Below are 72,089 nucleotides of genomic sequence, written 5' to 3'. Positions count from 1 at the left end.
AGCTGGCCACGCCCACCCACAGTGATTTTCCTTTCTCCCAAGTTGTCGTCTTATCTATCCCTGACCATCCATAAAACATCCATTTCTTTTAAAAAGATGTTTCCCTTCAAACCATCTTTCAGCTATATGGTTGCACAAATTACCTGCTTACAGTAGATGTTGAACGTTGCAAATTATATGTTCTTTAAGTTTAGAAAAGTTTTTTCTGTATGGCCATATTCTTAAATAATAAAGAAACCTAAACCATTCCTGACTAAATTAGAAGCTACTTTTGGTATTAGGCACTTCTGTGGCTAACACCTTCTGGGTCCCTGTCCCTCCATTTGTTTAAAATAACAAAAAAGAAAATTATGTGACTCCATATCTGTAGAGATACAATGGCAGGTTTAGTATCTTCTTTCTCTCCAAGAAGAGGAAAAATGGGTGCCTAACCTTTCCTGTTTTTTCCTGGCCATTTTATTTTCCTGGCTTTGTGCTGGAATTCAGAAGAAGAGGCTAAGCTTGAGCTAACCTTGTCTTCCAACTCCAGATGGAAATGAAATCCAGGTTAATGAAATCATCTCAATATCTGGCATTTGATCTATATATCATTGCTTAAAGTCCTTTACATCACTTAGTCCATGAAGCTAGACATAACACTTTGTAATTTTTTGGCTTTTCTCCTCTCAACTTCGTCAATCTGTACATACTAAGAAGGATGTCCTGGTGGTACTACGTACTTTTCAACCAAGTATTGTGATTTAAGAAATGCTAGCACTGTGTGCATATCCAAAGAAGGAACCCATAACCATATTCCAGTTCAGCACCAAATATATTTCTGCCAGCTGGATGACATGGAGACAGCTATATGTGCATGGCGTCCAAACTAAATACTGTATACCCCTTCCTGCTATTCTGGCAGTCAGAAGAGAAAATGTAATTTCTTTTGATGCACAGGCCTATGAAAACCTTGAAAAACATAGCCAGGTTCTCTGCTGCTACCTTCATTCAAACACCAATAGTTTAGGTTCTCCATCCCCGAATACACATTCCCTTCCCCTGAAAAGACTGATCATTTTAGCATCTTTTGATAACTTTGAGGTTTTTTACACTTTATGTATGTGTATGCTCACTTTGGATATTTATTTTATCATATTTGCCTGTGACAGCAAGTAGCTAATTTCTATATATGTTTGAATACAAGTTGAAAATAACAGGTTCCTTCCTAATCTGAATATTTGGATTCATACAGCCAGCTGGGATTGCTGTTCAGCTGATTAAGTATCACCTGTGAGCCCTGTCAAAAGACTTTAATACATACATTGTTTTTCTTTTCTGGCATTTCTTCCCATTCAAATTGCTAAGCTTGTAAGCCGCCCTGAGTCTTCAGAGAAGGGCGGGATATAAATGGAATTTTTAAAAATTGCAGGTTTATATAATGAGAATAACTTCTGTTTCTGCAATTTTCCCTCAGTGCAAATCTACAGCTCCTGAAAAAAATGACCTACCAAACAATCCAGTAACAGACAACAAGTAAAAATGGGAACTGCCAAATAAAATGCAAAGGAGCTATGTTGGCTTGTAATCCAGCCACATCTCCCAGTGGTTTGTGTGGTTCTTTATCTATCTGTCTGTCTGTTTTTTTTTAAATCCATAATAGCCTGTTTTAGGATTGAAATCATTGTAAATAGGCTTAGGAAGCCCTTCATTGCCCTTTCACCATTTTGTCTTCAATTTTTTAAAAAAAAATGAGATGGAGGGAGTCTTAAAGTGCTCTTTTGTGGAACTGGTCTGTGTCCTATGGCCAGAAAGGAGCACTGTCTTTCTAGATTTGCACGACAGAGCGTGATTCAGTAGTATAAACTTCAGTTACTCCAGAATACTTTGCTGGGAGTTCAATAACGATTAAGAAATAAACTGGGTTCCTGGATATGCACGCTAGGCCTTTGAAAGACCCGTTTAAATATAGCATGTTAATAAAGCAGCTGGTGAAAATGTCACCTAGTAGGCTTCATGGATGGGTGGAATTGAGAACTACCCAAGCTAACTGCTGCACTGCATTGATTTGTTATGGTCTTACATTCTTTGTAGACTCCATTGGTTTGCATCGTGTGGAGAACCCAAGCCATACCGAAACAGCCATCAGTCTCCACTTGTACAGTCCACCTTTTGAAATCTGCCAGACCTTTGACCAAAGAACTGGACACAAGCAAAAAGTTAAAATGACATTCTATAGTCAGTTTGGAGAAAGGACTCCATACGTAAGTATCGCTATGTGTCTTGTCATTTGTGGTCATGCTGACAGAAGCAATGAGGAAGCAGCCAGGAAAAAAGCTCAATTCTTACATACTGTAACCATGGTTAGACAAGGATATTAAAAATATCATAATTTTATGCCTGAACAAAGCTTCAGGATTATTGAAGAGAAACAAAAATACATACTGGATTTATTATTAAAGTTTCTATTCTGACTTTTTCATTACTAAAAAATAACTTCCAAATAGAAAATATTGTACACATTGAGGATGGCCGGTCTTCATTTTAACATTTCATGTTGCAACTCTGTATATATTTTTTAAAGGAGACTAAAAAAAGGTAGGGTTCTCTTTGAAAAAAGAACAAAATATTGGAACTTGGGAAATCAGAGTAGACTAGTGTCCTTATTCTGATGTAGTTCCCTCCGGGCAGACATTTGAAGAAAATTGAATTATGCAGTTCTCTGCCTTCAGTGTTAAAAATGCTGGTCTGCATGATAGCCTTTGAGAAGTGTCTCAGCTAAAAAAAAGAATAAAATCAGTAATTGATTATTAAGCATTATTATTGATAGTAGTTTAACACTAGTAAATGATGATAATTACATTTTTAGGTATTTCACAAATCAGTTCCACTCCTTCCCCTTATATGAAAAAGGCAAATTTGTTTTATACCTCAGGAAATTATTGGAAAACGTAATAATACTTGATTCTACATTTTTCAGTCATACAGTTATTTAGAATTTCATGCTTACAGAGACCATCTGCTTTATTTAAAATAACTGAAAACTCTCCATTTATCTCTTTCTTTCTCTAGACTTCAGCAGTTTCTCAAGAGAACAACTGAGAAGCACAAAACGTACCAACATACATTCTTTTATTTTGTTAGAAATTGTTTGAGCAAGAGCAGAAGAATTATGTGGCTAATGCCAGTATCAAGCTGTATCTTTATGCAGGACTACATAGCTGTCCTATATGAAAAGCAGCTTTTTAGCTATGATTTCTTTCTCTCTTTCTCTCTCATACATAAACACTAAAATGCAGAATATAGAAGATTCTTGCAGACAACCAACAAATATAAGAGCATGGTGGGGGGAGCAGAATGCCTCTGATTAATTCTAAGACTGTGCACACAAACATTGTACTTAGCAGGCCTTCCGAAAGAATGTACACTACTAAAGCTAATTTTATAACTTGTCAAACTCCACTCCATGTTCACATTATTTCCCATCTAGTGTATACTTTATGATGCAAAGAGAATTCTTTTTATCATGGATGTAATAATTTGTTGGAATTTTAATTGTGCATTTTAAAATCTAACATGGAAGTACTATCTTTTAGTAGGAGCAATAAAGAGTATCCTCTACAAGTTTTATTCAGAAAAAATGTGTCTGTGATTAAGTTAAGGGTGATGAAAGGGCTCAACTGTTAATGTTTCAGGTGGGTTGTATTATTAAAACCGACCAATTACCCTAATAAAACTGATTTTTAGACACACTTGTACTGTTGATTTTTAAAAAAAACAACAACCCAGAAACTGGTCAATATTTTTGTTAGATCCAACCATTACTAAGGATAAGGGAAGAAAGAATAGTGATTTTTATTTTTATTTTTTTCTGAATCTGGGATGCTTATAAACACCATATCTAGCACTAGAAACTAAAAGGTACCGAGCAACAGAATTCTTTCTTGTGACAAAAAAAAGATTTGGTTGATTTGCTAATTAAAATGGGAACTCTCTTTCACAGAACAAAGACCGTGTACTTGTGCAGAATCTGACAGCAATTACTTGGGAGTTCACTTCAGTGAGCTTATATTACATAAATATACAAAAATAGAGTTGGGGATATTTTCTTCCAAAATTATGTTCACTTCAGTGACATTTGTATAGTTCCAAAAAAATTCAAGGCCAGAATTACTGAATGTTACAATGACTCTTATTGTAGCTGTACTAAATGTCATGGAAGCTACTTTCAAAATTTAATTATTTATATAAATTCTATAACACAGAGCTTTGAAGGCTCCAGCCCAATAATTTAAATAAGACTATGTATGTATACAAGTGTAGATGTGTGTGTGTGTGTAGCAGCTCGAGCACTATAATCGTAAAATAATATTATAAAAGTCAGTCAAGAACGAGTTTGGTATAGCGGTTAAGGCACCAGCTACAAACCAGACTATGATTTCTGCCTTAGGCACATAAAGGCTCTTTCTCTCTCAGATTTAGGAAGAAGGAAAAGATAATCCTCTTCCCAAAATGTTGCCAAGAAAACTGCAGGGAGTAGTCCAGGCAACAGTGACACAAAAATCAACTACAGTACCTACATGAAACAAACCATTTTTGCCTCCTCCCACTTGGGAAATAAAGTCTTCTATAACAAGGAGGCCACTACACAGAAGGATTGTATAGAGAGTCCCCATCCCTTTGATCTTTCCTAGTATGGGGCCCCTAAGCATGGGATTCTACTCACACAAACGGGGTGCAGATTCCATCTACAAGAGACCATATCTAAGTTAATGGATTGGTTCCAGGATGCCTCTAGGTAGAGTCAACCCAAGCTTGTTCTAGCCTGCAAATTCAGGATCAGGATTTCCATGCTATCTCTAATTTGGGCAGGAGGTCATTGTAAAACAGAAAAATTAGCATATTGATGATACCTTACTCCAAACCAATTGATGACCTGTACCAGTGACTTAATATAGATGTTTAACAAAGGGGAATGTGTTGTGTGCTACAAGACTGTATATTAGAGTACTCATAGGTTTTACTTCATTTCCCATTGCTTCAGCCAACTGAAAGAAGTCATTAGAGCAGAACAGATGAAGATAGCAAGAGCAAGAGCACTTATATTTATATACCACTTCATAGTGCTTTGCAGCACTCTCTTAAGCAGTTTAAAATGTCAACATACTGGGTCTTCATTTTACCAACCTTAGAAGGATGGAAAACTGAGTCAACCTTGTGCCGGTGAAAATCGAACTGCTGGCAGTCGGCAGAATTAGTCTACAATACTGCAGTCTATCACCATTGCTCTTATTTAAATTTTTTAAAATACATAGGAAGTAAGGGTGATTATATTTACTTAAAATGTGTAATTAACCATATTTAGTTCAAGTGCATCAGGTGCCAAGAATAAACCATAAGAATAGCTCTATATTTAAAAACATATCAACAGAAGTAAATTATACTTCCTTTTGGTGAATTATGCATATCAGTCTACTAGGATTTTTGCTTCAAGTACATGTCATAGTGGTTTTTCCATACTTTCAAAGTTATTTTAGTAGCATTCAGACACAGGATAGAAAGACTGTTTCTGGAATGTGTGCTTGATATCCTGAATAATAAAACTATTCTTTCACATGAGAATTGATTATGCAGTATGGTTACTGTAGTAAGTTGCTAATTCATCTTTTCAGATAGATAATTCACTGTGGCTACTTATTTACAAAAGATGCTGCTAAATCATGTATCTGTTGTTTAATCATGTATACTTTATTGAATCTACCTATCTGTGGTATAAAATGGTCTCAGCGTTTACTGATGAAAGGAGTAGGATTTGGTCCTTCAGTATTTAGTGAACCTGCAGCTTTAAGTGGAGAAGGTGTTGGGAATAGTTCAGAAACTTTGGAGGGTCACTAATTGGTCACCTTGAATGTCAGCTTCCAGTACACAATCTGTAGCCCCACAAAGTCTTCATCGTGTCCCCCAAAATTCAGCTACCAAATTTTAAAGTTTAATACAAGGGAAAAATTAAAAAATACATGGGAAGTAATGGTAATTATATTTACTTAAAATGCAATTAACCATATTTAGTTCAAATGCATACACTTAATTTAAATGTAATTAAAATTAAGTTAAATTATTGCTTTGTCCAATATTCAAAAATATTGTGTAGCCGTGCTGTAAATTTATCTACTGTGAATTTACAAGTAGATGTAGATCCTAATTCCATCACATACTGCTGGTTGCCTCATATGGAAGTGAAAAGGAGGTGTTCCTGAGAGGGAAGACTGAAGAAAGTCAGGAATCTATGCCAAGAGTGAATAATCCCACCAGGGTCATACAAGGCATGAAGCTCATCCCAACTGCCCAACTAAATCAAACAGGCATCTATACTGAGCAGCAGCTATATGGGAAGATGATCACTGTAGTGCAATGGAATGTGTGCATGGCCTTAGCGAACAAGAGGAAGCGATGCTGCCTACTAAACAATCAGACAAGAGAGTCAGCCACTTAGAAAGGACCCACCCTAATGGCTCAAGCAGTTAAAACTGACGGTGGCAAGTTTATACTTTCAGATTTGCAATAATCTGTTAATATAACCTTACAATAAAGTAGAATTAGTTCATTTAGTTGTGTTTCCTGCCTGGTTTACCTGGGAGGGCTGACAGTAGTGGGACAACAATTTCCTACTACGTAGGACAAGGTAATGGTAAACCACTCATATATTTTACTGAGAAAAACACAGTGATTGATAATATAAAGTGGTTGATATACAATGCTGAATGATGGGTCACTCAAATCAAAAATCAATCAACATGCTGCTGAAGAAGAGTTGCAGAACTTTCAGAATCCTTCTAGTGTTTATGTTCTGGCTAGATTAAAGCCTTCAGGATGTCTATTACAGAGGTTGCCCTGCAAATATAGACAATCCAAAACTGCAAAGACAGAATTTCAAAGGGGATACAAAACATAAGAAGTATGAACACAGGAAAGCTCAACACAGTGCAACTGGTATCTTAAGCATCAGCAAATTGAAATGGACTGGAACTGAACACTTTCAGTTAGAAGAGTGTTTACCCAGGACATGCAATACAAAAAAGGAATGGCATTGTTTTCATAAGCAGGAAAGATATAGTAAGAACACTAATTGGGTACAATGTGGTCAGTAACTGAGCAACATTAATTAAACTGTACAGACAACCTTTTAATGTGACAATTATCCAATTTTATGCTGCAACCACCAATGCAGAAGACCAGGAGACTGACACGTTTTATAGTCATGTTCAAACTGATATTGACAGAACATGTAAGCAAGATGTGTGCTTATGACTGGAGACTGGAACACCAGTACTGGAAATATTGAGGAGGAAAATGTAATTGGGACTATGTGGATTAGCAAACAGAAGTGAAGTAGGAGCATAACTAATCAATTTCTATCAATCTAATGGTTTTTTAAATGCTAACACATTCTTAAAAAACCAAAACAAGACCTGCAGTATATACATGGACATTGCCATACAGAAATCAGATTAACTATATTACAAAATTGAAATGATAGAAGGTGTTGAAGCCACAGGAACCTTGGGAGGAAGTGATCATACAATATTGGAATTCAACATTATGGAAGCACAAGCAATAGAATACAGTCAAACTATAGTCTTGGACTTTAAGAGAACTAATTTCAATAAACTTAGAGAGAGCTTGGGAAGGATTCTATGGATGAGAATCCTCAAGGGGAAAACAACTCAAGAAGCTTGGGAAATTTTGAAAAGTGAGATAATAAAAGCCCAGTTTAGCACAATACCAACAAGGAGGAAAAATAACAACTCTCAAAAGAAACCAGCATGGCTGCATAAAGAACTCTCTGATGAACTGAAAGATAAAAAGGACAAGTATAGAAAGTGGAAAGAGGGGCACATAACTAAGTCAGAATATCAGCAAATAGCCCAAGCCTGCAAACACGAAGTGAGGAAAGCTTAGGCTCAAAATGAACGAAAGCTTGCAACCAAAGTCAAAAATAACAAAAAAAGCTTCTTTCAACATGTAAAAAACAAGAAAAAAGTGAAGGAAATGATTGGTCCATTAGTGGGTGAAAGTGGCAAGAAGGTGACAAGCAACAGGGAGAAAGCAGAACTATTTAACTCGTTTTTTGCATCTGTCTTTACACAAAAGGAAAAAACAGACCAACCTATCAAAAATAGTGCCAAAAAAACCAGAATAGAAACACAAGTTAAGATAGGCAAGAAAATGGTAAGTGAGCACCTGTCCAGCCTAGACGAGTTCAAATCACCAGGACCAGATGGATTACACCCCAAGGTTCTCAAGAACTGGCAGATGTGATCTCAGAACCACTGAACTATATTTTTCAAAGATCCTGGAGCACTGGGGAACTACCAGAGGACTGGAAAAGAGCTGATGTAGTTCCCATTTTCAAAAAAGGAAAAAAATGGATCCAGGAAATTACAGACCTATCAGCCTGACCTCAATTCCTGGGAAGATTCTGGAAAAGATAATCAAACAACGAGTCAGCGAGCACCTAAGGGCAAACAAAGTCATTACTTAAAAGCCAACATAGGTTTGTCAAAAACAGATCATGCTAGACAAATCTTACTGCATTCTTTGACCAAGTGACAAAATTAGTGGATCAGAGGAATGCTGTGGATATAATTTACTTGGACTTCAGTACAGCATTTGATAAAGTAGATCACAAACTACTACTTGATAAGATAGAAAAATGTGGGTTAGACAGCATCACCACCAGATGGATTCGTAGCTGGCTGACTGGCCATACTCAGCATGTGGTCCTCAATGGTACCGCATCTACATGGAGGGAAGTGTGTAGTGGGGTGCCCCAGGGCTCTGTTCTGGGCCCAGTGCTCTTCAACATCTTCATCAACGATTTGGACGAGGGGATATATGGGGAACTCATCAAATTTGTAGACGACACCAAGCTGGCAGGAATAGCCAACACTCCAGAAGACAGGCTTAAGATACAGGAGGATCTGGACAGACTTGGACACTGGGCGCTATCTAACAAAATGAAATTCAATGGTGAAAAAAGTAAGGTTCTACATTTAGGCAAGAAAAACCAAATGTACAGGTATAGTATAGGGGGTACCTTGCTCAACAGTAGTAACTGTGAGAGGGATCTTGGAGTCCTAGTGGACAATCACTTAAATATGAGCCAGCAGTGTGCTGCAGCTGCCAAAAAAGCCAACACAGTGTTAGGCTGCATTAACAGAGGGATAGAATCAAGATCACATGAAGTATTAATACCACTTTACAATGCCTTCTAAGGCCACACTTGGAATACTGCATCCAGTTTTGGTCACCACAATGTAAAAAATATGTTGAGACTCTGGGAAGAGTACAGAGAAGAGCAACAAAGATGATTAGAGGTCTGGAGGCTAAAACATATAAGGAACGGTTGCTGGAATTGTCTAGTTTAATGAAGAGAAGGACTAGGGGTGACATGATAACAGTGTTTCAATATCTCAGGGGCTGCCACAAAGAAGAGGAAGTCAAGCTATTCTCCAAAGCGCCTGAAGGCAGAACAAGAAGCAATGGACAGAAACTAATCAAGGAGAGAAGCAACCTAGAAATAAGGAGAAACTTCCTGACAGTTAGAACAATTAACCAGTGGAACAACTTGCCTCCAGAAGCTGTGAATGCTCCAACACTGGAAGTTTTTAAGAAGAGACTGGACAGCCATTTGTCTGAAATGATATAGGGTTTCCTGCCTGAGCAGGGGGTTGGACTAGATAACCTCCAAGGTCCCTTCCAACTTTATTATTATTATTATAAGAAAGGGGAAAACTTGTAGCTGATTTTTGAGTAATATTTATTAGTTTGAGGCTGTCAGTTTAGCATTTAATATAAATGTTACATCATCATTTAGTTTTAAATGTTCCTCAGGAGAAATTGCTTTATTGTAATGTTTCTGAGGTGTTTTGAATATGATAATTTTTTATTCCAGCTTCTGAAAATATTTCAGTACACGAACTATGAAAAAAACAGCCATTTGTCTGAAATGGTATAGGGTTTCCTGCCTGAGCAGGGGGTTGGACTAGATAACCTCCAAGGTCCCTTCCAACTTTACTATTATGAAATTATGAAAATACAAGGGAGTAGAAGAGCTCAGTGATAATAACAAAGACATAGGCAGGGCTTAACTGCAGAATATATTATGAATTGCTCGTGTGCAATTTTCAAGTTAAGCTAAAGCGGAAGGAAAAAATTAACCACCGTGTACCACTATTTTCAGAGAGAACATCAAGAATCACTCTGAAGTCCTGAAACTCATTGACAGGGAATGAGAGGAATTCTGGCATGAGATCAGAGAAGCTGTTAAGGATGAATGCAAAAAGAGATTGTTAAAAAAACTAAGGTAGAAACAAAAGCAAGCTGGATTGCAGAATAAAAAGTGGAACCTGCAAGACGAGAAGCCAAAGCCAAAAAAGTGCTCAAAAAGGAACATAAAGAATTTCAGAGAACGGTTAGAAGAGTCAAGAAACAATGTTACAATGATATCTATAAAGACACTGAATAAGGAAACACGTCGCAAAAACTCACAGGGCGAAATAAGGAAAGTTTTCCAACAGATCTCCTAAGTGAGAAGCAGGTTCCAACCTTGAATTAGTATGTTAAAGGTTGCCTGTCAACAGACAATCAAAAGGAATTTGGTAGTACCTTTTCTGAATAACAAAGGCTATTAAAAGACAGATTTTTGTGAGCTATAGCCACCATAGACTAATATGGCTCACCTCCTACAATGCCTACAATACAGATATATTTAATCTTCTTTTATTCTAAAATCAAAACAGATGGAATCAGTATATGCCAATTCTGTACAACAGAGATATCAACATGCAAGTTATCTTAGCAGTTATTATTATTTCCTATTTACAAGAACAATTGGTACTAGAACGTGAAGCTAGATCAGTGCTCTGGTCATGACGAAATCAAAAGGAAATTATGGAATACCTGAAAGAATATGACAAGCAACAAAAGAATTTGCAAAGGTTGTAAACAAATTTGGTCAGCAAATCTGGAGAATAATACAATGACCAACAGTTTGGAAAAAGCTGTCCCCCATACCCATAGCAAAGAAAGGAGACTTGATAGGATGTGCAAACTATTGTACAATATCCTTAATTTCACGTGTTAGAATATAAGCAAGAGATCTTCAAATCCACTTATGGGCTTTCCACAGTCATTCAAGAACAGAAAATTGAATGAGACAAATCTTGATCTGAATCTGATGTTGAGGTTTTTCTGAGCTCTGCTAGAAGAGACCAAATATCCATGTCATCTACAGTCTTTTTTATTGAAAAGTTTTACAATACATTTTTAAATACAAAAAACTCCCTCCTCCCCCTCCCCCCTCCCCAACCCTACCCTACCCTACCCTCCCCCCTCCCCGACTTCCCAGAGCTGAATACAGGGTATAGTGATACAAACATAAGCTAGAATATGCTAACAATAAAAATAAGACAATAAATTCTATCGCACTTTAACTCTCCATAGTCATAATTATATTACTAACAGATAACAAATAACTAATAATAATACATCATATAAAACCACTACTTATTCAAATGCTAAATGAAACTTTTTAGTCCCATATTTATTCTGAATATATTCAATCCATCTTCTCCATTCCACAATATACAGTATCTCTGTTGCGATTGTTCTTTCAAATATGCTGAAATCTTTGCCATTTCCGCCAAGTTAGAAACTTTCAGAGTCCACTCTTCTATAGTCGGCAGTTCCTCCTTCTTCCACATGTCATCTACAGCCTTAATTCCTTTAGGGCAGGGGTGTCAAACTCAATTTCATTAAGGGCCACATCAGCATTGTGGTTGCCCTCAGGGGGCCGGGTGGGTATGGCCAGGTGGGCGTGGCCTACTGGGTGGGCGTGGCTAGAGTGCATATGGCCTACTGGGTGGGCGTGGCCTACTTTGCTTTTTAATAATGTCAGGTCTTTAAGGAAACATAATGCAGCATTATTATGGTAAAAATCTTGCTTTTTCTGCCTTTCCCTCATCTTGCTTTCTATATGTAATCTAAAAGAGTACCCTGGAACAGTATCCTTTCAAACTGAAATAGTTTAATTGCATACTAATTTTAATTGTAATATGCAATTTTATTTTCTGTTTATGTATAAAAGAAAACATTTTGTTCCTTGGCAAAGTCTATCAAATCCCCTTTCAAGATGAGGTATGTAGGAAATGTAGAATTATTCCTAGAATGGTCAAGATATATTTCAGGCATGTGCTGGATATTTAGAATGATAGCTAGAATTTTTGAAAAATCATTCTAGTGGTCAACCAACATATAGCAAGAGTTAATCACATAAGGAATGCTGCTTGATAATTCTTCCAGTAACAGTGACATTCCCAGGACTAGGACACCTGATTTATAATCTTTTGACCAATAAATACCCACTAGAACTGTCAAGTTTTGAATGGGAAAAAAATGTAATGTAATTAAAACCAATAGCTTCCAATTAGGCATAGTTGGTATACATCAGAGAAACGATAGTTTCATTAATGTTGGCATCATTTGGCACTTGTTTGCTTTTCTCTACTCTGTTTCCATTTTCTCAATAATAATGTATGTGCAGGGGGAAAATGAATTTCTATGCTTAGTCAGCAGTTACAGAATGATTAATCAAATCAAAGTATTTATTATTGTGGGTTATTTATTTCATTTGATACACTGTTGACTAGTAAAGTCCATCAATGGTTTACAGCAGAAGACCAATTTAAAATCAGAACATTTAAACAGTTAAAATAGCAATTTTAAAAGTCAAGTAAAACAAGTACAGTTACTAATTAAGAATAATGGTTAAACTCAGCCTTAAAAGCTATGCAAGAGAGATGTTTAAGGACCTTTCAAAATTTCTAGCTAACATTCCTAAGGAGCAACTTTCCCAGGAGCTGGGAGAAGGGTCAGTCCAAAATTAACACCAGACCAGCAGGCACCAGCTCTAGGTCTTCAGATAATCTCAGTAAAGGTGGACATTAATAGAGAAGATGGAATTACGTCGTGCAGCCAGGATTCAAACTGTGCAGGAGTTTCATGGTAGTGATCAGCCCTTGCATTTTACCCTGAAAGACACTGACAGTTATGACAGAGTTTTAAACATAGATTTATTATGACCTCTGTGCATTTTTCTCCAAAATCAACCTGATTGCCAAGTTTAGTACTGACAGAAATTCTTGGACATAACACAAAGGACCCACATACTGCATTATTATGCTTAAGCCTGAAGGTTCCTGGATTGTGTAGCAGTGTTAAGGTTATTATTTTAGGAACACAATTGGTGTATCAACTGAAACAGAAAGATGGCGCTCCTAATAAGTTCCTGAGAAACCAAAGAGTGATAGGGATTTAGAAGTATCTCCAAAGTATGTACCTGCTCCTTCTGGGATTATTGTTCTATAATTGTACCATGTTTTGGAACTGTGTCCTCTCAAAATGAGCTCCTCCATCTTGTCTGGATCCAGTTTCAATTAATTATTCCTCATTCAGATTTTTACTGACTACAGGAGCCATACTATTTTTGGGAAATGTTACAAATAAATAGACCTGAAGTCATCGGCATCCTCATAGCACTCCAGGTTATTTATTTATTTATTTAATTAGTTTTATATACTGCCCTATTCCCGAAGGACTCAGGGCGGTTTACAGGGCAAAATTTAAAAGACAATATAAAAGTTGAAATAGAAATAGAATTAAAATGAATTAAATTAATAGCCCAACAAATTAAAACAAAGTTTAAAACTTAAAACCCCTCAGTCCAGGCCACCTGTAATTTCATGTAAGTACTGAAAAGCGTTGGAGCCCTGAGGAACACCATACCATAATTCCCATTTTGAATAGCAACTATCTTCAAGCAACACTATCTTAAATCTATTTCTAAATCTCTCGAGAAGGAAGAAGGATAAAATGGGTGATGATAGCAAAAGCTCCTGAGGGAGTTTTTGAGAAGAAAAATAGAATCATGCTCTTCCTGTCAATCTCCAGGCAGAAATCATCCATCAGACTGATTAAGGCAAGGCTGCTTCTCTTTATTTGAAGCCAAGTTGAAATAGATCGGGATTATCTGATTCCTTTAGAATTGCCAGCAGTTGAGAAGGCATCTCTATTTTATTTAATTTACCCAACATGATAGGTAGCTAAAAACTGCCTTTACTTGACAGATCCTAGGCAGGATTCTTAAAGTCTAATAATTATCTCCTTTAAACAAAGCATCCTGCCATCTCATATTTATAATTTTAATTAAGGCATTACAGATAATGTTATACAGAGAAAGTATAAGTCACACGGTGAAGCTATAGTATGAGTAGTAAATGTTACTGCTCCAAGTAGCCTGTCCAGATCTTTGGCCATCAGAAATTGAAAGTGATCCAGTGTAAAACTATACAAGAGTTTATTGTTTAGGAAAGGTGACATTTGGAGTGGACCAGTTTTTTTAGGAAAAAAGTTGCTCATTTATCCCAACCTCTTATGTCCTTGGCACAGTTGGAGAAACAGCATTAGAGTGCAGTGCTTAAAATCGAGCAATGGGCCTTCTCTCCCTCCCACCACAAATAATTAAAAGCCTAATCCAGGACAGCATAGATAGAGCATGTACACTCTGTTCGTTTGCTTATTCTTTAACACTATATTTGTGCTTTTCACAAGCCTAGGAGAAAATTGTTTGTTCTGACAGGGTGTAACCTTTCCAAGGTTAAAGCATGCAATCTACTTACAATTGTTGGCTGACCATTTAAAGGCTTGTTTTTCCATTGGTTGGCATGCTTCTGTCTTTAATGTTCGAAATTATTCTAAAATATGTTTTTTTGTGAAATAAAAAGTTGGAAACGTAAATGTAATGTACCTCTTTAAAAAACTACTGAACATATTGTAGGATTGCCTTTCATTCAGTGGAGTTTCATTTCTGAATAAGTATCTACAAACTTGCAGCTCCCATGGCAGATGCATCAGAAATGGGCTGGGTTTTTTTATATTTACTGAACAAAAACACCACCAGGGAGTTTCATTTTGTACTACTTGACATATCAACACATTAACCTGGTGTTCAGTTTTATAATAAAATAGCAAACAGAAGTATTTGTTGAATTGTCACAGGAGCTTTTGTGAATACTTGCAGTGATGGGCCTCTTCCAACATCTGCTGCAAGCCTCAGGGGACTGGAAGGAAAAAGGCAGAGAACACACCTTTTTAAAAATAATAATAATTGCTTTCTGTCCAAGATCTATGCCAAACTTCTGTACAGTTCCTTGACATATTGTTCTATCAATTCAGAGTTTGGTATGGCCCTCCCACCTCCCACCCCCAAATGTTTAACATGTACTCTGGTATAGGGAGAGGTTTCAATACGTGTATATTTTCCTATCCGGGACACAAAGAAAACTAGTTGGAATTTCCCCTCCAGAACTATGTGGGCTGTGTTCATTTGAATTTAGTGATCTAAGATCATCTATTTGAAGTCAACATAAAAGGAAATCACAGACAATTAGTTTCAATGCAAAATTATTATGTATTTTTGATTAACAGTCTCATAACTCTGGAGAAGATAGAATGTGATTTGATAGAAGAGATAACTTGTGTTCATTTACCCAGATGCATGCATGATATAGTTACATTTCCCTACAACTGCTATCCTTACTCATATAAGGATAGCAGTTTTTTTGTTTTTTTTTAATCCCATTTATATCCCGCCCTTCTCCGAAGACTCAGGGCGGCTTACAATCTAAGCACAAATCAATGTGCTTAGCAATAGCCTTCATTCTATGTATATGCCTGCTTATTAGGGCTTTCACACACACCCCAAGCGGCATTATTACAAAGTCAGCTTATTGCCCCCAACAATCTGGGTCCTCATTTTACCTACCTCAGAAGGATGAAAGGCTGAGTCAACCTTGAGCCTGGTGGGATGCGAACCTGCACTAATTGCAGGCAGCTGGTGTTACTTAAGGAGGCATTAGCCCACTGCTCCACCAAGGCTCCACCAAGTTGTAGGGAAATGTAACTTCTGTATCCCTCATTCTCTCACCACTATGACTGAGACTGATAGAAGCTGGAATTCAACTAGCAATGAAAGCACCCCTGGAGTATACATGGGTTGCAGAATATTTGAGGATGATGCACCATCTATGCATTTGGGGTCCAAATAGTTTTCTGCCAATATTTCTGCTTACCCTCTATTCTTGCTTTCCTCACAATAAGTAGGATAAGAGTTCCTGGAAAAGCAACACAAAGGGACTGGAAGTGCAGTAGATCCATCTTTGCAATAGCAGATTCTTGTACAACATGGCACAAGCTAAAGCTAGACCATTCATAATGTTGGGAATGGATGTGCTATTGAAATATAATATAATTATATAATTCCCCTGGAATTCTAGAAACTCCTGTCCTATACTTCAAGCTAGTTCATGCATCACATTAAAGTATGGCTTTGTGTTTATTAAATAGGATGCATTTATCTGGGTTTTCATCAGATATGTTTTACAAACCATAATATTCATTTAATACTCTAAATCAGAATTAGACGAGCCAAACATATATGTGTGTGTGTTTGTGTAAATAAAGGGAGTCAATTGAATAAACTGAGAACTGAATGAATTGTTTAAAGGCTTATTTTCTCTCAATTCCTTTTTATTAAAGGCTAGTATACTCAAAGGTGTTGGAGGCTACATAATCTCTTTGCACATCAGAGGCTCTGGGACCACTCACAAAAAGAACAGATAGATAAGGAAAAGGGTCTTCACAAGTTGTTTTTGTGTTGATTTTTCAACTGGCCTTGGTGTCAAGAGACAAAAAGGGAGTTTTCACTTTGTCTTTCTCTTCAAGATGTAGATTAGATAGGCTTTTCCAGCACACATATTATTAAATATATCTACCTGTTACTTAAAATACAATGTATTTATTGCCATAAATTCTGAATTCAAGACAACTGCATTACAGTATGAACATTTTTGTTTTTTAATGGGACCTGCTGCTACTTGGTGTTCTTTCAGAACTCTACATATGTCCCAGAGCATCCTCTAACAAGGGTTTCTGCTAAATGAATAAACCAATGAAAAGCATACAGGACAATACTTATTCTTGATTGTTGCCCTCTTACACCGCAGTTGGAGAATTAGGAATCAAGCTGAGAGCTGTCAAATTTAGATTGGGTTGAACCTTACGGAAGAAAAAGAAAAAAACTAGCAGATATGTGACTTTTTTTTCAGGAGAGGTAGTAAGCCAGCTGTTCAAGTCCTCCTGTTGACCCGGATTTAGGAGACAGCATAGGAAGTATCAATTGTGAATATGTGCAGAAGGCCCTGCTGTCTTTGGGCACTTGCAGAGTCATGGATGTTGGGTCATGAAAGGACAGCAAGGAAAACACCCAATGTCCTAACCCAGCCGGGAATGTATGGTGTCTTTAGGGAAACACCCAAAAGGGAACATTTATAGCTACTTCTGCTTTCTCCTTATCTATAGTGTGTCAGACTTACTGGGTGAAATCTTTATCTTATGTGTGTCAGCTTTGCTGGGTGGATTGCTTATGTAATCAGAAAGAATAAATACAAGGATTTCTTTTCATTCGGGGCTTCTCTCTTTTAGAGGAGCCCGTCTTTGTTCAGCTGAATAAAAACGTAAAGCTTAAAGGCAACTTCTGGTTTCCTGTATTTTTTATCAAGCAAAACCTCAGAACCTGCACAGCACTGCCTTAAGTCATGAAAGCCAGTTGGGTGACTTTGGACCAGTCACCCTCTCTCAGACCAACCCACCTAACAGGACTGTTGTTATGGGGGAAAATAGGAAGAGGAAAGTGTGATGTGTATGTTCATCATCTTGAGTTATTTGTAATAATAATAAAGCCAGGATATAAATAGATACATTTCAAGAAATGTCTATGGTTCACACCTACTGTCTGAAAGTGAGAGATGCTGTTGCAGTTATTAGAAACATCAGATTACATTATTGTTAATTTCATTAATTACATGAAAATGGGGCTCAGGGACAAAAGAGAGAAAGAGAAAGCAAGCACTTTTGTGAATGCCTCCTTTGAGGGAAACTTTGAAAAACAACAGAGCAGTAATAAATTTGTGAAAAAGAAGAAAAAACTAAGTTATTGAATTAAATGGCTTGTACCCATGTTTTCCAAAGGATGCTGCCTCTAATTATGCTTAATTTGCAGGATATATTGAAGCCTGATGTGCTTTAGAAATTAAACTTCTAAAGGAAAGTATTTAGATAGGGAACTGAATACTGTAGGCATGCTTACAAGATACAGAAATACTTGAACAGTTAGTTGTTAATAAGGGAATATCTAGGTTAGAATGCAACCGTTCAAATTCTGCATCCCTTACCTCTGGATAGTACTTCAACTTACTAATTGCATACAACTAGAATTTAACATTAATTCCTTCAAATGAGGAAACAAAATAGTCATCTTCCTACTCCTAAATGTGAAGAAATATTAGCTACAGTAATCTGGCCCTTGTTCTTTCCTTAACTGCATTTGTAAATGTTGAAGACCTGCCTTTGTAACTAAGACATTTCCTTGGCACTTTCTAAGTTCCAGAGAATAGCCTTTTCAGTACAAAAAAGAAAGATTTAAAATCTCCCAGCTTTAACAACAGGTAATAACAAGAAAAGCAAACTCTCTTTTGGACTTGAGCCAATGCCTGTTGGCCACAGCTACTGGGTCCTCTGAGTACAAATCAATTAGATAATTATTCAACAGAGAGGTCAATTAAGTACTCTTCCTTTCTTGCTTCATTGCTCTTCAGTGAGGATGTGAAGCTTTCCCCATGAATTTGAAGCTAGGAAACTCTGGTCTTCTTTGGGTAATGGAAATACTATCTTCTGAAAAGGCCTGGTAACATTACAGCAATAGGCCAGGGTGTCTGTTAAGAGAAGTAAAAAAAAATAATCAAGATGTCTATAAGAAGGAATGGCACTTCCGTCCCAAAGTCATGGCCACCATATACTGGTAGTACTGGCCTTTTTTCCCCTTCCCCCATAGATGACCCCATGGAGAAAAACAAGTTTCCTATTTGTCCTGTGCTTAGATGCATCTAGAAATAGGCACCGAGATACAAATCTCAAATCTGGGATTTTGAAGCTTTAATAGAGGAGCAGGTATTGTTTTCAATTTTTTTTCCAATTTTTTTTTAATCCCATTTATATCCCGCCCTTCTCCGAAGACTCAGGGCAGCTTACAATCTAAAGCACAAATCAATGTGCTTAGCAATAGCCTTCATTCTATGTATATGCCTGCTTATTAGGGCTTTCCCCCCCCCAGCGGCATTTTACAAAGTCAGCTTATTGCCCCCAACAATCTGGGTCCTCATTTTACCTACCTCGGAAGGATGGAAGGCCGAGTCAACCTTGAGCCTGGTGGGACTCGAACCTGCACTAATTGCAGGCAGCTGGTGTTACTTAAGGAGGCATTAGCCCACTGCTCCACCAAGGCAATTGTTCTAGGTACTACAGTCAGTGCTTCAATAGCAATCCCACTGTAACTGTCACCATTTGAACCTGTCTATACAGGTAATCCTCAATTTATGACCACAACTGAGCCCAGAATTTCTGTTGCTAAGTGAGGCATTTGTTAAGTGAGTTTTGCCCCATTATGCGATCTTTCTGGCCACGGTTGTTAAGTGAATCACTGCAATTGTTAAGTTGGTAACACGGTTGCTAAGTGAATTTGTTTTCCCCATTGACTTTGCTTGTCAGAAAACTGCAAAGGATGATCGCATGACCATGGGACAGTGCTATCGTCATAAATACAAGTCAGTTGCCAAGCATCTGAATTTTGATCACGTTACCATGGGGATGCTGCAACAGTTTTAAGTATGAAAAATGGTCATAAGTCACTTTTTACAGAGCCGTTGTAATTTCGGTCACTAAATTAAGTTGTAAGTCGAGAACTACCTGTATTTCAGTTCTGTTTGGCAAATACATCATTAACAACTGTACATCAGTGAGAAGTTCATTGTCTGTGTAAACTGATAACTAGAATACTTAGGAGTGTCTTTCTATGTAATCTCAGCTATAATGTGATTATATGGTTTTAACCTAGTGTGTTTTTATATGTGCATCCAGCCTGTTATTTGCTAAGTAAATAAAAACTGTCTAAATATCTTGAGATAATACCTTGCCTTTTAATGATGTTGCTTACTCTGATGTTTTATAGCTATACAGTTATTCAACATATACTGGCTTGAGGCCATATCATATGGAGATTATGAGAAGCATAGTGCAGCAAAAATGAAGGACACTAGTTTAGGGAAGACTGGTTTAGGATATTTCATAATAACATTTTAGGTTGCATTAGGTTGGGATAAATATATCAAAGTACTCTGGATAAATAGAAACGTAATATCAGGAAATCTCCATGTATATCTCAGACATAAATTAAGATTCACAGCTAAGAAACTAAGAAACAGCAAATCAACTATCAATTGTATCAATACAATTTTTTTGTATTTCAAGTTTTTGCCCAGGACTTCACTTTTCCTTTTCTCTGATATCCTGTAAGTATGTATTCTATCTATCCATGCTGTTATTTTATTAATATACTTGAAACAGTACCGTGTTTCCCCCAAAATAAGACCCAGTCTTATACATACATACATACATACATACATACATACATACATACATACATACATATATCCTCCAAAAGAAGCAGTAGATCTTACTTTCAGGGGATGTCTTATTTTTTTCCTGACTTCTGCCTCGCTTCGCAACAAGCCCCTCCAGCAGGAGCCCACTTGACTACTGGCCCACTTTTGTGGCTGCTCATGGCCACTCACAGCAGGCCATGTAGCTTGCTGTGCTGTGCTATCACGAGGTGAGGCGGAGGGAGGGGGGGAGGTGTCCCAAGCGATTCGCTTGTGCTGCTCCAAGGGGCCGGTGGGCTGCAGCTGCCAGATACAGTTGGCCCCTGTGCGCTTGTCGCCATTTGTGCTGGCCATGCCCACCCACCCCGGCTTATTTTTGGGGTAGGGCTTATATTAGGCCCAACCCAAAAAATCAGGCTAGGGCTTATTTTCAGGGTGGGTCTTATTTTCGGGGAAATACAGTAATAGACAACCTATGATCAACGTATGATTATTCAGCATTCCTTTTATAATTCCACAAAACCCTGAACGCCCCCCCCCCCCAAAAAAAATAGTGGGATCAAAATTTCCCCTTTTGGAGTCAATCTGGGAATTTTCTCAATGGCTTAAAATAAAACTCTTAAGAACTTGGGAGGAATGGAGAAGGAATTTAATAATACTATAAGAATTAGCCAGTTTGTTCCAAATCATTTTTTCTTTCAGGTCTTTGAAATTAAATGAAATAGATACTTTTAAGTACATTAAATTATTTATAAAGTAATGGTCTTTTTATTCTGCTTCTTCAAAAGCTCACCCCCAAATAAAAAGTTTATTAAAATACTTTGCACCTTTCATATTTCATTTCCTATTAAAGTCAGCTGTAGGGGGGGGTGTTAGATCAGTCTGTACTAGATATTTTAACAGTTGTAAATAGTTTTGCTCCCTCCAAAACTAAGTAAATGCAATATAACTTTCCACATTAAAATGAACTATACTTTGGAAAACTATTCTTATTCAAGAGCGCCCTCTAGAGAATAATGGTGTAATTTTGACTTACCGGTAGTATTTGTACTGTACAGTACTATCAGTCTTTGCATTTCTAGATTACCTTCCTTGATAAATGGTTTAAAAGTGGTGGTTTGCAACAGAATCCTAAATGGAATTCGGAAGAAAAAAGTGGCAGAACAATGTCTTTTCCTAATCCTGTTGTTTCATGTTAACTTGGTAGAATTTTATTTTCCTCTTGCCAGTTGAGATACTAGGAAAATTAACTACTGTATATCATGATCTATGTCATTTTACTTGGAAAAAACAAATTTAGAACAATGTGATAGGTTCAGTCTAGCATTTACCATGCTTTATTTATTTATACATTGTTGGTAGACTATGACTCAAAAACTATATGACTACTTGGATTAACTTACAGTACTTGGTTAAAACCTACTTGGCTTGCCTTCAGAAGTTGTGGGTGCTCCATCACTGGAAGCTTTTAAGAAGAGACTGAATAGCCACTTGTCTGAAATGGTATGGGGTCTCTTGCTTGAACAGGGCATAAGACTAGAAGACCTCCAAGGTCCGTTCCACTCCATTATTCTGTATTCTGAGTTAATGAATGCTGAATTTAGATTACAGAAACAATAACATTTTACTTAGCTAGAGTATTCTCCCAGTTATTGTATGAAATGCACATAAAATTGCACTTCAATTTTGTCTTTTTAGAATTAGTTTAGTCTAACTTATTTCAGATTTCTCAAAATGTTCCCTATGCAGATCTGAAAAGGGAAACTGGAGTACTAAAAATAAAGAGCATTAATGTAATCTTCCTTCTACTTCTTTAAAAAAATCTGTCCAGTTGGATTAAGTCCCCTGTATCCTATATTGGGTGATGCATCATACACTGGATAGTGATGATGGAAAAGCAACTTCATTCACTAGGGCTATCTTGAGAATTTCTCTACATTCCAAGGTATGATCAGGCAGGCAAAACGAAAGTTCATGTATATTTGGCATAGAATGTCAAACCAATTGTGCTTCTTTATCCAAATACCATTTTTACGCAGCCCTGCTCTTAATGTGAAACCAGAGAGCTGTCTGAAACATATATCTACCTTCATATTTCTTTTATTCCAGATCATTCTGATACCTTGCTGGTCCTAGAAGGAAAATTTGAAAGAATCCTTTATAATGGCCTATTAAACCCTGTGGGTCAAACACATGGAATCCTCAACTCTTAATTAGTTATATTGTCTCTTCTATGAAGATATTAGAGATAGGCATATTATACTCTATTTATTGGACTTTCCAGAATGTTCAAACTGTTTCTACGTATGTTCAACTATTGCTGGAGGACCAGTAAGATTCAATCTTTCGCATTGGCCAAATTCCGTTACATTGCTTTCAAGATCAGAAGTCATTTTTATCCAGTAACATAAATACACTATCCCTAGATATTTTATTTTTCTGTTTTTTATACCATGCTTCACTTGGAAAGAACATTTTTCTTAGTCTGTGATCACAAATTGAATAAGCAAACATACCAATTGCTAAAATGGACTGTTGATTTTCTAAAAGTTTTTGGAAATGCAATGACCAGATTGGAACATTTTTCCATATTTGGTGGCAAAAGTGTTATAGTTGACAATTTTGGAAAATAATAGGCAACAGAATGAAACACATTTTAAAAATCTAATTTCATTTCCAACCTGTTTTCTACTGTACTATTTTACTAAACCTTACATTCCCACAAAGTATACCGAATTAGTTCTGTAGATTAGTTCTGTATTATATTATATAAATATAATAAAATAAAATAAATAAATAAATAAATAAATAAATAGATGGTAACGGGTGCAAGGATATCTTTACAATTCCAATTCTCCAGAAAAATGACTGATTCAGCTCTGTCAGAGTGCTTTGATGTCCAACATAACTTTGTATTTAAAAGTAAACATGCCACAAAATTTAATTCAACTTGTAAACAATTTGTTCTTTTATCACTCTCTCTCAACAGCTTTCAGTGCCAACAAACAGAGAATTCTACTGGGATGGCTTAAGGAACTGGGATGGCAGGCACTGTTTTGTGTAGTTCTTTATACGTGGTCAGTTTCTGTTGTGTATGCCACCCTACACCTGGTGGCATGAGTCAGGCGTCCGATTGATTCACCTGTCCGGCGGGAAAAGCAGGACACCGGGTTGGGTGTCACCTGTCTGGCGGGAAAATAGAGCCAGCGGATTGGCTGACTGCGGGGATGTGGGGAAAGCTATAAAAGGGCACCTGGGGAAGAAGGACTCAGTTCCATCTTGTTTTCATTAAAGATATAAACCCTGACTGCTGTCTCCTGGTCATGACACGTGGCACCTACTACAGTTTCAATCATTGTTGAGAAGGGTGAGAGGTCATGCCCGCAGGTGGTCACCTGTACAGTAAGGTGTTGCAGGGCTGGACTCTCCCCTTTTCTCTTTCCCATCTATATGTAACTGCTGGGTGAGAAGAACCGACCTCTCTACTCAGGGTAGACCAAGTGAGCCATCGAAGTCCCACCAGCGCTTGAAGGCTCTTTGGGCCTGAGGAACAGAGACTCAGTCCTAACAAGACCAACTGGATTTGTTTCTTTGATCCTTCTGGCCAAGGCACAACGGTAAAAATCAGAAAATATCAAAATAAAATAATAAAAATAAATACGAGATCAAAATGAACGGGCAAAACCAGCATATAATCAAAACTTAATTGAGGCTGGCAATACTAACACTGAACCTCAGCACAAAACTTATCTATTACCCTGGTCCAGGGGTAGGCAACCTCGGCTTTTTTTATGACTCGTGGACTTCAACTCCCAGAATTCCTGAGTCAGCTATGTTGACTGAGGAATTCTGGGAGTTGGAAGTCCACGAGTCATAAAAGAGCCGAGGTTGCCTACCCCTGCCCTGGTCCATAGCATGGCGGGGAGGGGGGGCACTCAGTGGTTTGCGGCTGTACTAAAGGACAACAGAATTAGCACCATCCGAATCTTGCGGGGGGGGGGTGCAGTCCCAGAATTCCCTGGTTCTATACCGAGGATACTTCCGGCTAACGGGAGAACAGGAAAAGCCGGCTTGCATCGTAATCGCTGTCGCCTAGCAACTCCCGTTTCCGTCTTTCCTCCACCCCCGCCCCCACCCCCCACCCCCGCCTCCGCCGTTTAGAAGCGGCCAGTTTTCCCCGTCGGACCAATCGACCCTTAGACCACGCCCATCTCTTTGTTTCCTTTCCGCCCATTCCTTTCTATATACAACCCCGCCTCCTCTGCTCAGCGAACACCACGTCTACAAACGGTCACTCCCGGAAGTTCTTCGGTCTCGTCTGAGGTAGACTCCGTTCACTTCCGGGTCTCCTCTTCCGTTTTCGCCCTCCCCTTCTCCTACGGCCACGCCGCAAGTTGGAAGTCTTCGGCTACCTGGCAGGTAAGATTTTTGTTTTGTTTTCCCCCCCCTTCCTCCCTTACCCCCCCCAAGGAGTCCCTCCTTCCCGGGATACTCGGTTGCGTAGGTCAGCGTTTCCCAACCTTAGGAACTTGAAGATGCGTGGACTTCAACTCCCAGAATTCCCCAGCCAGCTATGCTGGCTGGGGAATTCTGGGAGTTGAAGTCCACGCATCTTCAAGTTCCTAAGGTTGGGAAACGCTGGCGTAGGTGAGGCTGGCGATTTACCCTTCTCGCCTGGACGCTCATTTGGCTTCTTCTTCCACCTCAGCTTCGCCTTCCGTGCTTGTTGTGGTCGAGTCCCGGTCTGGGAGATGTTGCTGCGGCTCTGTCCGGGCTCCGGTGCCTGCGGAGGCTCGTTGGCGGCGGGCTTGTTGCTGTTCCTGCACTTCGGCTGGGCGGTCCGCGCCTCGGAGATTACCTTCGAATTGCCCGACAATGCCAAGCAGTGCTTCTATGAGGAGATCGTGCAGGGCACCAAGTGCACTTTGGAGTTTCAGGTGAGGAGATTTATTTATTTATTTATTTATTTATTTATTTATATATATATATATATATATATATACCGCCCTTCTCCTGAAGGACTCAGGGCGGTGTACAGGGCAATAAAATAAGAATACATTAGTTAAATAATTTTAAAACCCAAATCCATCAGGCCAGGCCAGCTTGTTCGAATAGATAAGTTAGATGGTGGCGGCGGCGGCGGCGCCACCGAGGCAAGTGGGGCAACCCTCGGCTGGGCCGCGCGGGTGTCCGCCCTAACCACCCGCCGAGCGATCCTTACGTGTGCGGGGCCCAAAGGTGCTTTTTCACGAGGCAGCTGGACTCCCTTGTTGTTGTTGTTTGTCTTTCTTCGAAGACGTTCGGCTTCTCATCCAAGAAGCGAAACGTCTTCAAAGAAAGAAAAAAACAAAAGTCCAGTTGCCTCGTGAAAAAGCACCTTTGGGAGAACTGGGATGTCTGAGAACCTCCATAGACGTTTTACCCTTGTGTGGTTTCAGGAACGGGGTTGAAACCGGCCCCTTTAGGAGTGTAGTCAAAGCAACCTTGGCTCTTTTATGACTCGTGGACTTCAACTCCCAGAATGGCTCAGGAATTCTGGGAGTTGAAGTCCACGAGTCATAAAAGAGCCAAGATTGCCTACCCCTTGGATTAGGCAGCAGAAGAGGATTTTCAAGAAACGTAGCAGAAAATTCTGCAAAGTCACTTAGGGACTGCGAATTCCACATTGAGATATTGCCCCATTGATAGTCTCACCTAACCGACCTTCCTTTTGGTATAGATCAGGGGTCTTCAAACGTGACCCTTTTATGACTTGTGGACTTCAACTCCCAGGATTCCTCAGCCAGCGTGCCTGGCTGAGGAATTCTGGGAGTTGAAGTCCACAAGTCATAAAAGGGTCACGTTTGAAGACCCCTGGTACAGATATTCATCTTGTTCCCCCCACCCCACCCCAGGCTTCTGCTCTGTCATATTTGCTTCTTCTTTTATATATTGTAATTCTAAATCTTAAGCGCAATGGCTAGTGCTATTGTATATCTGCGTTGGGTGTGGTTTTAAATACACATGAAACTATTCCTTGCTAGTTTTACCTTGATAGTTGTACGTGGAACTGTACCTGTTGCTTGCAGCAGTATGGGGAAACTGGTGACCAGTGTCTTGTTCTGGTTTTTATAGGTAATTATATGATTTTCAAACCATCAGGTGTATGCCGTTGTTAAATGTTTTGTGCAATGTGCAAAGGAAATGAAATTGTATGATTTTCACTGAAAAGAAGAAAATATCTGGAAAATAAATTGGCCGTATAAGCTCTAAAATATATGCAATAAATAATACAGGTAAATAAAGTACATATAGCTTACATAGAAGATACACATATCAGCAGCAACAATTTCATTCTGAAAATGAATAAGGGAATAATTTTCTGTGTGCCATCAAATCAACATCTCCATTGAAAGCAAGGATCCATGCATATTGCTATTTTAAAAAAATAGATTATAAACTCTAGACAAAATGTGTTATTGTATTTCTAGAATATGGCATTGAAATGGAGCTGTGCTGTATGGAGAGTAAAAGGCATGGACCATATGTTATCTAAAATATGAAGAATATATTTATTTGCTATCCAACTTGAATGATGATTCATCTTATTGTTCAACAGAAATAAAGGAAGTACTATTTTATGCAATTGGTTTGGCTTCACTGATCCTAAAAACTATACAACAGTGTCTGATTTAGCAACATTAGGTTGTCGTGCTGTCTACTTCCTCATCTTCTTGCTGAGGTGTAGAATGCTATTTCCAACTATGTTTCCATCTTTTAGTCCTAGTATCAGGACCAAATATTTGGAATATTACTCTCATTTAACTTGATGACTTCAGATAATATTTCATATTACCGAGATTTAGGGAAGCAAATTGAAACAGTAAATAACTATTTGAAAACGATCCATAGATCCATGTTTAACAGATTTTGATACAGAGAACTGATGATAAAAATGAACTGTATAATTTTATCTATAGCACTAGCTCAGGAATCCAGTCATATTTTTTTAGGAATCAAGACACCAGATCATTGTTGCTGGGAAGAAAATCATGTCTACATAGACTGAATATAAATATACATTCATTATTTCAGCAAATATATTACCATAAGAATTACTGAGTTATATATGGAAAAACAAGGATATAACAGTTATAATTAGTTAAAAAATTTAGTGTTATCGTTATTACTATTATTTAATTACCCTGACATCGACTGGGAGATAAACTCTGCACCAAGTGGATCATAAGATCCATCTGTTTCATGGAGTTGTAGTAAGATCTCTCATAATTGATATGGAGTTAACGTTGTCTTTTTATCTCTAGCTGCTGATTTCTTTACACTACCGTATATACTTGAGTATAAGCCGAATTTTTCAGCCCACTTTTCGGGCTGAAAAACTCCACTTCGGCTTATACTCCAGTGAACAAAAAAAAAGAACTGTCCCTTCATTCGGAACAGGCTGCTGAGAGAAGGGAGCGGCAGAGCCTTGCAGAGCTGGCGGCAGAACAGTGTTGTTTCTCCCCCTCGTGCGTGCGTGTGTGTGTCAGACCCACGGGAATGGCTGGTAGGGAAGCGGCATTCCGGCATTCCCCCCCTTCCTGTGTGTCGAGCCCACGGGGCTTGACACACAGAGAAACGCAAATGCTGGACTGCCGCCACCTTTACTAGCCATTCCTGCGGGTCTGACACACACACACACACACACACACACACGCCGCCGGGCTCGGCTCCTCGGCAGGAGGGGCAGCCCCCGGCGCGCCCCCGGCCCGCCGCGCCGCCGCCGCTTCCTCCGGGCAAGTCAGGGGGGCTTGCGGGGCGAAGGCACCGGCCGGGGGGCAGGCAGGGCGGGAGGGCGGCCGCGCAGCTCAGCGCCGCCCCGCAGCCACATCCAGCCGCCGCCGCCCGCGTCCCGGCGGAGAGAGCCTGCCCTGCGGAGCGCGCTCGCTCGCTTGCCCGCTGCCTCGCCCGCTCGCCCGCTGCCTCGCCCGCTCGCTCGCTCGCCCGCTGCCTCGCCCGGGACCAGCGGCGCCGCCCCAAAGCCACAGCCAGCCGCCGCCGCCCGTGTCCCGGCGGAGAGAGCCTGCCCTGCGGAGCGCGCTCGCCCGCTGCCTCGCCCGGGACCAGCGGTGGCACTGCAGTCCGGCGCCAGGCGGAGCTCAGTCATGCAGCAGCCCAGCCAGCCAGCCCGCCGGCGGACGGGCGGAGAGAAGCCCGGCCCGGAGGGGAGGGGAGGGAGCGGAGTCGCAGGGGGCGCAGCCCGGGGCCCACGTGGAAACAACGCTTGACTGCCACACACACACACACACACACACACACGCACGAGGAGGGAAACAACGCTTGACTGCCCCCCCCCACACACACACACGCACGAGGAGGGAAACAAGCTTGACTGAGGAGGGAAACAACGCTTGACTGCCCCACACACACACACACACACACACACACACAAAAGCGGCAAAAGCGGGGGGGGAAGAGAGAAACGCCTTGTTCTCTCGTCTCAGCGGAGACTTGTTTCGGGGGATCCAGCCTCTGTCACCCCCTTCTCTCAGCTGGGCAGCTGACAGAAAGGTGCGGCAGAAGCTGCATCCCCCGAAAGAAGTCTTCGCCGAGAAAATGGGCGCTGAGATTTTCTCGGCGAAGACTCACCTTCTCCCGTTCACCTTCAGCAGCTCCGCCAGGCCCGTCCAGTGCCGTGCTAGCAGAGCTTGACAAATGCAAAAGCTGCTTTGGTTAAACACTGGAAGGTTTAGTGATTAACCCACCCCACCCCACCCGGTCTTCTTGCTGTTTCTCCCCATCCTCACTCCTACCCACAGGGGCTCTCTGCCTCTTCTACTACTTCTTTTTCTTTCTTTCTTTTTTGCTGAGGTGTGCGTGTCTCTCTCTCTCTCTCTCTCCCTCCCTCCCTCCCTCCCTCCCTCCCTCCCTCCCTTCCTCCACACACACACATTCTTCGGTAAAGAGATTCACTCGATCCATGGTTTCAAGGTTGGGGTAGAGAAATCCCGGTTTGTTTCAAGAAACCGGGGTGGTTGGGACTTCCGGTGGCTCCGCGGCGACGGAGACAGCCTTCCCGGGCTGCCCGCGGCTCAGCTGTTGTTTTTTCGCCCGAAACAGCGCCGATCAGCTGTTCGGGTGAATTTGAAGCCCCCTCCTCGGGAGAAGAGGAGGGGGCGAGCTCCCAGGTAGGGGTAGAGTTCTCCAGGGCCGCCTGAGCTTATGGCTTGGGCGGCTGAAGGATTGAACTCCCCCGTAGCCTGGGCTGCTCCCAGCTGGCCGGCGCCTCTGCTCCTGATTCTTGGAGCAGAGCCAGGCGTCTGCGACCACCCCTGCCTGAAGGAATGACTATGGATTAAAGGAGCAGGCAGAGCGATACAAGAGGAAAAGGTGATATTTTACTCTCCAGCTTGATGGACTTTTTTGGATTATAAATCTGAAGTGAAAGTGCGTCGCATTTGGTAAAAGATGGCGGCTAAACCACCCCCTAAAACTCTTCGGAGTGCTGGAACTTCTCCTGTGCAACAATCATTACTGCAGGCGCTGCATCCTCCTGATGTATTGACATCAAAGGACTTACAAGATGCTCTTGAAAAACACGCCCAGGTAATTTTGGAATCAATTAATGCTAGATTTGTACAGATGGAGGAGAAATTGGAGAAATTGGAGGAGAGAATGGAGGAGAGGATGGAACAGAAGTTCAGAGTGATGAAGGCAGACATCTTGTCTTCAGTGTGTAAAGTGGCTCGCTGTGTGGAAGAATTGGAGGAAAAGCTAGAAGATCTGACTCAAAAGAATGCTATATTAGAAGCAAAAGTATTGGAGAATGAAGATAAAGTGGAAAAGGAACTGAGTCTTGCTCAATATTACCAGATGCAGTTTGCCATTAGAGTTAGAGGCTTAAAGGAGAATACCAAGGAAGATCTAAAGCAGCTGGTTTCTGAGGCTTTTGAAGAAGTGTTGAAACAGCCAGCATCTGAAATAAAAGGAGGCATGGATAAAGTGTTTCGTGTGAATTCATGGATTGCTAGACAGAGAAAGTTGCCTAGAGATGTGGTGGTATATTTTGCAAAAAGGGAAACTAGAGATGAAGTTATACGAGCTGCTTATGATACTAAAGTTGTGATTGCTAATCAAGAAGTTTTGGTTTTAAAAGAAATTCCTCCAAAGATTTTAAGGAGAAGGAAGGATTTTACATTCCTTGTGCAAGAGCTCAAGCAACGAGATATAAGGTTTAGATGGGAGATCCCAGCTGGGTTGATGGTGACGTACGAAGGTAAAAGGTACCGTCTGGTTACTGTGATGCAAGCGCGTGATTTCTATAATAATGTTTTAAATGCAACGCCATTAACATCTCTGGAAGCTGAAAAGGGATCTGGAGAAGGAGTGCATCAAGAGGTCGAAGGTGGTCAGATAGAAGACAACGGTGTTGGAAGAGATCAAGATACAACTTCGTCGGATGATTCAATAGAACAGAGGGTGACGCGTGCTGCTGCAAAACGATCTAAGAAGAGAAAATAGCAGGATTTGCAGAAGTCTATGGAATTTCTACGACGTATTCATAGTCAAGTATGGGAGGTGGGAAAAGATTTGGGTGTAGACGCAATATATTTTTTACATGTGGTGGTTTTGTGGAAAGGGTGAGGTTTTTTTGGATTAAAGTTTGGTGGAATATATAGAAGATTTCCAAATGGAGGTTAAAGTTTTGTTCGCAATTTTTTTATTGTTTGGAATAATTATAGATGTGCTGGAAGAGGAACGGCCGATTACAGAAGAGTGGACTTTAAAGTTTTCTGATTTGGTTGAGGTGGCGAAGATCTTGGTTAATTTGAAAGATTATTTGTAAGAACGTTATATCATGTAATGGACAAAAAGGGATGGAGTCTATTTAGGACAAGTATAGGTTGAGAAGTATTATATAGTATTTGAATAATTCTTTTTTCCTTTTTTTTCTGTTCTTTTTTTCTCTTTCTATTTTGGGGTTCTTTTTCCTGTTTTTAATGTATATTTAATATTATTAAGGTTTGTCTTATTCTATATAAGCTAGAAAGTGTTTTTTTTTTATTTTAGTTTTTTATATATATTTAATATTGCCAAGGTTTGGTTTATCCTATATAAGCTAGAGAGTGATGGATTTTAGAAATTATAGTTGTTAGTACATGGTTGCTTATGTTTGCCTTTCTTTTTTTTTCTTTCTCTTTTTATATATATACCTTGTATTCAGCTCTGGGAAGTCGGGGAGGGGGGGAGGGGGGGGAGGCAGGGGGGGGAGGAGGGAGGGAGGGAGGGGGGGAGGTAGGGGGGGAGGAGGGAGGGGGAAGGGGGTTTTTTTAAAGGAAAATTGTATTTTAAAACTTTTCAATAAAAAAAAAAGAAACCGGGGTGGTTTATGAGCCTATAGATTTTAGACTTTGCATCTTGTTTTGCTTCCTCGTTTCCCACGAAGCCTGAAACTCTTTTTTCCCCCCTCTGGTTTCTGCCCAACTGTCAACTCGTGGTAAAACAAACAAACAAACAGAAAGCCCTTGCCTCTGGTTCCTGAGGAAAGAAAAAGTTGAGGCGAGAAGTGGAGAACATTCCCTTCTTCGTTGAAAGCTGAAAGCAAACGCGCTGCAAAATTCGTTCATCCTCATCCTCATCCCCATCCCCCCCCCCCCTCTCTCTCTCTCTCTCTCTCTCTCTCTCTCTCTCTCTCTCTCTCTGTGGTGTGTTATCTCGAACCAGATGGGATGGCAAAGTCAAATGCAAATGGGGATCTTGCAGATCTTGCCCTGCCTTTCCCCCCACGGTTACCTTCTGTTCTTGATGAGCTCACGAGTGCTCAAGGACAAAATAGGGCAGGGTAGAGCTGGCAGTTAAAAATAGGATGCAGATAAAAGGAAAGGTAAGGAGGGGTTCAGGTTGAGAGGAGAGGCTGCGTAGCCTTAGTGTAACTCCTGTGTGGGCTGACTGGGTTGCCTCCGATGGGCTCTGACAGTGGAACAGAATGGAATAGAAAATATGGAATGGATTGGAACAGAACGTAGAACAGAATAGAATAGAATAGAATAGAATAGAATAGAATAGAAATATAGAAAGTGAATAGAATAGAATAGAATAGAATAGAATAGAATAGAATAGAATAGAATAGAAATATAGAAAGTGAATGGAATAGAATAGAATAGAAATATAGAAAGTGAATAGAATAGAATAGAATAGAATAGAATAGAATAGAATAGAAAATGGTAATAAGAATAGAATAGAATAGAATAGAAATATAGAAAGTGAATGGAATAGAATAGAATAGAATAGAATAGAATAGAAATATAGAAAGTGAATAGAATAGAATAGAATAGAATAAAATAGAATAGAATAGAATAGAGAATGGTAATTAGAATAGAATAGAATAGAATAGAATAGAATAGAATAGAATAGAAATATAGAAAGTGAATAGAATAGAATAGAATAGAATAGAAATATAGAAAGTGAATGGAATAGAATAGAATAGAATAGAATAGAATAGAATAGAATAGAATAGAATAGAAATATAGAAAGTGAATAGAATAGAATAGAATAGAAATATAGAAAGTGAATGGAATAGAATAGAATAGAATAGAATAGAAATATAGAAAGTGAATAGAATAGAATAGAATAGAATAGAAATATAGAAAGTGAATAGAATAGAATAGAATAGAATAGAATAGAATAGAAATATAGAAAGTGAATGGAATAGAATAGAATAGAAATATAGAAAGTGAATAGAATAGAATAGAATAGAATAGAATAGAATAGAATAGAATAGAAATATAGAAAGTGAATGGAATAGAATAGAATAGAAATATAGAAAGTGAATAGAATAGAATAGAATAGAATAGAATAGAGCTGGAAGGGACCTTGGAGGTCTTCTAGTCCAGCCCCTTGCTCAAGCAGGAGGACCTATACCAGTGGTGGTGAACCTATGGCACGCCTGCCAGAGGTGGCACTCAGAGCCCTCTCTGTTGGCACGTGCGCCACCACCGCTGCCAGCAGCAGGTCCTTGTCGGTTGGTGGACTGGAAGAAAAGGGAGGGGGAAGCATTTTACATGCGTGCATGCGCGCACGGGGCCATGAGCAGGCACATGCTGCAAAGGGGGCGGGGCTAGTGCCTGCGTGATACTCACTAGCCCAGCCCCGTTCTCACGTGGTGCGGTGCCTTGTATCTGCACCCTGCGGCGCGGCAGTTGGCGTTTTTGTGCCTTGCGGTACGGTGGCCCATTTTTTGCTCCCCCTTTTTTTTCGTGCCAGAGGCGGCACTCAGAGGCGCCTCCCTGTCCCCTCCCCCGAGGGCACCAGAATGCCGATGCTGCCTTGGCACTTTGTGATAAACAAGTGGGTTTTGGCTTGCGGTTTGGGCACTCGGTCTCTAAAAGTTTCGCCACCACTGACCGATACCATCTCAGACAGGTGAATGTCCAGTCTCTTCTTAAAAACCTCCAGTGATGGAGCACTCTTGATTTCTGGTGGCAAGCTGTTCCACTGGGCAGCTGAGAGAAAGGGGCGGCAGAAGCTGCATCCCCCGAAAGAAGTCTTCGCCGAGAAAATGGGCACTGAGACACCTCATTCTCTCGCTCAGCGGAGACTTCTTTCGCGAGATCCAGCCTCTGCCGTGCTGCACCGAGAGAACAGCAAGCCGCCCCATTCTCTCGGCGGAGCACTTCACCGCCCCATTCTCTCGGCGGCTTGCCACCCTGTTCTCTCATCTCAGCAGAGACGTCTTTCGGGGGATCCAGCCTCCAGCTGCTGCATTTCCCAGCCTCGGCTTATACTCGAGTCAATAACTTTTTCCAGTTTTGGGGGGTAAAATTGGGGGTCTCGGCTTATACTCGAGTTGGCTTATACTCAAGTATATACGGTACATGCTGCCAAATCAGTTTTGACTCTTAGTGACTTCATAGATAGGATTTTTCCAGGATCATTTGTCACCCATTTGGCCTTTCATGTCTTCCAATAGGTGCTGTAATGGAAACTACTGTATATACCTTGCTGTTGGTCATCCTCTTTTCTTTCACTAAAATACAAAGCCTTTGTCAGTCTTTAATAAATGCACATCTAGTTTTGGATATTATATGATAGGATTTTATCTGTAGTAGTAAGAAGTTCAAAACTGTGGCCTTAATGGTTTTAGCAACTGTTACACAATTTGAATAGTTATTCTTAAGTGTTGTGTTTTCATGTTAACTTGATAACTTTTATGGTTATTTTTCCATTTTTATTTGGTCCAAACAGTGCAAAAATATGTGAAATGCAACAAAATGTTTTAAGTTGTCTTGACTTAGTTGTGATCGCAATATACTTAATTTCCCTTACTGATGTTTTTAACAATGTGTTGTTTAGTATATTTGCTTTGTAAACATTCTTAACTGATAAGATTAGGATCAGTGACTATTGTTCCAAATACCAGTTTTCTTTATTCCACAGGTGATTACTGGAGGACACTATGATGTTGATTGCCGCTTAGAAGATCCAGATGGGATTGTGCTATATAAAGAAATGAAGAAACAATATGATAGTTTTACCTTTACCGCATCTAGAAATGGAACATACAAATTTTGTTTCAGCAATGAGTTTTCAACTTTCACACACAAAACAGTGTACTTTGACTTTCAAGTTGGAGATGACCCACCTCTCTTTCCTAGTGAAAACAGAGTCACTGCACTCACTCAGGTATGGTGAATTTTCAGCACACAGTAATGTACTGTCTTCATCCTAAAGTTTACTAGAACCCAGTTTACAGGACTTCAGAAATGTTATTTCTGTCTAGTAGCATGATCACATGGCCATTTAATTGAGTGACATTCTCACTTGATCAAAAATGGGAATACAAGGGAGAATGGCAGTTGTCATTTTTTCATTTACACAACTAAATATTTTTGTATTATTATAATTTGTAACTTGATATTGCTTGAGTGGTTTGTAAAGACCTCTGAATTCCATTGCAATAATTCATTTTTTTTCCAATTTGCAAACATGAAATGTGAAATAATAGTGCTAACATGAATGAAAGGCGGGATAAGAAGGCAGATGAAAACATCAGATTTCTGCAGCTTCTAATAGCACCTTAGTACCAGCTGACCTCTGAGAAGGAACAAACAAGTAAATAGGCAACAAAAGCCTTGGCTATTATTGTGTAAGAAACTCCCTAAAGTGTATGGTTTTTACTGTAGCCCAATAGGAAGACCAGTTATTGTTAACTGCAACTTATGGCACCCATCGTTGTTGATCAGGGACTCTGAAACTGCCACATAAGTAACATCTTTGTATCAGCAGAGCAGTTTTTTCAGTAGTACTGAGATGGGCTCAATCCTTTCTCCTATATCATTCCATTTCCAAAGTAGCATTTAGAGCAGATATGCCAAACTTGCGATGTCACGTGACATCGTGCAAGGTATTGGAGCTTTTTTCCCATTGCCAGCAATGGGGTGGGTGCAGTTTCATCATGACACGTCCGGTCCACGGGCCGGCAGTGTGACACCCCTCATTTAGAGGATTGGAAGGAATCTCCTGAGTTATTCAAGGGAAAGAGGTTAGAAGAGTTGAGCAAATAGTTCATTTGATTGTAGAGTTCATTGTAGATATGCATGTTTCATTTTAGGATCTCAGTAATAAAATTACTACATTTAAATATTGGAGTTAAAATTCAGAAGCTTTCAATATATAGTTTGATTCAAGTTCTGACATTTTTGTTGCTGACTGACAACAGTCTATATTGGGAGGAAGACTTGGTAATTGCTCTCTTATTAAAAAATATTTTGGAATTGGTTATTTTTATTCTAAGCAAAAAGACAAGCAACTAGATTAATACTGTATTACAATAATGTGATTCTGAAGAACAATCCTTTCGATTTTTATAAAACTCAACTTGTTCTATCTATATGCTAAGGTAAAATATGATTTAAAGTTTTATAGTTCCATAAGGTTCTATTTCTTTTATTAATAGTGATTAGATTTCAGTCTGTTTTACTCATCAGTGCTCTATTTTTCTGTCTCTAGATGGAGTCAGCATGTGTTTCAATTCATGAAGCTCTAAAATCCGTCATTGATTATCAGACACATTTTCGACTGAGGGAAGCACAAGGCCGTAGCCGAGCAGAAGACTTAAACACACGAGTGGCTTATTGGTCAATAGGCGAAGCCATCATTCTGCTTGTAGTTAGCATTGGGCAAGTATTTCTTCTCAAAAGCTTCTTCTCTGACAAAAGAACCACTACAACTCGGGTTGGATCATAACAAGCTTCATATCCATTGTTTGAAAAATATACTATTATTTGAATGAATTCTAGTTAAAGAACGATTAACTACAGGGAACATTTTAAATATCTTTAGCCTTCTCACTTCAAAGTTCTGAAATTCATATTCCCAAAAGCTGTCACAGAAAAAAAAGACAGCCTTTTATTTGTTATACATTGGGGTTTCTTTCGCATCTGCTGAGAAATCTTAATAGTTGCTATTTTTTTAAGAAATGAGACCTGTTTGTAAGTACTTAGTGCTTTAAGAAAATCCTTTAAGTAGTTAATTAAAAGATTGTCCTTATGAATGAAAAAAGTCTGACCTTGCCAGTTGAAGCGTTGAAATGAAAACTAAAACACATAATTAACAATAGTCTCAAAAGTCTTGTACTGCACTGTTTTGAGTGTTTATGGAAATTCTAGGGTCTTGAATCATTTTTGGGGTGTATATAGATATATAAATATATATTATTTTACTCTGCTTATTTTAGAGTCCTGAAAAAAAAACAATTTCCTATGCATCGAAAAGTTATCATTTTTGCATTTTGCTTTTTAAATTAAATAATGGGGAAAATGCCTTCTAGTAAATCAGTCAGCTTTGACACGAACCATATAAATTTTAGGAATCTGATGTTTGAACTTGAACTTGATAGGACTACGTGAAAAATGCACTGATTTAAGTAACTTGCAGCTAAAATTTAGCCTTGTGGTCTCTAATATTAAATCAGAGCTATTCAACCATATGCCCTTTAGATGTTTGTAACTATAATTCCCATAAATTTTAAAGACGGTCAGTAATATGGGAGTTACAATCCAAGAGATCTGGAGACCTCCATGTTAAATAAGATAGGATTGCAGGGTCATAAGTGGCTCTAGTGTTTTGTTCTAAATAATTGATTTATTAAGCAATGTATGCAGATGCTGTATGTATGTGGATTAATTTGCTGATTAAACATTCTAAATTGATGGGGACAGTTTCTCATGTGTGCTTACAGTATTGTATTACCCTATCCTACCAGTTTTATGCTAAAAGGCTACTTTTTGAAGTAGCTTACAAGATTTGGGGGGAATGAGGGATTTTGCTATATAATTACTAGTTCTATTATACCTGTTTTCTAATATCCCAAATGCTTTTATGGGTTTTTAAGATTGTACACATTATTTCAGAATGCTCAAAAGAAATTAACATTACCACCATAACTATACACATTAAAGGTAAGCTTCATTCCTCTTAGTAAAACTGGCATCTTCTAAATGGATAACAAGGCTTGTCTGAGAGGATGAAGAAAGAATTTATAGTGGTTGCAAAAAATATGAATACCACTGTGCTTAAGGGTTAACACTCACTAAAATAAACTCGATATTTTATAGTACATTTGTGCAGCAAATTTACCAATTTTTTCGTCTCTTTGTAAATATGCTATAAGCACATTTTGCATTTTTTTCTGTATGCGCTAATTGTGCTGTAAAAGGATGAGAGATGCTCTGTCACGGATTCTGACTAACTGACGATGCTAAAAATGCCTAATATTTCTCCTTAGTTTGTGGGTGTGGCTTTTTAGAAAATAGAGCATTGATGTGTTTAGAGATGGGGAATATTCCCGTGCTGTATTTGTTTAACATTCTGCAATAATAGCTTGCTGTAGAATGTGCTTGGTCTTTCCCTTGAGCTTGCAGAAAATAAATTTATTGAACGTACTTGTTGTTTCTTGTAAAGGTCAACTACATGCAATTTGTGAAAACAGTAATTAAATCAGTTTTTAGAATGAGCTGCTTTACCTTCCATTCCTTTTAATGATTCATATTCAAGAGACCCATAGAAATCCTGTAAAATGAAGATTGACAGAAGTGGTATTTGGCCATAAATCTGAGGAAATCTCATAAGGGCCTATCTGTTCAGACTAAAGTTGTATACTTTTTTTTTGTAAATAGGTCAGTGAGAATTTCTTTACTTTTACTTTTTTTTCATTCCAAAGTTTGGCCATCTTTATCAAACAGGTTACATATATGATGGAGAAAAGGCTCATAACCATGACCTAATTTCTGAATTTGTAACAGACAGTTGACAGGATATAATTCAAGGATAAAAATGTATATTTGATGACTTCCCAGTATGGATATAAATATTATTTTTCAAAGGTCTAGGTGTTTGCCCTGCATTATTTCAGTCCAATCATACTTATTTTAGGCACATTGTATGAATTTTGCATCTAGTTCTTTAATTTATAATAATAAATTTGGCTGTTCTTTTTGTAGGATAGGGTTTGGGACAGTGACTTAACTATTTGGATTCTGTCTAAATTATCTTGTATCTTACTGCAGTTTATATTTTTTCAATGTTCCTTTCTCATATTTCATATAAATGAAATAAATGAAATGAAATATTTCAGAAATTTGAAAGTTGCCACAATTGGTTCTAGCAGGCATTATTATTAGCAGTGGTTAATAGACAAAAGCAGATTCCAAAGCAAGTTTTAAAATGTCTGTAAACACAATTTGGTCATAAGAATTATTCAAAGACTCTGTCAGATATATACAATTAAAATAGTTTAACCATATCATGGTTCCAGGTTTTTTTATTTCATTTTCTTGAAGTCCATATATATGTATAATATGATGTGTTCAGTTCTTAATAAAAACCTTTCTTTGGTGTCAGTAACACAAAAAATAGCCCTGTGAAATTATACATGAAATAATAAAATTAATATAAGATTCTGTTGTGGTTATTATTTGGAGAGGTGTGTTATAACAACAATTGTAAAATTATCTTAGAAGTTGCCATTTTTCTTTAGATTTGAACTTTAAACTTATTCTATTTCAATTTTATAGTCAAAGGCAATACTGAAGAATTAAGTTTTTACAAATTCTCAGAATAGGCTTCTGGTTTTGCTTACTATTGTAAAACGTACTTCCATAAACTGTGTGCAAGTTTCCCCATAAATTAATTGTAGATATAGATAAGTGGATATAACTGATTGTCAGATCAAATAATACTTCATAAACCAGCATTTAGCATATCTTGGATAGCAGTTCCCACCATCTACAGTCTCCCTCCTTTAATAATTTGTCAGGTAGTTGCAAATATCAGAATACAGGGAGTGCAGAATTATTAGGCAAATGAGTATTTTGACCACATCATCCTCTTTATGCATGTTGTCTTACTCCAAGCTGTATAGGCTCGAAAGCCTACTACCAATTAAGCATATTAGGTGATGTGCATCTCTGTAATGAGAAGGGGTGTGGTCTAATGACATCAACACCCTGTATCAGGTGTGCATAATTATTAGGCAACTTCCTTTCCTTTGGCAAAATGGGTCAAAAGAAGGACTTGACAGGCTCAGAAAAGTCAAAAATAGTGAGATATCTTGCAGAGGGATGCAGCACTCTTAAAATTGCAAAGCTTCTGAAGCGTGATCATCGAACAATCAAGCGTTTCATTCAAAATAGTCAACAGGGTCGCAAGAAGCGTGTGGAGAAACCAAGGCGCAAAATAACTGCCCATGAACTGAGAAAAGTCAAGCGTGCAGCTGCCAAGATGCCACTTGCCACCAGTTTGGCCATATTTCAGAGCTGCAACATCACTGGAGTGCCCAAAAGCACAAGGTGTGCAATACTCAGAGACATGGCCAAGGTAAGAAAGGCTGAAAGACGACCACCACTGAACAAGACACACAAGCTGAAACGTCAAGACTGGGCCAAGAAATATCTCAAGACTGATTTTTCTAAGGTTTTATGGACTGATGAAATGAGAGTGAGTCTTGATGGGCCAGATGGATGGGCCCGTGGCTGGATTGGTAAAGGGCAGAGAGCTCCAGTCCGACTCAGACGCCAGCAAGGTGGAGGTGGAGTACTGGTTTGGGCTGGTATCATCAAAGATGAGCTTGTGGGGCCTTTTCGGGTTGAGGATGGAGTCAAGCTCAACTCCCAGTCCTACTGCCAGTTTCTGGAAGACACCTTCTTCAAGCAGTGGTACAGGAAGAAGTCTGCATCCTTCAAGAAAAACATGATTTTCATGCAGGACAATGCTCCATCACACGCGTCCAAGTACTCCACAGCGTGGCTGGCAAGAAAGGGTATAAAAGAAGGAAATCTAATGACATGGCCTCCTTGTTCACCTGATCTGAACCCCATTGAGAACCTGTGGTCCATCATCAAATGTGAGATTTACAAGGAGGGAAAACAGTACACCTCTCTGAACAGTGTCTGGGAGGCTGTGGTTGCTGCTGCACGCAATGTTGATGGTGAACAGATCAAAACACTGACAGAATCCATGGATGGCAGGCTTTTGAGTGTCCTTGCAAAGAAAGGTGGCTATATTGGTCACTGATTTGTTTTTGTTATGTTTTTGAATGTCAGAAATGTATATTTGTGAATGTTGAGATGTTATATTGGTTTCACTGGTAAAAATAAATAATTGAAATGGGTATATATTTGTTTTTTGTTAAGTTGCCTAATAATTATGCACAGTAATAGTCACCTGCACACACAGATATCCCCCTAAAATAGCTATAACTAAAAACAAACTAAAAACTACTTCCAAAAATATTCAGCTTTGATATTAATGAGTTTTTTGGGTTCATTGAGAACATGGTTGTTGTTCAATAATAAAATTAATCCTCACAAATACAACTTGCCTAATAATTCTGCACTCCCTGTACTTTGATCTTGCTGAAGATATTGATCAATCCAAGACTCCGAGTATGTTTAAATTTTGTTTTAAGATAAACATTTATTACATATGCTTAGACACAAATATAGTATACTAAGACCAGATTAATATTCTTTACACCTATTTTTCACCTGTTGTAATTGCTTGTAGAATTTTACAAAGCAATCCCATTGATTCCTTTGTGGCAAGAAGCTTAAGATAATCATTTGTAATTCAAGACCACAATAAATGTTCATCTTTTCATAATTAGGATACAACCATATATTTCTTGTGTCCACATACACGTTTTGAGTGAACTCGTAAGGTAATAGCAATTCACAAACATATCACAGAGGGCACCAGACTGGAGAAGTTAGTGATTACTACAAACTGGGAGTCTGGTGACTAAAATGAGTTTTTAAAATGGCTACAGATTTCTTATCTCAGATTACGACACTGCAAGGAAAGGGGAAGAGACTTGATAGCACAAGCAGAAGAGGAAATGCAGGGGGAAAAACCCACTAGAAAAAAAAATGATGCAATGGAAAATTTTTGTTTCATCTTCTGGAAATCACATGACTTGGTAAATATTCCAAAAATAACTTGAGAGTCAAGTACTGTATTGACCCAACTGAAGAAACTTGGGGAGATAGGACAAAAAGAATTACAATAAATAATTTGAGAACTACTTTGTAAAATTATGAGAAAAGCTTATTTGGGGGGGGGGACATTTGTAAATAAAAAATCAGTGAAAAGCCTAATACCTGTTTGAAAGAATACAGAAAATGAATGTCCTCGGTATGCTAACTGGGTCATCTAGACCGTAACAGTTTTGAAAAGAATAGGTAAAGGTTCCCCCGCACATGCGTGCTAGTCGTTTCCAACTCTAGGGGCCGGTGCTCATCTCTGTTTCAAAGCTGAAGAGCCAGCGCTTGTCCAAGGACGTCTCCGTGGTCATGTGGCCGGCATGACTAGATGCCAAAGGTGCACGGAACGCTGTTACCTTCCCACCGTAGTGGTCCCTATTTTTCTACTTGCATTTTTACGTGCTTTCGAACTGCTAGGTTGGCAGAAGCTGGGACGAGTAACAGGCGCTCACTCTGCTATGCGGCACTCGGGATTCAGCCCGCCAAACTGCCGACCTGATCGACAAGCTCAGCATTCTAACCCACTGAGACACCGCGTCCCTTTTGAAAAGAATACCCCTATCAAATTGTAGAGGTAGATTCTAACCCAGCCTTCCCTTACCTTTTAGATACATTGAAACAATAAAAGTGCTGTTTTAAGAATTTTGCAAAACTTCAATACATCTGGCGGGAAATTTTTTAATACAGAGCAATTTAATGGCCCCGAACTGCAATAACCAGAAATTTTCATTTTCATGTTCATACAAATAAACCACTAATCAAATGCTGAATTTTAAGAACACATGGAAATTACCATCATACACTGCATAATGATGTCCCATTTACTTTCAGCGCATTTTTGCCGAATGCCATTCAGTGTCCCACTGGTTTTACCTGCCATCGCCACATGCTATGTACGAGTTATAATAAAAGAGTCCTCTGTGGCATTCATACATTTTAACATTCAATTTGGAGTATTACGATTAAAGTGCATGACAAGAACTTTCCAACTTGCATTAATCCATAAAGTGATTAATTTACTTTCAGCAAATATATTGTGTGAATTTAACAACTGTGGTTTATAAATCATGGTTTATGGTTCAGCATAAATTTCAAGTGGCTTGTGAATGAGCCATTTATAATTCATAAACCATAATTTATTGTAATGTTTGATCTCTAGAATTTGAAGCTTGTCTAGTTTCAGTTTTCTAAAGCAAAATTCATATTTATAAGGTTATGTAAATGACACACTAAGCAAAAGGTTAAAAAACATACATGCTGCCATTTTACCTTTCATGCGCTGCAGTGTAAAAAAGATTTGTGATTTGTACTTGAACCAGAAACCATCATTGTAGGTTTACAAAATGCATTTTGTAGCTGATAAAAGAACTTTTAGGAACTAAAATTCTGATTTTTGGAAATCACCAATTGCCATATCAGGCTTGAATACCATAATAAACCACAATGTTTGGTTATGCAAAACCAACCAAAAATTCACTAGTTATTTACAATGGCATTTTACCCATGGTTACCTTATATATGTAAACAAGAACACATTTTATTTTATTTTTGGAACAACAATGCTTTTATATATGGAAAAAAGGAAAACAAACATGTTGCAAACAAAAAATCATTCAGCATAGTTTTTAAGCAAATAATTGAACCTTAAGTAAGTGAAATAATATTGATCAGAATTTCCATTTCATTAATAAAAAGCAAGCTCATGCAGAAAGTAAATATACTGCTCAAAAAATAAAGGGAACACAAGATAAGGCATCCTACTATTAAATACAGTACATTGTGTTGTTTAAGTGTTCCCTTTATTTTTTTGAACAGTATATATCTGTGATCTTAGATTGTAAATTGAGGCATTACTGCCCCCAGATTTGAACAGTGAACTTAACTCTTTTCTTTTGCTGGTCCCAAATCTCTATATCAATTACAAATTTATATCATAGAAGTCATAGAATCCTAGGGCTGGAAGAGACTTTGGAGGTTTAATACAATTCCCTGCTCAAGGCAGGAGACCTTGGTATATAATTCATAAATACATTCACATCCTTAAACTATATTGATCCTTGTACTACATTAACAAAAGTATGCATATCAAAGCAAAATGTGGCAAAAGTATGACAAGAACGTATCTTTTGAATAAGAGACACCTCACCCATTTTTACACTTAACAAATAGCGAGCCCTATTCCATCTTCTGGGCTCACACGATACACTGGGCCATAGACAAAACAGAGTAGGATTCCAGAACACAGAAAGTTAGTCTGTGGCTAACTGCGACATGTGAACACTTGATAACGGAAAAGTACAGAAGTTTTAAATTAAATGTGTAAAAGGAGCTCTTTTACACAAAGTTCTCGTGCAGACATGTCAAACACAAGGCCCGGGGGCCGGATCCGGCCCGCGAAGTGGTTTCATGTGGCCCACGAAGCCATCCTGGAAACAGTGAGGGAACAGCCCCCACTGCCTTGGCCATGGCCCAGAGACCCTCCTCCTGCCAGAGACCCTCAGATCTGTCCCACTCCTGCCCAGGCCCCCATAGGCACCCTTGATGCGAACGATGTAGAGCTGGCCATGCCCACCCAGTAGGCCATACGCGGTGCAGTGTATGCCTCCCAGCATACACAAAGGACAGCACAGCAGGAGGCTGATGGTGCAGATCCGCAGAGGGGCTGGACAGCTCCAGGCGATGACTGCTCACTCAGGATAAGCCTAATGACTTAAGCTGTTGACAGCCCCAGGCATGGTCAGCCTGGTGGGAAGCCAGGATCTACACCCATTGTCACCTGCACTGGCAGGAAGCCCAGGTTTGAACTGATTGGATGCCATCCACCTGGGCAGGTACAAATAGACGCCAGGTCTCCCTGTTTCCCCAGTTCGTTCTGTTCAGAATAAACTCATCTTCACCCCAGCTCTGTGTCCGTCTCTATGTGAAGCACGCGACTTTACACGCACTCAAGCCACGCCCACCCAGTAGGCCACGCCTACCCCAGCCATACCCACCAGACCCCCTGAGGGCAACCGCAATGCTGATGCGGCCCTCAATGAAATTGAGTTTGGCACCCCTGATCGAGTGAAAAGGGTCTGTGCTGCCATCTGGAACCAGCCTTAAAATTCTGGCAGAATAGCACAAAATCCTGTTCTGTGTATTCTACAGAATGTACTATTAAAATCCAGAGCTGGACGGGAAGAATAGAAATAGAAAATGTGGAATACAATTCCATTTTTTTTCCCAGGCTATCTCACTCATTTAATAAATTGTGGCGTATCAGAAAGATTGGTTTAGCTAATTGCTTCTCTCTTAATTGGCCGGCACCAAGCGACAGGTTAACTGAATAATAAAGGGTTTGTTGAATTAAGCCAAACGCTTGCGTGCGTACTGCACCCCAACCCACCAACAAGCCACAAGAGATCTTAGTTCGATCATTCAGCTTCATGAGCCGTTCATGAAGAAAAAGAACCAGAAGCTTGAGTTCCATCCCTCGTGATTCGGTATGCCTTAGTATACTGTATAACAGGGGTCTTCAAACTTGGCCCTTTTATGACTTGTGGACTTCAACTCCCAGAATTCCTCAGCCAGCTTTGCTGGCTGAGGAATTCTGGGAGTTGAAGTCCACAAGTCATAAAAGGGCCAAGTTGGAAGACCCCTGCTGTATAACTTAGATTTTGCAACCGTCAGGGCATAAACCTGAATTAGGTTAACGCTTCGGCAAAGCTGACCCGTGTGAACTTAAAAGCCGAGAACTGCGCTCGCGAAACAGGGAACAAGCTTCTGGCGCGTCAGCCGGCTCCGCCCCGCCTTCGCTTCTCTTTTCCTTCCTCTAGCCGAGATGAAAGTTGTGTGGCCCATTCCAGCGACGATTTGCGAGGAGTTGGTTTGAGGGTGAAGGTGGTTTCCTATGATACACTTTGGGCCGGGTTCTGAGGAATTTCGTCGCCCGATGAAGCTGGTAAATGTCGCTTCGCAAACGATCGGTTGGGGGGGGCACGAGAGAGGAAAGCATTAGTGCAGGGGTCTTCAAACTTGGCCCTTTTATGACTTGTGGACTTCAACTCCCAGCTTTGCTGGCTGAGGAATTCTGGGAGTTGAAGTCCACAAGTCATAAAAGGGCCAAGTTTGAAGACCCCTGCATTAGTGTAATACTCGAGCAAAGATCCCAAGTTCCTGAACCGTTTAGTTTCTAACTCGGCTTTCCCAAAGTGGCTACGAATTAGAGCAGTCGAAAGGCAAAACAAATAGGACAGGGGTCCTCAAACCTTGGCAACTTTAAAACTTGTGGACTTCAACTCCCAGAATTCCTCAGCCAGCAAAGTTGCCACGGTTGGAGACCCCTGAAATAGAAGGTTTTGGCTTGGGGAGGTCTGTGAAAGCCACAGTGGGCTTTTGAGGAAATACGGGGTGGCGGGGGGGGGAGGAGGGGGGGAAGGCTTCCTTGTCTACTTCTGTTACTTTGCAAACTTCTTAAAGTGTGAAAGTCCAGTTAGTTCTACTGAGCAAGTTACTGCAATGGTTTGATGGCTTGGAAAGACAAAGGATGTGTTCAGGTTTAAAAGGCGGGAATTGATCAAACCTATTGATGGCAACATTGCGGTTTGCTGTTTTGAGTTATTTTTCTTGCTATGGCCCCATAATATCGTTCTTTTTCATTATTTTATTGTTCTATTATTTATTTAAGAAAATTTATATGGCCATCTACTCATTCTCAATGACTGTAGGTGGCTTACAAAAATAAAAACCCAATATATAAACAATGAAAAGCAATAACCCCCTCAAACCCACACACACACACACACCATGACAACAATCAAACAAGCCACTTGATGGGCTCCATCCCACTCAAGAGTTCCTCTCTGGCCAAACCAAGTTTTCAGGACCTTGTGAAAGAGTGTCAGACTGGGAGCCAATCTAATCTCCACAGGGATGATGTTCCAAAGGGAGGGAATTACTACAGAAAAAATGCCTTTTTCTGGATCCCACCAGAGATACCTTCTTAGAAGAGGGGACCTGCAATATTCCCTGCCTTCCCGCTTTGGTGGGTTGGGTAGATGTGACTGGGAAAAGACGGTCCTTCAGATAACCTGGTCTCAAGCCATGTAGGGCTTTGAAAGTGACAACCAAAACCTTGAATTATACCTGGCAGCAGATTAGCAGCCAATGCAGCTCCCGCAGGAGAGACGACATTGTAAGATATCAAGATGACAAGAAATTGTCTTCTTACTGTTTACATTCTTTTCACTTCTTTCTTTTTATTATTGCAATCTGCCTAGAGTAGCTCCACAGCAAGATAGGCAACAGATAAATTTAACAAACAAAACGTATCTACTGAAGATGATCTATCTGGTGACATCATCCCAGCGTGCTCGCTGGGGAATTCTGGAAATGGAAGTCCACCCTTTTTAAAGTTACTGAATTTGAGGAACACTGCTCTAGAGTGAAATTGAAACCTACAGACGTATCATTATATAAAGACACTGCTTTCCCCAAATTTTGTTTTTGCAACTTATGTGGAAGTTGTTTGCCCTTGCTTTTTGGGGGGGATTTTTCTCCATTCAATACAAACAAGGTTTGATTCTATTTGTTTCTTTTTCATAATCATTTAAGCAATGCCATCTATAATGTCACCTATATTATATAGGTAATATTTGTAGTAATAATACTTGTTACAACTATTTGTTTAAACTATTTAAAATTACGATAGTGCTAAATGAGGGAAACTTAACACTGACTGTGAAGTTGTGGCTATTGCAACATCACTGCAGTCACATGATCATGATCTGGGTGCTTCTGCAGTCATGGGATGGCCATTTGTGACCTTCCTTGCTAACTTCCCACAAGGAAAGTCAATGGGGAAACAGAGAAGCTTGCAAGTTGCTTCCGTAGGGTCATTCTCATCATTTTTCCCCACAAGGAGTTCTGCTATGGAGTATGAGATCCTAGGGAATCTCATACTCTATTGGAACCCCCTGCCTGCCTGTGCCTTGTAATGGCCATGCCAGCCTTTCCAAGTTTCATAGCATTTGCCCTCACCCTACACCCATCTCTGCTTGGAAGTATCCATGTGTAGCCCAATTGCTGTCATAATCGAAGGACTACCTGTAATACAAATCAGAATGCTTATGAGATACATTGCAGGAACTTAGACTGACCATAACATGTTTTCGGATTCTCAGATAGAAGCAGCAGCTCCGAATCTAGAATTTGGGTCCAACAGTCTAGAATCTGGAATCAAATGACTTCTGCATCTCTGTCTGGCTGAGCTTCTTCCCGCTCTGTCCCTCGTAGCTGTAGAGTATCCACAACACCAAGTGGTATCATTTCAATCCTATGCCCAAATCTGAATCTTGAAAGGGTTCTGGACAAATTGTCTTACACAGGGTCCTCTGAATTTGGTTTTCTCTTTTGTTTCTTAATGTTGTTTCCAATCTTGCCTTTGCAACCCTTTAATAACTTTTGTCCCATGTTCCTTGGCCTATATTCTTTTCAGGTTAACTCTGGTGATAATATACTTCCTTATTTTCCATTTGTTTTACAGACTGGAGGAATGAGGTTACTAACTCTTTACTTCTAAGAGTTTGCCATAATGGGAAATAGTATTTCCAAAAAAATTTATCCCTCTTTTCTGAAGAACAGAATGAAGACTAAGTATGCTAGTCAAAACAATCACCACTTTAACCAAAACTCTACATTAGAAAACTGTTACCATCCTAGCATCCAAGTTGTAGACAGCAGTGATGAGGAGGCTGAAGATATGTTTTACAGTTTTGTGATTCTTCATGCTGAGGAGGATACAGAAGAAGCCATTAGAGTCCAAGACCTCTTACAAAATGAATATTGTATCAAACCAGGAATTATTTTTGCGGAAATGCCTAGTGGTAGGCATTTGCTGGAAAATTTAACTGATGCCATTAACGATTCTGCCTGGATAATTATACTGCTGACAGAAAACTTCTTAAGAGACCTTTGGTGTGAATTCCAATCCTACACTTCTCTTTTGGGTGCGCTGACCATCCCACACAAACATAACAGTGTGATACCCATGCGGCCACGGAATAGACCACTCCCATGGGAGAGGACTCCTTTCATCCTACAGTGCGTTAATGTTCTGCAAGAAGATAGTCCTGGATTTTCTGTTCAGGTAAAGAAAACTTTCCAAGAGGCTCGATACAGGCAGCAGGAAAAGGTGTGGCGGTATGGAAGAAAGAAAGAAGTGGGGCCCAAAATATTTTAGTGGTAAAGGTAGAAAGCAACTTTTCCTAACCAGCTGCCTTTCAGAAAGGCTGGAGCTAGAACAGAGTGTTGACAACCAGCATACGCTGACCGGCAATGATGGGAAATACTAGCACATCTGAAAAACATCTGGAAAAACATTAGCATTACAAATGCATTTTTTTAAAAAAAGAAAGTAATTTATTTGTTCAAAGATCCTGTGATACTCTATCCCCATTTTGTTGATTTTGTTTTTGGGTACTTAAAGAAGAGTCTGGGAGGTCTTCTTCAGATGAGCCTCCTGGAATAACGCTACCAAGAAAAGTTCTTGTTTTCCACCGTTCTAGCTGTAAGCTTTAAAAGTCTTGAAGAGAAGGATCATAGGACCACGCATGGAGTAAGCATTCTATTTGTAGGATATTCACTTCAAGGAATTTCAGGTGACAAGGACAACTATCTGAACCCTTGAGGAATTGCTACACGACATGATGAAACGATGCTCACCTGATATTTTCTAAGAATTAAAAGCAGATTTAAAGAGTAGTCATTGTGGTGTGAACGTTCATCCTATTTTTGTCTTTGGTAGATTTTTATGGATTTTAGTACAGTTTCAGAACATGGAAATATTTAACTATTTAACCAGACATCATAAAGGGATTAAGAAATGTACATTTTTGTTATCTACTCCACACACTTTGCACTAAGCCATAATGTGATTTACGTTATGAACCACTCAGTCTAAATCATGATTTATGGCTTAAGTAGGATGCAAACCTAGTTAATTACTATGTGTCACTATATTTTTAATCCTTTTAAAATATAGTATCTGTCTTCCATCTTCAAATGCTGCTTGACGGCACAATCTCTCACATTCCCCTCATCCCAGTTGAGAATGTTAGTGTTCTTTTTATGCTGCTCTTTTATTCAGTGTAATAATGCCATTTCCATTTGGATCAAACTGACCTAGCAATTCCAAGATTTTTTTTATTGGAATAGCTGAAATACAAACTGCATTTTTGAAGGAACGCAATGGAATTATAAAGTCTGTTCTGTGAAGTTTTGCCATATGGACAGATCCTTGTGTTCTGCAGAGCCTAGGTGTCAGGGAAAGCTTGCTGGCAATTCTTGTTTTTATTTATTAAATATTTCTGGTTAAGGATTTCTCATAACTAAAATGATCAAATATTATTAATCTTTTTTGTCATTTTAATGTAATTGTAAACTGCACTAAATTGCATTTGAGCAGAGTTGAATTGTAACTCATACTAAATAACAAATTGGTGATTCGGTTTCTAAGTTATTGATACATCACAATGAAATTGGGCATTGATACTTGTACTGTGTTCATTTTCAGTCATACTAATTACATATTGACTGGATAGCATGACAATTAACTGGATATATAGCTGACTCAAAAATTATATCCAGAAGTATTGTGTTGATTACAATTGAGAAACAGATTCAAATCCACTTTCAACCATGGAAGCCAATGGATGACTTCAGATCAATCATTCTTTCTCAACCCAACGTACCTCAAAAGGTCATTGTGGAATAAAATTAGATGATAATTATATGCTGTAAGGAGAACTACATGTGTCATCTTGAATTTTTTGAGGAATAGGAAGACATAATGTAACAAGTAATATAATACTGTTTTGTTGAATAAGCCATGATTGATAATACAGAAGACACAGGGATAAATTATAAGGTGCAGTTGCTGGGTTTACACTCACAAAATCAAACACAAATCATATTAGAACAGTCTGGTAATCTTTGCAGATAATGTTGCCAGCTGAATTAAGGATCTTGCTCTTTTGGTTAATTTTGTGGTTCATAAAGTTTCCCCCCTTCTGTATGCCTTGTACGAAGTTAAAGCATTAAATATATTTGTTTTTACATAACCTATAAGTTTATTGCTGATTCTATTAATTAAATTTATGTGCTGTCTATCTCACTTTCCCAAGCCACACTGGGTAGCTTACAATATAATAAAAGCACAAATATAAAACCATTAAAATTAAGAGGAATTTGATGAAACTAGGAACCTACTCCTTATCATGACTGAAAAGGTTCCTCAGATTTAGCAGAAAGCTGTGAAATGAATTCGCCCAGTCTGATTCCTTTTTTACAATAATTTTGCCAGGATAATTTTGAAAAGCAAATTTAATTTTAAATTATTTAAAAGCATTTTTTTTTAAAAAAAACAGCATCTGATGTTCTCTAAAACAAAAGAACTAATGGTGTATCTTAAAATAATTCAGATTTGTTCCAAAAAAAGTCAGTCCGGAGATGCAACTGGCATATGGGCCACAGATGTTACCTTTGGGACATTGCTATTATCTTTTAGACATTGCTTGCTACATGTTCAACCAGCAATTTTTAAAAATTACCAGCATGTTACAAAAGCTTTAAAAAAGTTTGGAAACCTTAAAATATATTGAAACAGCTCCATTCCTGACTGCATATTATCTAACCTATGGAAGATGGAATGAAACTTTTATCTCCAGGCCAATGGCTAACGTTACATTCCTTTCTCCAATGCCCCTATGGCGAGCACATTTCAAAAAGAGGCCCAGTTGTGTAAAGTTCTATTTTCAATCCTTTGGGAATCCTATTTAGGGTACTATCATTAGGTACCCTGTTTTATTGGTATTTCATGTAAACATCTAATTGTTTACCTTTTTTACTGCTATTCACAGGAGACAAAGACAAGCTATAGGGGGGAAAAACCTGAGCATAAAAGTTTGCTTTTCCATTATGTTGTGAGTGTTATTGTGCTACAGATCTTGGCTGAGGGGAAGAAGGTGCAGTTAATAGTAGCCAACACTAGCTGGCAGAATCAGCAGGACAAGCTGTTCTTGTTCAGATAGGCAGCAATGAATGCCTGACATACCATTAGGGTTGTTGGCTAGGATAAATTCCATTTTGCAGCCTTTTATGTCCTGACTGAAGCTAACACAGTCAAAAACATCTTCCTGTACTGATTGTTCTCAAGACAGGCAGAATTTAACCTTTTAAACAGAGCAAACAAAAGCTTCCTGTTGCACTGGAAGAGAACAAACACTATAAATAGGAGAGTCACAGTAATTCATAACAAGACATTTTAAGCAGCAGGAAAATGTTAACAAAGCTTGGAGAAATAGAAAGCTGCATCTCTCACTGGAAGCATATGGGACAGTTTCTGGCTGGGGAATTCTGGGAGTTGAAGTCCACAAGTCTTAAAGTTACGAAGGTTGGACACCATTGTTATAAAGGTAATAGCATATGTAGATTTTCACCCGTCAGGGGATATGGGTGATATGCTACATCATAAAATATAACAGCTGGATTCACTCAATGCAGAAAAATTAATTTGATCTGGCTAATTTTGACAGTGCATAAGATGCCTATAGCTTAGAGTTGTACGAACTGAATTATTTAGTTTGTAACTGTGCTTTACTACTTAATATGTTATATGAACATAACTACTGTGCTTTATTCACTAAATTGTGGTTGCCCTCATACAGTCCATTAACCTGCATTCATACAATACACTGATTTAGAAATTAAATAGACTAAGCTTGCACAAGAAGCCATCTCCCCCAACCAAGAAGAAAAACTGATCAAGTTTAGCATGTTTTGAGAATGTAGTTCTTAGTCTTGAACTAATGAATTCAGTCCATGAACAAATGATTTATCATGATTTATAAAAATCCCTCCCTTCGAAATATCCCTTCAGAAATAGACTGCCTCCCTCTTTGACACTCTTTCATAAGGCCCTGCAGACTTGGTTTTGCCAGCGGGCCTGGGAAACCCAGAGTTGGATGCAGCCATCAAATGGCTCATTTGACTTTGTGTTGTCACCGGGAGTGGGTGGTTACTGTATTTTTATTTTATTTTATTATTTTATTTTACTTTTATATACTGTATTTTTATTGTTTTTAAGCCACCTAGAGTCATTGTGAATGAGTAGGCAGCCATATAAATTTCTTAAACAACCCATTTGTCAAGATTCTCACAATATGCTAAGCCAGAGATGCAAAACCTCTGTAAGTTTGAGGGCCAGGTCAATGCATTGCATATTGAGAACTGCAATTCAGCAGTGGGTAGATATTGAGCACGTTTGAGGATAGAGTTTCAGGACATCTGCAAATCTTCTGGATTCTAGTTTGTTTTTTTGACTAGGGCTATCAGATTTTGCTGCAAAACTCTGGGCAACCACATGAGGGCTACAAAACATTTTCTGTGTCACTTTGCTGTCACTGAACTTTTGCTATCCAGATTTGGATGCCCTATCTTAACAACCTTTTTTTAAACTTTCCAAAACTGTAAAATGCAGCCTAAACTTTGGCTCCACTTACTTTCGCTGGCATAAAAAGGATGTTGGAGGATTCCACTTTTTGCAGCCTTCTAAGTCGGACACGACTTCGCAGCTAACAGCAACAAAGCCAGATTAAAACACCATATTGCAGCTAGCACAAGGACTTGTAATCAATATTACGAATACTTTCCAGTAGCTTCTAATCTAATAGTTGTACAAACTGTTAGTAATACTTTGACTCTTAAGAGTTGTCACTGACACAAATAATATAACAACATTTGTGGCATGGACATTATCAATCTGCAAAACAGATTTGTTATTTCCCAGGTTTCACTAGTTTCATGAAAATAGAATAGGGATATCGACATGCGTTCTTACTGATTTTCCTTATTGAACAAGCATGTCTTTATATTTTATTAAAATGGTGCCCTACCCATAATATCTTCTGCCAACCTAGCAGTTTGAAAGCACATAAAAATGCAAGTAGAAAAATAGGGACCACTATGGTGGGAAGGTAACAGCGTTCCGTGCGCCTTTGGCGTCTAGTCATGCCGGCCACATGACCATGGAGATGTCCTCGGACAAGCACTGGCTCTTCGGCTTTGAAACGGAGATGAGCACCGGCCCCTAGAGTCGGAAACGACTAGCACACATGTGCAGGGGAACCTTTACCTTTACCTTTACCCATAATATATTCTGAAGTTATGTCTAGTAATCTTTGTCCATCTATCTTGAGCAATATCTAAAGTCACTAACATGTCATAGACAGGATAATTCAATTCTTCAGAAATACAGTGTCAGTATTTCTGCCCTGACAATAGTTGTACATCTGCCCTCAGGCATTTTCATAAAAATCAATATTATACAGGCAATTTTATGTTATTCTAAAAGTATTAGATGATACTATTTTGATGAAGTAATGAAATTTATCTCCTGAATGGAAAAGTAATATCTGAGCAAAGGCACTACACTTTCCCTGAATGATTTTGATAGTGAAAGGGGTGGCATATTAAAACCAACCAATGAAGCATTTTCTCAGTTCTGTTGTTAACCTCCCACCTACAGTTATCCACTTGGGGTTTTCATATGTATGCATGTAGAAAAGAAGAAAGTGAAGTGATGCTGCACATGGCATTCTTTTTTTTCTTTTGTAATTTCCCACAACAGCTGTTTAATTTCAAATATAAATTTATATGTCAGAAAGCCAATGAGGGCAAAACAGTTAACAGACAATGTGTAGCAGGAAAGCACTCCTTTTGACATCTATAATAATATACCTTTGCTCCTAAGAGTTTTGAAGCATAAAGTCATTGCACAACAACCATCTCACTATTCAGGTAACAAAAATAAACTGCTAACTAAAAAATGTTACTCATTAGACTGAGACATAAAGAAACAAAAAAGCTACTATCAAAACACTTTCAAACAGCTAGAATTTAGATGATATATAGAAAGACACAAACTAATGGTATCTTGTGCAAGATATTTGGTGTCATGTCTTGCTTAGTCAAAAACGATACTGAAGTTTCTTGAAATATGCCCTTGAAGTGAGGCATGTTTGAAAATCTTAATTGCTGCTCGGTGAGCACTTGACAAACAGCAGAGTGCTCTATCAGTACAAGAAGCACACTCCGTAACTGAGGGAGTTGTAGGAGGTGCTAGAAAGGCCATATGTTTTGGCAACTAACAGGACTAAGTTTCCAGGCTTCAGTTGCTATCACTTTATATTTTCAAGACCTTTTTTTTTGCAGCAAATGTTTGTTCCTTCACTTTCATTTTTTTCTTAAGAAAGCAGATCTTTTCCACCTACCGGTCTTTTAGGGATGCAGAGAACAGGGACATCCTCTTGTTGCATCTATCAGTTTGCCTGTTCTGCTGTCTGTTTCACAACTAGCCAGGGAATTTGATCTATTCAATATCTAACTAGTTTGACAAGGTGATAGGCTTAACTCCTCCTGTTTATATATAAATAGCATGCACCTTCCCCAGTAGCCTCCTGTAGTTCAAGATAATAGTAGTTCAGTTTTGAAACACAGTGTAATCAGTAGATGTGGAAGTCTTTAACTGTCTGAAAGATGTTTGCAAGAAGTCTTTAGGTTACAATAACAGTTGGGACTGGAATTGCCATCACTAAGCAATGGAGTCATAAAATGTGATGTCTTGTGACCATATCACTTAGCGATGGCAATTCTAGCAGTCTCAGTTGCCATTCTTAAGTGATGCCATGAGGATCATAACTGACTTCTGACTTTTTGCTGGCTTTGCTAACTGGGAAGCCATCAGGGAATGTAGGAAATCATGATCACACAACCATGTTGGAACTAAAAAGATCTGTTTTAAATACTATTTGTTCAGTGCCACTATAATTTTGAATGGTCACTGAATGGTCATAATCCAAGAAATTCCAATATAAAAAGAGGAAAAGGATCTTTGTCTTTCAGTACCTGCTTGTATGATTCCTAAAACCAATTTGAGAACACAAGATTGCTTTGTTGTGAAGAGTGATGAAGACCAGGCCTTTGGTGAGCAAACACCCCACCCCACTACTCCAGTTTTATTTCATCTAGCCTTCACACTTATCATAGATTATATTTTACTGGTTTTATTGTAATTTGATTGTTGATTGCCCAGTTGTTGGGAGCCAGGCAGCATATTAGTTTAATAAATTATAAGTCTGTTACACTATTGTCATTAGAGATTTATTGTGCTTTATGATTTGTCTACCCAGAAACTTATTTGTACATTGTTGGTTCCTATTGGGAAATGTCTTTAATTACCCAAAAAGTGGGGGTGGGGAATTACTGTTCTCTTTTGGGAGAATATTAAATCTCTATCACAGAGAATTTAAAACAGTGAGACTTGGATTCTACCACCAATGAATATCACAGGTTTTCTGACACAGGGTTTATGTGCCAGTCTGTTTTATGGGTGGGTGGGTGGCCTGTTCCTGTGGCACTGTCTATTCCACAGGCTACTTCTGGATGTATAGCCATTCTTGAGAAGTACACATTTATTGCTTTTGCAACTGATGCAGATTAGGGCTCCATTTTATTGGGTGGATTTATACTGGCATACTTTACTGTTAACTCAAGGACTGGGAAAATGCATATTAACACAACCATACCAGAAGAGCCCTAAGGTAAAACAGAATGTCCTGCTACTTCCTTAACTAGAATTGAATTTTCCATGTCTGGGTGAAGTGGTGTTACTTTAAAGTTATTGCTTAATATGAACCTACAAAATATATTGCATGTGGAGTCCTATTTTTACTATTCCAGGCATCATGACCTTTCTCAGGACAGTTCATTCTCTTGCTTCTTTTTCCAATTTTTGTTTTCTCACAGTGGTGAATGCTTTCACTTCTCATTTGTCTTTGCTATTCTGCTGTAGCATTTCTTTTCTTAAAGAAAAATTAAACTTCTTTAAGCCTTATAATTCTTTAAAATTGCAATTTCTTTGGGATACTGTAGATATTTTGATTACATGTAAACAGGCACCCAATAGAATGAGTTTATGATGATACTTATAGGATGATATATATAACCCACAATTTTCAATCCAGGAATGTAGTAATAATAATAATAGTAGTAGCAGTAGTAGTAGTAGTGATGATGTTGGAAGGGACCTTGCAGGTCATCTAGTCCAACCCCCTGCTATACCATTTCAGACAAATGGCTGTCCAGTCTCTTCTTAAAAACTTCCAGTGTTGGAGCATTCACCACTTCTGGAGGCAAGATGTTCCACTGGTTAATTGTTCTGTCAGGAAGTTTCTCCTTAGTTCTAGGTTGCTTCTCTCCTTGATTAGTTTCCATCCATTGCTTCTTGTCCTGCCTTCAGGCGCTTTGGAGAATAGCTTGACTCCTTCCTCTTCGTGGCAGCCCCTGAGATATTGGAACACTGATATCATGTCCCCCCCTTCTCTTCATTAAACTAGAATTGAAGTTGTTTCAGGATTTTCACGCCAATAATCTCTCTAAAAAGATTATATATTTTAAAAAAACCAATGTAACTATATTATACAAATTATTAAAACACTGCAGGAAAAAGGGGAATAGTTTAATACCTATATGTTAAATTGTTTTATTAAGCAGTCGAATGCTTTAAAGGATTATTCAGGATTATCAGAACAAGGAATACTACATTCTAAGATATAACTGAGGAAATCATATCTTACATGCCTATCAGCTATAATTCTGCTATTGGCTAGAATTTGGAGCAAAACTCTATCAAGAACTTGAATGAACTCACAGGATAATGAAAAGATAATTACCTTATGCAAACTATTTCATGCTCAGGTTACCCTTAGAACAAGCTGGAAGCTTAAAGTGTCAAATGTGCAGAAGTAGAGCTGTAATCCAAATAATGCTTCATATTCAGTTAAGAGAATTCAGTTGAGATGGGTTAAAACAGACTTTCTTTTTAGGGTTGGATCTTAAGAATACTTGGAACTGTAATATTAGCTATTGTATTCAAACCTATTACACTGAAGGCAATTTTGTTGTTTGAATATACATCACTCACCACACAGCTGAGTAAAAATCCCATTATTCATTCTGTATAATTTAAGTCAGCTCATCCAGTTTTAATTTCATAAGCACTCCACATTTGGCATCCAATGACATCCAAGACCAAATGAGGTCCTTCAAAAGATTTTTATAGGCCTCTTGCTTTTTTCACAAAATTTTAGAGATCCATATTTGTAACCGGCCCATTTTAAACCAGTTTTTGGATTGTTTTTTCTTAACCCACGGCAAAAAAGTATTTCAGAAAGAAAAAAATGACATACCGGTAGCTGCTGCATGCCTTTAGGTAAAAGCCCTACAAATTCTGCTTGGGTGGTTTTATGCTTACCATATTATAATCATGTCTGAATTGAACACAATTTAGATCCAGATTCAATTCAGAATAGTCACTGAAAGTAATGGAAGTGAAGTCTTTACGGAGTTGAAGTGCTCGTATCTAGATTCTAGATGTAAAGGGTAATGAATAAATAAGTAGGTAAGTAAATAAATAGTAAGTAAGACCTCAACGTTTCTAAATATAGAGGGAAAATATTTCTGGAAAGTGATTTTCCCCCAAAGTTCCTACGAACACCCCAATTTGTTTACACGTAACTCCCAAGAAACCAACGCACTGACGGTACAACAAAATCCCCAAACATATTTTCTTCCGTTTTTTAAACCGCAGCCGGCTGGTCAACTAGTCAGAATTAAATTTGGCCGGTAATCAACACTTCGCGGCTCCCGCTCCCTCTGTCGTCCAGACACACGCTCGAAGAAACCATCCATTGCTTCCTCGGCGGGCCGCAGGCAGCGGGCGGGAAACTGAGTCAGCCTCACGGAGTCGGGCTGCTCATAGGCCACGCTCACTTGGCGCCCGTTCGCCTCCATTATGTGCTAATTTAGCCCAGTGTTGCGCGACTCGACTTCTCCGACTTCCCTCAGGCCAGAAGTCAGCAGCCGTCGGCACCTCGCCGCGCCGCCCCACTCCAGCTTAGCACCCGCCCTCGCCCTCTCAACCGTCTTCGTTCCTGCGCTCTCAGCCTAGCTTGTTCTTCGCCGAGGCCCGGCCTCCTGCCTCCCGCGCCTTACGCTTTTCCCCCATTTGGGCCTGATCTGATCTGATCATCTGAGGGGCGGGCTGGAGAGAGGCGGGCGATAGTAAGGTAGGGTGTGTTTATTCGCCGGAGCGGGAGGGGGAAAGAGAGGGCGGAGGCTCGGTCGTTGCTGTCGGGAGCGCCTGCCCTGTCATGGAGGAGCTGCGTTGGGAACGGGGCGCGGCGGTGGCGGAGGCTTCGGTGTAAAGAAGCGGCGCGGAGGCTGCTTCGGGGAGCCGAGTCGACGCCGAATCGTTCGACGCGCCTCGGGAAGGTAGTTCGTTTCCCCGGCCGGGATCGTTTCCCTGCTCTGCTCAAGGCGGGGGAAGGAAGAGAGAAGCCCGTCCGTAGTCTCCGCCCTGGCCTCGCTCTCGGGCGTCTAGGAGCCCGTCCGCCCCTCTCCGCCCGCCTGACTGTCGGGGATAGTAAAGAGGGAGGGAAGCGGTTGAGCGGGGGCGACGGCGACGGCAGCCAAATCTTGAAGGCGGGCAAAGGGAAAATGAAAGGGGACCGGCCGCCAGCCGAGGACTTCCCTGAAGCCGGGATTTGCTTCTTTCTGCTGCCCTTCGCCACCCGAGGCTCCCTCCCCAAGGGAAGACGTGACAAAGGGCGTTCAAGAGTCGCGTCGTGCCCGTAACGATTTTGCAGCTGCGGCGGCGGGAGGGGGAAGAGGCGTCCTAAGATAGGTTGAGGTCCTCGCGTGTGGGTGTCGAATTTCCAGAAGGGAGGAATGAGATTAGATATTTCGTGGTCGCTAAATCGTTTAAAAGAGATACGGGGAAAGCTGGCGGAAAGACACACTTCAGGTCTCCTCGAGGCTGAGGGCGCGCTTGGGGGTGGGGTGGTGGTGGTGGTGGTGGAAGGAGATCTTGTGACATTTGCAGGACAAACTTAAATCCCAGGCAGCGCTAACATCCGTGCTGTTTTGTGACCAAGCCAGTAGTTGCAGTGTAATGTGCCAATAGATCAGGGGTCTTCAAACTTGGCCCTTTTATGACTTGTGGACTTCAGCTCCCAGAATTCCTCAGCCAGGCATGCCTGGCTGAGGAATTCTGGGAGTTGAAGTCCACAAGTCATAAAAGGGCCAAGTTTGAAGACCCCTGCAATAGATGGTCAGAAGGGTTGTTCCCAGGATGGATTTCAGGGTTGGTCGAGCAAGATATTCACGGGATTCCTATAATAATTTACAGTTTAATTCTGATGGCAAAAACAGAGAGAAAATTGGTGATTTCAGCTGTTTTGTTTTTTTTTTTGGAAGGGACTTCTGAGGAAGAAGGGTGTAAATAAGGGCCCTGGCATTGTTCTCTAAATGTTTAACTTGGTAATTAAAAAAAAGACCCATTTGAACAATATATTCGCTTATTTATTTGTAATTTTATATAGCTGCCCGTCTCAAATGTGACTCGGTGTAAACAAAACAATGAATAGGTACAAAATAGTATTAAAAGCTCTAAAATTATAAAAAGTACAAAGGTAAAAGAGGAATATAAATATTGGATAAAGAGCAGGTATTGAAAACAGCGTAGCTGCTTCAATAGTTCACAAATCTAAAATATGTATTTTGTTCTAGGCTGCAAAGTATAGCGCTTGCTTTGGAAGTCCCATGTTGAAAGTTGATGTTGTATACAACGGTAACACATCTGCCAAGGATAATTCACAGAATAATATCCAAATTTGTGGTCCCAGTGCACAGGCATCTTGCATTTATCTTGCTGCTGAAGAGGAAAAGACTAAATGGATCTTAAGACAGCCGTATTCAATGCTGCTCGTGATGGCAAGTTGCGACTCCTCACCAAGTTACTGGCAAATAAAACTAAAGACGAGATGGCTTTGCTGATGTCAGAAAAAACAAATGGTGCCACCCCCCTCCTAATGGCAGCCCGATATGGGCATCTTGACATGGTGGAACACCTACTGGAACATTGCAGTGCTTCTATAGAAATTGGTGGTTCTGTGAACTTTGATGGTGAGACTATTGAAGGCGCACCACCGCTATGGGCAGCATCAGCAGCTGGTCATTTGAAAGTGGTTCAGTCTTTATTAAATCATGGAGCATCTGTCAACAATACCACTTTGACAAACTCAACACCTCTCAGAGCTGCCTGCTTTGATGGTCACCTAGAAATCGTAAAGTACCTTGTGGAACACAAAGCAGACTTGGAAGTGTCTAACCGTCACGGACATACATGTCTCATGATATCTTGCTACAAAGGACACAAAGAAATTGCTCAGTATTTACTTGAGAAAGGGGCAGATGTAAATAGAAAAAGTGTCAAAGGTGAGTTCGGTATCCATTTTCAAAAGGGTAACTCCTTAAAAACTCTCTTCAGAATGTTCATCTTAGAGGTTCAAAGTGTGAGCAAACTAAGCCACATTTTGATTTGTTCTTCCAGTATTTACCTAGGCTTTAACAAGCTTTATCCTATAAATTATATTTTTTTTAAAAAAATGTTATTTAGGGTATATTCTGCTGGTGTTGTATATATAATTAAACCTATATACATGCATATTTTGGAATAGTTTGGTGACACATCTTTTTCTAAAAGCATTGTGGGGAACTAGGGTTTTGAGAGGGGTCATGAATTTTATCACTGCATACTAAATAGGGAAAGTAAATAAAAAGTTGTTGTAATCAACAGCCCTTGATTTCCTTAGTGGTTCTTATTCAAGTTTTAATGAGGCCCAATTCTACATAACTTCAGAGCTCAGACAGACAAGCCAGGTGCTGCCACCTGCTGAAATTTTTATGATAAGGAACTAAATGAAATTAGTCACTCTGTGATGGAATAAACAAAGGATGTGGTATTGGGATCACAACAGATCCCTTTGTGTTCTTATGGTCCTCCCTAGGCTACTGAAACAATGTTCAAAGTGTTTCTCTAATTTAGACTGTGATGGCAGCTGCCCTGCCTTGTCTTTTTGTTCTAGTTGTGACCATGTGATTATATTTTCATAACACCTTTTCCTCATTTTTAACATAGTTCCTGATTTAGTAAGTATGACCATTCTTCCAGTCAACTGTTTATTATAACTAGCCTATCCCTGACTCAGATATACTTGATTCTACTCATTAAAAAAATGTTATAATAACTCTGGCATTACACATAGCTTTCATTCTTCCGAAATTTGGCAGGGGTGAAATATATTTAATTTTTCATAAATAATACTCATTAGATGGAATTAGATGGCAGTAAACTTTTTATAAATTGAGTATGAATGACTTGTTTTTGGGATGTCTGCGATTGTGATCTGGGTTATAAGCTCATAAAGTAATGTATTAACTTCTCATATAGAGTAGGGTAATCTATATTAGTCTATCTCACAGATTAATGCAGAAGTAACAACATAGTTATTAAAAATCACTACACAATTTCTAAACACAATATTCAGTGCTCTGCTTTCTGTTGCTTAGTGAACTTTTAGTCCTGTCAGTTTTCACTGTGTTACTGAATGACTCATAATTGAAATATAAGTTCTGCTGTTAGAGCAGTGTATGATGAATTCTATTTTTATAACATGAAGAAGCTGTTACTGAACTTGGCAGCAGAGCCTAACCTCCTTTCCTTAAATTCTCAGTCTCATTTTAGTACATTATTTTTTAATTTTTTGTAAAGTGTGTTGTAAGACAGATTCATACATAACCCGCATATCATATGAACTTTATGCCAAGATTTCTTATATATTATTACTTCATCTTTCCATGACTAGGTAAAGAAATAGAATAATTTAACAGATTTTTTTATGTTGCTTACAAACTAGGTTTGATGGTTTAAAATAAACATTAATTTGCTAAGCAATCTGCAGATACAGTCCAGAATCGAAGGTGGCTTGTTTAGCAATTGACATTTTATTTTAAAATGTCAAACTTTGCTAAACTCAAAACAGATTTTGTTTTATTCCTCTTTGTAGGAAGAGAAGGTGCGAGAAGGAGAATATTTACTAGCAGTGCTTTTGTATGGAAACCTTTTATGTATACACATAATAAGTCATTGTTTAATGTTATGCACAAGCCAAGATTTTTCAATAGAATTTTCTCACTAATAAAGAACTTGATAATTTAAGTAAGGTAAATGGGATCTTATAGGTCCTTGTATGGATGTTGTCCTCCAATATTTGAAGCATGATCTGATTGTTTATAAGAGAGGGGACTTTTAGGAGGTGGGTTGTTTCTTTATTGACTACAACCTATCTTTTACTTACGGGTGCATAATTTTACAGTTGTCAGTTTGTCCATTATTCTGTTTAACAATGTGCTATTTATTAATTGCATTTCCCTATTATTTACACTTAAAGCAATATAAGTGGAATGTGTATCATTTTCTCACTACAATAAAAAATTCTATGTAATAGTTTGGGCTGAAAGATGGTGACTACTCAGTCACTTGCTGAACTACATGGTTAAGTTGGGACTTGAATCTTGGTACCAGCCAGCCAGCTAAACAGTTTGATGGCTTCATAACATTAGTTTTCAGTTTAAAATGCGTAAATAGTTCAAGTTCTGAAAACCTGTAATTTATTAACATTAACAGAAGCAACAATATAGAAATAAAAGTTATTGGTGCTTGACAAACACTTATATAGATAGTGTTGGAGAACATCACAGTGTAGTAATTTTATCTTTCAAAGCAATCAAAATTTTGAAAGCCATTTTTCAAATAAGGCATAATGAGTTATTAATCTAAAACTTTTTTTCCAAGTTATGGGATAATGGGGTGTATTCTATCAAATTGAGCATTAAAGAACATAATCTTATAATTGTATTAGAAGAAGTGTTTGTGTTTCTGTCAATTCAGATGTTCTGGGTTTTTTTTTAAAGTTTAGGGAAACAAGTACCATCAAATTCAATAGGGCATATGGATGCATATAAGGGTTGATAGTCTCTTATCTGCATCAAAAAATACCAAAAATCTATAAACTTTGATAAAATCTAATGAAGACAATTAGTTTTTCTGATACCATCTGTTTCATTGTCAGGGAAGCTTTTCTAAATGGTTATCTGTAAAGAATATTTCTTTTCCAGCATACACAGTATATTTTATCTTCTGTTGAAGTGATAGAATATCATTTTCTGTCAGACTTCTATGCTTCTTGCTTTGAAAATCTTGCTGAAAATAGTATGGAGAAATAAATCTGAGTAATATACTGCTGCAAAGCTATTTTAAAAATGCTAGGTGGGTGCATTTTTTAATATTAGAGTTTTTAGAATTACTAAGCTTTCAATAACTGAGCATGTGATTTCGCTGTGTTTGTGAAAGAACGTTGCAGAATATTCTAGAGACAGAAGAAATACGTTAATTCCCAGTTTGTTATTTACCGGTACATTTTTTTCTCTTGGTCTAATATATGCTGATTTGTATGTGATCCTAGAAGATAGAAACTAGTATAATACTTAAAATTCAATGAACATGTACAGGTAGTGCTCAACTTACAACAGTTTTTTTAGTGACCGTTTGAAGTTTCAACGCCACTGTCAAGAGTGACTAACCATTTTTCACACAACAGTTGCAGCAACCCCATGTTCACATGATCAAAATTCAGACACTTGGCAACTGAGTCGTATTTATGTGATCACCTTTTGTGACCTTCTAACAAGCAATATCAATGGAGAAGCCAGATTCACTAAGTATCAGATTCAGTTAACAACTCTATTCCTAATTCAACAAGTGCAGTGATTCACTTAACTGTGGCAAAAAAGGTTGTAAAATAGGGTAAAACTTACTTAACTGTCTCATTTAGCAACAGAAACGTTGGGCTCAATTGTGGTTGTAAATCACGGACTACCTATAATCAATAATTATACAGTATATCAGAGTATGGTTGAAGCTTTGATGATAAATCCTATGGGCATTATAGTGCTTTCAGCAACTATGCTTATAATGTTTTTAGCTTAAATAGTAAATTAAAGACATAGTTAAGAAAGAAACTGAAATATATAGCTATTTGAAATGTATTTATTTCAGTTGTTAGAATACAAAAATATTTCAGTGAATTTTAGGTAGTAATATTGGTATGTAAAAAATCAATTTAAAAAGTTCAAAATATGATCTGTAAACAATTTCTTTTGTTGAATAGCTAAAGAAATAGTTGCATCTTGTACTGTTTGTATAAATACATTAAGTATTCTTTCAAGATGAGGAAGGCCATTACTTTAATCCTTTTTTGTGGATTTATAAATAGTAAGTTCTTTATAGTTGTGTCTAAGTAAAGTGTAAGGATAAGTAAATGTTTTCAAGAGGGATAATTTTTTTATATTTCATATTTCTAGACTGTGAATCCAGCTATAACAAATAGGATAATCTGGCAAACTGACCTAATGCCATAAACTGGGTCAGATAACTTGCAGTTTTCAAAGTTCACCCTGGGATTGTTGTGATTTGACAAAAAATAATTACATTTCTCCCTGTTTTAAAGTAGGAAAATATATGAAAGCTGTAGTACAAACTTAAGTTATGGGTTTTTAAAAAACAACTTATCTTTGTTGTTTAACCGAGTCCCATCCACATGTGTGACATAGCCCATTCATTATAAGAGGAAATGTTTATTAGAGTAGCAAAAATTGGGTGTCTGATAGCACCTTTTCTGACTAGCAAATTTTATTAAAAGATTTAAATTTTCTTGAGCTGCAACTCACTTCAGATGCATAAAATAGCTAGATTGATGTAGGATTTAAAGTGGAGTGAAATAGGGAAGAGGTGTATTTAGTTTGAGTATGCATATTATATGTGAGACAGATTATAAATACTTTATCAACTAATAATTGTAATGTATAAAAATCCACTGTGTTTTTTTGATCCATATGTTTGTTGAGATTTGCTGAGATTGCCTTGAGTGTTTTGATGTATGTGAATTTGGCAATTTCTTGGTCAATTGTATTGTTAGTCTTATTTTTCCAAAACAGTCAGTTTGTGGTCTGCCATAGGAAGCTTAAAAGTGTTTGGATATTACTTCATTCTTGTTTTAAGTTCTTATGTCAAACTTTTGTCCATTAATTCTTTTGCACAAAGTTTCTCCCATTTGTCATACTTAGAATCCACAGTGGCATTGCTGTAATATATGTCTTACTACATTAGAGGAAGAATATGTGAAGATAGTTCTAATCTTTTATATGTATTTGGTGGGACTTGTAATGGTGCTGTTGACATAGAAGCAGGGGCAAATTAGACATCTGGGATTGTTGCAAGGGTTAGTTCTCACGTTGGCATCTTGTCCTATTGTTTTTTGTTTCTTGTGAGAATCTGCTTCAGGTTGTCTATATGAAAGTATGGACTGGCCATCCAGTGTCTGAGAAAATGCATTGTAATTGTCTAGTATGGGCTGTAGCTTGTTAATAATGTACTTGAGTGGTTTGAGCTGTAGTTGTAGGTGTTCTGTTGATTAATGGTCTCTTCTGTTTTGTTGTTGTTGTTTCTGTTTCTGTTAATTAGCCATCTTTGGAAATTGATCAGTCTTTGTTGTTTTTTCTATTGATCTCGTTAGATAAGTGGTTCAATATATTTACTGGATATATAACATTCAGAGTGTTCCTGCAGGAAATAGTGGAACTTAGTTAAGGATTTAGTGAGAATTTGCAGTTTAGATAGCTACTTGATCTACTTCAAGCATGTACCTAAATTTACTATACTTGGCAAATTGGTAAGGCTGCCTGTGAAATCAATTTGTTTATACTATTTTGATATTCGAAATAATTCACTGATACTTCATATCCTCAGGCTAACACTGCAGTTCAGTTTCACCATTTAAAATAGTAGATACATTTATTAAAAACAAATTATATTTGCCTATTAGTATTGAATACATGATTCAATACCTGATTTGATCTGAATGTTTCATCAGAAAATACCTTAGCATTTTGAATTGCCAAGATGAGCACCATTTGTTAATGATTTATTTTTATTTATTTATGTTCTGCCTTTTCTCCAAGATTTCATCTCTGCACAAGGTTCTCGTTTTGTTTTGTTTTGTTTTTTTCCTCCACAAGAACCATGTGAGGTTGGCTTGGTGGAGAAAGTGTGGTTAATCCAAAATCATTCAGCAAGTTTCCACTTGTAGCCCAATGTTATAATCAATATGCTACCCTGATTTTTGAAGAACCTAGTCCATCGTGTGGGAGGAGCCATAGAGATGCCATCAAGACTATAACTTATGCAGAAACATGTGTTAAGCCCAGGGGGATAAGAGAGTATTAGAAAAAGACTCAGATGGCTCCTCCATCTCCCAGTCATGTAAGAGGAAGGCAGGCAACATTCTGTTGCATTATCCTTTCTCTGTAAAGTATAGCTCTAGTTTTCCCATGGAGCTGTTTCCTGATTTGATCTAGGCCAGGCATGTCCAACTTGCAACGTCACGTAACGTCGCGCAACATATCGGGACTTACCCCCCCATTGCCGGCAATGGGGTGGGCATGGTTTCAGTGTGACGCATCCGGCCCGCAGGCTGGCAGTTTGACAGCTTGAGGCTGACATCACATGAATTGTAGGCTAGGGATGCTAACACCACCTAAAAAGAAACTAGTCTTTTATGTTTTTCTTTTTTATTTGGATAACACTTTTACTATTCTGCAATTACCTGTTGAGGGAGAGAGAGAGCCCTTCCTATATGATCCTGTCATTATTCCAATGCTCTTCTCTTTTAATGTAAAGGCCTGGATATTGGTTAGAAGGACGAACATATAGAATGGTATTTCTTTTATCTCTTTAAGCAGTCAGAATACAGTAAAAATGTCTGCTGAAAAGTTGCAGCTTTTTGAGTTGGCAAATTTTAAGATATACATATGTAATACTAATTATTTTTCTTACTTTTCTATGATTCAACATAGTCTTTCTGATATGGTGTTGATATAATTATACTACCCTTGGATGTTTGTTTGTTTATTTGCATGTCTACTTAGGCTAGGAAATACCATTTCAGCAGTTAGAATTAGGTAATGTATTTGATATTTAATCAGCATTTTTCCTTTATTAGATACTTAAAATAGATGTAGTCTTGCTCTGAAGATTATAGTAAAATTCATTATCATTGCTTCTCTTTTCTAATAGGAAATACAGCATTGCATGACTGTGCAGAATCTGGTAGCCTGGAAATTATGAAGATGCTTCTGAAGTATTGTGCGAAGATGGAAAAAGATGGTTATGGAATGACTCCCCTTCTCTCTGCAAGTGTTACAGGCCACACAAACATAGTTGACTTTTTGACTCAGCATGTTGAGACAAGCAAAACAGAATGCATCAATGCCCTGGAACTCTTAGGAGCCACATTTGTGGACAAAAAGAGAGACTTGCTTGGTGCTTTGAAGTACTGGAAAAGAGCTATGGATATGAGGTACAGCGATAGGACTAATGTTCTCAACAAACCTATACCTCAGACATTAATTATGGCCTATGATTATGCCAAGGAGGTGAACAATGCTGAAGAGTTAGAGAACCTAATTGCAGACCCTGATGAGATGAGAATGCAGGCATTGCTAATTAGAGAACGTATTCTTGGCCCTTCTCACCCAGATACATCCTACTATATTCGGTACAGGGGTGCTGTGTATGCAGATTCTGGAAACTTCAAACGATGTATCAATCTCTGGAAATACGCTTTGGACATGCAGCAGAGTAATTTGGACCCTCTGAGCCCTATGACTGCCAGCAGTCTTTTATCATTTGCTGAACTCTTTTCATTCATGTTACAGGACAGGGCAAAAGGTCTACTGGGCACAACAGTTACCTTTGATGATCTTATGGGCATACTGTGCAAAAGTGTCCTTGAAATAGAACGTGCTATCAAACAGACTCAGTGTCCACCTGACCAAATACAGCTCAACAAAGCTCTTTCCATCATTTTGCATTTAATTTGCTTATTGGAAAAAGTTCCTTGTAGTACTGAACAAGATCATTTTAAGAAACAGACTATATATCGATTTCTTAAGTTGCATCCTAGGGGGAAAAATAACTTTAGCCCGCTCCACTTGGCTGTTGATAAGAACACAACTTGTGTGGGGCGCTACCCAGTTTGTAAATTTCCTTCTTTGCAAGTCACAGCTATATTAGTGGAATGTGGTGCTGATGTAAATGCTAGAGACTCTGATGACAACAGCCCTTTGCACATATCTGCACTGAACAACCATCCTGACATTATGAATCTTCTTATCAAGTCAGGTGCACATTTTGATGCAACAAACTTACACAAACAGACTGCTATTGACTTGCTGGATGAAAAAGAGATGGCAAAGAACATGATCCAGCCAATCAACCATACTACATTGCAGTGTCTTGCTGCCCGTGTCATTGTGAATCATTGCATAAATTACCAAGGGCACATCCCAGAAAAACTTGAGAAATTTGTTTTGCTACATAGATGATAGCCTCAAGATAGACTTTTGGAACTGTGGGAGCATGAGTTAGTAACATAGTTATGCCAGCGACACATCATTGTTCATTCAGCTTGGTCTATCTTGATAATTGACTAAATCATTAGAAATGGATCTGCCGAATTGGTTACCCAGTATTTAAAAGAAACATATATAATATATTTTGTGGATTATTTAGAAATGTAACACTATATTTGGACTCACTAAAATTGCCAGCCAAAGGCTTGTCTATTCTGGTTTAGTTTGACTGTTGGTTGTTTAGGGCTGAATTGAATAATTTTGTGATGTCTTATTCTTACTAGTGTGTGAATCTTCTATAGTTGAGAAATCATTTTTTTCGTTCCTGCTTGAGCATTTCTACTTTTTTCTAACGAATTCATTGCTGAATATACAAGTTGTAAAGACTTGTTGACATTTGCAATTACCATAAGTGCTTTTATCCTCTCTATGCACTGGCTTCAATATGACTGTTTTTGTGTTGGCATATTTCTATGCACCACTTGGCTAGTTCCAGCTCTGATACTGTGTTCTTGCAGTTTGTTAGAACTTTCTTGGGAATATGCCGTTTACAGCCTGACAGTTTCTGAAAACGTTGTCAGCTGTATAAACTTTAATTTGACTTTTTGCCCCTAGCTGTTTCTGCAGTTGCTTTCTATAGATTTTTTTTACAGAGTTTTGTGCTGAATTTGGAGTAAAATGTGCTCATGTTGGCAAACCCACATTAAATTAAGAGTGAAAGTTATTTTAATAAGTCTTGTTGCAAGCAGAGAGAAGTAATGTATTGCTATCTTCTCCTCTGCCCTTTTTTTTGGGGTGGGGCTGACTATGCGACTAGGCATAGAAATTTTTATTTGAATTTAATCTGAATTTTTTTAATATAAATTTGGCAAGAATAACTAGATCAGACAGTCTGAGAATACTATTTAAAACAATTAACCACAAAAGAAACTAAAGCATGTTGGCATGATGCTTGTCAGATCTAGCCTTCAGTTAGTACAATTAATGATACGGTTGTAAACAGAAGAATCTGTAGAATCTCCCTTCTTCATTTTAAAATAACTCCTATGGATAATGTGCATGCATTTTATTCTATAATACCTTAGCCATATTTATGGAAACATCAGAGGCCCTACATAGCCTCCACTGAAAGCTGTCTATTTTTTTAACACTTGCACAACAGCTTAGCTATTACAGCAGCAAGGGCTTTTTAGACTTGATAAGGAAACCATAAATAAAGACTACAAATGAGATTAAGATTCAGGTAATTAATATAATTCAGCACTTTATTGTTGATTCATAATGAAACTTATAATGGCATATTAGACCTGCAACTGTCTTAAATAAAATGGTTCTCAAGAAAATAAAATGTTCTTTTTCCTTGAGTGGAATACAATGTGAATTCCTGTTTTATATCTTAACATATGGTGTCTTGTGTTTTATTAATTTGATATCTGACGATAATACTACTATAATGCCTTTTCAACTAAAAAATGCAACGCATACGTTACTCTATATTTGTAGATGATCCAGGACAAATTCAGAATCAGTTTGATGCATCAACATTGACATAAATCAGTTGCAAGATTTTAAAAAATACAGTAGTACTGTCTTCTCTTGATTATTTGAATGTGACATGCACATTCATTTAAATTACCGCACAGGTCCTTTTTTCCATGTTTAAATTGATATTAGAAAATGTAATACAATATATGTAGTACAATATTAGCTTTATGAAAACAAAAGAGGCAATATCTCAACTTCCATTTCTTCTCTGTTTTTGTATCCTAGGGAAAAAAGATGAATATAATTTAAATAAATCATGTTTTATATTTTGTCTGCATTTGGAAAAAGAATATGCTAGGATTAAACTATTAATCCTTTTTATCTAATAGGATAAATTATCTAAGATATGATTGTAATAAAAATGTGATTTATTTAAAAAATGAAAATAGAAATTTGTCATACAATAGGATAGTAAAATAATACCAGTTCATTGAATATTTACTTTAGCTTATTTTCAATTTATTATCGTATAGACATATATCAGAATTGAACTATTTATGAAAGTGCATAACCTTTTCATGCTAAGAAAAAGGTGAGAAACTTATACAGATACTTGTTATATGCATTTTTTTTTGCCAGATTTGGAAAATAACACAATTCTGTTTATAAGCATGCTTTGTCAATATTAAGCAAAATATATGGTGTTTAGCAGAAGATTTTAGCTGGTTATATTGTTAACAATAGTTAAACAAGGACTCTATAAAGCTTTAATGAGTGCTTTCTTTGGCGATCATTCAATCAAAGACCTCTTTGAAGTACCTCAAGAGAAAAGAAGTGGCACCTTTTTCTATTTTTCAATTTATACAATGGAAAATTCCTAACTGCTGTAAAAATATAAACATTAGCTGTATACTATATATTAGAGAACCAGATTGGTCTAGTGCAGGGGTAGGCAACCTCGGCTCTTTTATGACTCATGGACTTCAACTCCCAGAATTCCTGAGTCAGCATAGCTGACTCAGGAATTTTGGGA

The 72,089-nt window shown here is 38.5% G+C and overlaps 4 protein-coding genes and 1 long non-coding RNA gene across 6 annotated transcripts in view; 4 read left to right on the top strand and 1 right to left on the bottom strand.

Moving 5' to 3' along the window:
- Positions 1–4,423, top strand: part of CDO1 (cysteine dioxygenase type 1) — a 20,064-nt gene extending 15,641 nt beyond the window's left edge. Inside the window, exons 4-5 of one of the 2 annotated variants that reach the window (XM_081321584.1) lie at positions 2,071–2,240; positions 3,049–4,423. In XM_081321584.1, the coding sequence (XP_081177710.1) occupies positions 2,071–2,240; positions 3,049–3,078 (200 nt within the window). In that variant the 3' untranslated portion in view covers positions 3,079–4,423. The remainder of the gene's footprint in view (positions 1–2,070; positions 2,241–3,048) is intronic. The other variant, XM_081321583.1, reaches the window with a different exon arrangement.
- Positions 4,424–24,850: 20,427 nt separating this feature from the next.
- TMED7 (transmembrane p24 trafficking protein 7) lies at positions 24,851–38,951 on the top strand. The gene is made up of 4 exons (XM_081319822.1): positions 24,851–25,007; positions 25,297–25,525; positions 35,004–35,249; positions 36,576–38,951. Exons 2-4 carry the CDS (start codon positions 25,340–25,342, stop codon positions 36,810–36,812), a joined length of 669 nt encoding a protein of 222 aa, XP_081175948.1. The 5' UTR covers positions 24,851–25,007; positions 25,297–25,339; the 3' UTR covers positions 36,813–38,951.
- Positions 38,952–45,921: 6,970 nt separating this feature from the next.
- Positions 45,922–49,846, top strand: TICAM2 (TIR domain containing adaptor molecule 2). Its single transcript, XM_081319823.1, has 2 exons — positions 45,922–46,046; positions 48,630–49,846. Exon 2 carries the CDS (start codon positions 48,678–48,680, stop codon positions 49,323–49,325), a length of 648 nt encoding a protein of 215 aa, XP_081175949.1. The 5' UTR covers positions 45,922–46,046; positions 48,630–48,677; the 3' UTR covers positions 49,326–49,846.
- On the bottom strand, positions 48,297–57,889 carry LOC308663429. Its single transcript, XR_014025391.1, has 3 exons — positions 57,874–57,889; positions 48,798–48,873; positions 48,297–48,379 (listed from the first exon to the last, which is right to left on the bottom strand). It is a non-coding gene; the product is annotated as an uncharacterized lncRNA (long non-coding RNA).
- Positions 57,890–59,314: 1,425 nt separating this feature from the next.
- FEM1C (fem-1 homolog C) lies at positions 59,315–71,301 on the top strand. Its single transcript, XM_081317121.1, has 3 exons — positions 59,315–59,473; positions 60,770–61,477; positions 68,235–71,301. Exons 2-3 carry the CDS (start codon positions 60,934–60,936, stop codon positions 69,542–69,544), a joined length of 1,854 nt encoding a protein of 617 aa, XP_081173247.1. The 5' UTR covers positions 59,315–59,473; positions 60,770–60,933; the 3' UTR covers positions 69,545–71,301.
- The last annotated feature ends 788 nt before the right edge of the window (positions 71,302–72,089 follow it).

Source organism: Vipera berus (assembly GCF_964194415.1).
Source record: "Vipera berus genome assembly, chromosome: 2".
In the NCBI taxonomy this organism is placed as follows: Eukaryota; Metazoa; Chordata; class Lepidosauria; order Squamata; family Viperidae; genus Vipera; species Vipera berus.
The sequence above is the reverse complement of the archived record's forward strand: the minus strand, read 5'-3'. Positions and strand labels throughout refer to the sequence as shown.

Coding starts and splice junctions, on each gene's coding strand:
- TMED7 (XM_081319822.1), top strand. CDS start 25,340: ATGTTGCTGCGGCTCTGTCCGGGCTCCGGTGCCTGCGGAGGCTCGTTG. Junction 25,526..35,003: donor AGTGCACTTTGGAGTTTCAG/GTGAGGAGATTT, acceptor TTTATTCCACAG/GTGATTACTGGAGGACACTA. Junction 35,250..36,575: donor GAGTCACTGCACTCACTCAG/GTATGGTGAATT, acceptor TTCTGTCTCTAG/ATGGAGTCAGCATGTGTTTC.
- TICAM2 (XM_081319823.1), top strand. CDS start 48,678: ATGGGAAATAGTATTTCCAAAAAAATTTATCCCTCTTTTCTGAAGAAC.
- FEM1C (XM_081317121.1), top strand. CDS start 60,934: ATGGATCTTAAGACAGCCGTATTCAATGCTGCTCGTGATGGCAAGTTG. Junction 61,478..68,234: donor AAATAGAAAAAGTGTCAAAG/GTGAGTTCGGTA, acceptor CTTTTCTAATAG/GAAATACAGCATTGCATGAC.